Source organism: Protopterus annectens, chromosome 2.part0 (assembly GCF_019279795.1).
Source record: "Protopterus annectens isolate FY-2018-M chromosome 2.part0, PAN1.0, whole genome shotgun sequence".
NCBI lineage: Eukaryota > Metazoa > Chordata > Ceratodontiformes > Protopteridae > Protopterus > Protopterus annectens.
Window position 1 is genome coordinate 1,329,441,498 of NC_056728.1, and position 72,089 is coordinate 1,329,513,586.

Genomic DNA, 72,089 nt, shown 5'->3' on the forward strand with positions numbered 1-72,089 from the left:
GGACTTGCAGACACAGGCCAACTACATATTTGTATAAGGTTCCAGACCTACGGACAGTGTGAGTAGTGTTGTTATATGCATTGTATACCACTAGTTTTATAGGGTTTGTGTGTACATGCTAGTTTAGCATGGAATGCAGTCTTTCTGCATAGCTCTCAACTGTGGGCCTATTCACATAATTGCCAGAGGATTAGCTGTTATGTTTTGTCTGTTCACCACATAGGTCTTGTCTCAGATATATCAGTGGTATTCTGTCTGTTGAGTGCTATCAGTACATGGCTACATCCATTTGTGTTTCTGACTTTATATTCCTAAATAAGGGTATGTTGCAAACAATCCTGTAACATCAGCAACTTTCACAGTGTATAACAGCAATATTGCAAATATGGCCCTGTGTTCCAGCCCCTGTCCTCCACCTATATACCAGGCTTTGCCCATATGTCATGCAGTAAGACGTTGTTAAGTAGTGGCCTATCACTATATCATGCTGGCATTCCTGCCATTATTCCAGTGATGTTGTGGACCCCCACAAATATTGTGGGGTAGGGTCCATATATATGTGGGCTACAGCTGGACAAAGCATGTGTGTCCTTGTACAGTCCAGAGGTCAGTTTATGTAACACTGTTATATGCCCTTGTAAATCATTCTATGAGGGAGGGGTTTGCACCATTTATAACCTAGGCAGTTACAACATGTGAGGGATATCAGTAGTAAGACACCTTAAGGTATACGGCTGTGCATTTTCACAATTTCACCATGGGAACATTGGTGGGCCAGTGCTTACTGCCTTACAGACAGTTCCGTTTGTCAGTATGATAGTGATGTTTTAAGTTAAGCATTGTTATGTAATGTATACATTTTCATTGTGACAAGTTAATTCTTTTCTCACTAGGGGTGAGTACAAAGTGTAATTAGGGGCTGCTGAACTACACCTGCATTAATTAGCGTTGATTGATTCTTATCTTCCAGGCCAGTGTTTCTTTACTGTTGTACTACTTGAAGGCCTTGGCCAGAACAGCAACATATGTTATGCTTTCAGATTATTGTATAAAATGTTTTGCTTAAGAGATGCATTACTCAGTTAGTATGTATTTCAAACACCTAACTGCTATATGACATGACATATACAACTGAAATAGTACACAAATAAACATTTCTATGTATGCAAACCTGTGTGTGGTGTCATATCCTTTGACTTCTCTGTGGGTATATGTTTCATGCAATAATTGCCTTTTGTATGAGAGAATCAAACACTGTCCATTTAAAAAGGTGGCAACTGTAGGAATACTGGCTGTTCAATATGCTGTGCACCCTCTAAATATGTATCTTCCTACACATATCTATACGTGGTAATATATGCATATGTGTGTGTATGTGTATATACATATATATCTATATATATGTAGATATATATATATATATATATATATATATATATATATATATATATTTATACATATATATGTCTATGTATACGTATCATTGGAAGGTTTACCGATTCCAAATTGTACATTCCCTATGGTAGACAGACTGTTCTGCATAATATCTTATTGATATCATCCTGACATCGTACAGGTGAGATGGATTACTGTTAACTTCTTGTGACTATGTTGTGTAGGGTCATGGGAATGAGACTTGCAAGTGTTGGTATTGTGTTGCAAGGCAGATCTGTTCGGCTGTGGAGGAGGGGATGATATCAATAATTACAAGAGGTACTTAAATTGGGTCACCTCATCCCCATTAATGGTGCCTTTGGTCATATATGTAGTTGTTGTGTTCTTTTATATATATACATATATATATCTTTTTTATATATATATATATATATATATATATATATATATATATATATATATATATATATATATATATAGACACATATATGTAGATCCATATAGACATATATATGTAGATATATATAGATGTATACATATATTTATATATATATATATATATATATATATATATATATATATATATGTATATATACATACATACATCTACATATATAAATATATTTCTGCTACTGTTGAATGACTGTGCTGGATTATATGTTTGAGAAAACATCAGAGTTATTTGCATCTGACATGACTTAGTGGTAAATCACTTTGGTTATAGTGTGTAGGGTTCTGGGCTTGAGACTTGCAAGGGATGCTTATTTTGTTGCTCGGCAGAACAGCGTCTGTTGGAGACAGAGTGATTAAGGCACTTTGAAGCAGTTGTAAGCCGGTTTGCTTGAGTTTGCATGATGGTAAGCAATGCTAACTTCTGGTTAAATATGCTTACAGAGAGTTAGCCTCAAAATTGCTTATTCTGTGTGTGCATTGCTTACCCATGCCCAAACAGGCTTAAACCCGCTTAAAAGTGCTTACTCCCGCTTACTCCCATGCTAATTTCTTTAAAAGACAAGAAAAAGGGGTGATAGGAAAGAGGTGTGCAATGTTTAGCATTGCATACTTTTAATTTTACACACTATTTGCTGTATGGCGTTGATTTATCATTCATTACATATCATAAATTTGTTTAGTATCCCTGATTCATGTGTAAGTATACTGTATGGGGCACTTGTGTTTATCGGGAGAATTCACCACTTTATTACAATGACACTTCACATCTGGGCTTAATGCAGGACTCCAGTTCACAAATATATGTTATTTAGCAGGTTATACACAAAATAATTGTTTATGACTTGCTTTCACATGTAAAATGGAAATTTGCTATAGTGAAGATTGAACCAGGAATGACTGCTCATACGGCATACACTCTAACCACTATACTATTGCAGTACTGCTTTTATTGACTGAATCTTGCTATTTAACATCCTGTGCTGTTTAAGCTGGACTATCCGTAGCTCAGCAACGGGCACACCCATGCAGCTATGGTTAAGCTTTATCTCTTTTATAAAAAAAAAATCTTGTAGTGTCCTTTTATATATACCCTTCACAAATAACCCTGCTACTGCTACACCTGTTATTTTGTTAGCTTTCTGCTTCACGATGGGCATACCTCTCAACCTCTTGAAGTGCAAACTCTGGACAAACCCTGAAAATATGGGGGAACAAATGGAGAGACAGATTTAACATATTGCTGTGGATTTATGCGTGCATCTGTACATTTTACAGCTATCCTGACATGTTTGGGGTGCTATGAGCATTCGCGCTCATTCTAATTGCCGAACGGCAATTCTTGACTGCAGGTTCTTTGGTTCGCAACATTGATTAGTACAAAAGACAAATAATGCATTGAACATTTAGAACTCACCTTGCAGCATCCTTGGGGAGACATTGCTTCTCTCTCAAAAGGAATTTAGCATTTTTCTAGCAAAATCTTGCTATCAGAAATATTTGTTCATTTATACCTGCACAAACCATGATGTAATATGCCAGCAACATGAGTGGGCTCCATAAGTCTATTAGTATTTATTTGCCTCTTTTGCAGTTCAGATATTGATCCTTGCTATCACAGGTAAAACCTTGTATCTATGTGCTTAACCAGCATGATAAATGCAGTCTGACTGTTAGGTTAACAGCCTGGGCCACTCTGCCTTTTCTGTTCTGCCTCAGAGCAGAACATGATATTGATTACTGCTACAAGTGTCAGTGTTTTGATTCAGCAGCTTAGTGTGAAATGAGGAAAAATAATTGGCTCATTTCCCAAAGATAGCAGTGGTCAAAAATAGTTAATTTGCAGAATTAAAGAAGGGTCTGCCTCACCGTCACATAACACAGAGCACCAACACAATGATAAAAACTCAAAGGCCAGATCTAGGCCTGGACCTCTTCATTGCAAGGTCAGACGTTCATCCCCAACTTCAATACTGTAATTTGTGAGCTTTTCCTTGACTGTTGATGGTTAAAGCCCAACTTAACAGTCTTTTGCCTTGGTTGAGGATTTTAGGATCAGAGAACTTTACCCTCAGCTCCCAACCGGGGGGGGGGGGGTATCTTGAGGTTCTTACACAACCCTATCTTTGGATGATCAGAATAAGGCCATGGGTGACCAGCTTGATCCCAGTCAACAGGCCCAAAGTTATCATGTCACAAGCCAATGGCACTCAAGACCAGAGACCTTTCCATGTGACTGACCCACCACCTTAATCTATCTAGGCCTGCAGCCTCATTTAATGATGTTTCATCAAGTCTTCCCACATTAAGTCATATATCTCAGGATCTATACATGGAGCAGATGTTTGATATTTGATAAAAAGTGAGTAGTGGATGTGGGAACTGTTTATTAGGGAGATCAGCTACATCAGGCACAAAACAGACTTTTCATCTTGCAATTAACTAATGCATAATTCTGTGCTGGTTTCTAATCCTTTGACACTTGATGCTGCTTTTACATATTTTTTTCTCCACGTGTTCATCACTGAGGAGGTATGATACTCCTTCACATTCCTTGTCCTGTGCACCTCCACCGGAGGATCTCAAGGCCAGTGCCTACAGACAAGGAAAACAAGTGCACCTGCCTATGTCCCCTTCTTTGGAGATATCATCAGACTTGTGAAGAACACCTTAGACTGGTTTTGGATCCCTAGTAACTCCTTGGAAAACACTTGACAGAGTTTCTGGGGAGACACCTAAGGAGTCAGACTTCCTGCCGTAGGAGCATGTCATTAAGGATGCCATCAGGGGAGTTTAGCGGTATCCTGATCTTGCTTTTTACAAACTGTAGTGTGAGCGGGCACACTGACACAAGCATCCCAGTGATGACTCCTGTATGATCCCTTCACTGCTATACAATCTACACCAGACAGATAGGGCAAGAAGCATTACTGCTCTGCCGCAGAGGAGCGTAGGGCCTTAAACTATTCATCCCACCTGAAAAAAGAAATGACCCAGCTGTACAATTACAAGTGAGGTAAAACATCCAGCACAACAGCAAGCAAGACTTGTTCAGGAGTCTCAATCAAATGATGACTTTAATAAATATATACAAACACCAGTTTAAAACAATTAAAATAAAAATGTGTTTACAAACTATAAGCTTTCCATCACATTATCCAACAGTTTAAACATGCATAATGCTAGCTGAAGGTTTCAGTATTAAATTCCGGAAATATAACATGGAACTCACATGATGAGGAAACCACATGACCACTGCTCTATTCATGAAATAAACTGTGAAATAAATAATGAGCCCAAGCTCAACACCATGTAAAAGCAGAATAAGCACTATTCAGACTTACCGTAACTTCTTAAAACTTGAATAGAAACTGTTTAGTCTTACAGTATTATTTAAGGCGATGTTAATTAGCTTATATAACTTTAAAATGTTGAGAGAAATCACTGCTGATGCCTCAACTTTTTAGAGAATAACTGCAATGTGGAAAAAGATGCAGAGTATAAAAGATAGTGCAGATAAAATCACTTTAGCTAGCAGATCTATGAGACTCTCTCTCTCTCTCTCTCTCTCTCTCTCTCTCTGATACTCTCCCTGTGGGACGAATAAAGACACCTTGTTGAAGTTTCCAGTACTTTATTCAGTTAAGTTGGTAGATAAATCAGTGTTCTTCTTCTAACACATTACATTCAACAGGTCAGTTATTTAAAGGCAGTTACAGACAATGGTGGGAGGGTTCATGGGAGCTGATTGGAGGAAAATCTGGGAGATGGAAAACCAAGATCTGTCTTCATCAAAGGGAAGAAGAATAGGGACTGGTCACATTAATCATGTATATGAGTCTCTTATAAGCAGGCGCTGTAAACATTTTTTGTTATACAAGAGAATATTAACCTTTTATATTATATGTCAGGAGATAATGAGTCCTGTAAAAGTGGTCACAGACTCATATTACATGTGATAGACTGGAAAAAGTTCTGTAATAAACTTTTCATAGTCGGCTCCAAGGAATTTGAGCCCCACTGATGCAGGCACAGTGTCTCATTTTATATATGTTAAAAACAGGTTAATAAAGACTGGTGATAGCCTCTTAAAAGCAAACATTTTCAATGATCAATGTCTTAACCACTCTTTTAGATGGACCTGATGAAGCTCAGGAGAAAGCATGTTCTTAAATATTGTTCTATAGTTGCAGTTCATAGTATGTTGTCATGTTTTGTTTGTTAGAAGTTAAAAATAAAAAATAAATAAATAAATAAAACTTTTTAACTAATAATGAAATTCCACATACTGCTGAGGTGGCAAATCCTCACAGGTCTTTCAGGAATATTCTAATAAGGGACTGACCTCTAAGGTTTGTGATTGGCTCCTTGTTTTTCCATCTCCCAGATTTGCCTCCAACCAGCTCCCATGGACCCTCCCACCATTGTCTGGAACTGCCTTTAAATAACTGACCTGTTGAATGTAATGTGTTAGAACAAGAACACTCAACCATCTACCTGCTTAACTGAATAAATTACTGGAAACTGTATTTATTATTTTATTATTTATTTTACATTTGTTGACCGGGTTTATCCATCTGAGCTGAGTAGTCCTTTTTCAACAGAGGCCTGGGGACAAAAGCTCCACAGTTTTATAATTTGTTATACAGGAATTAGAATAAACAATGTCAGAAGGTTACAATGTATAAATACAGTGAAGTACAGTTATGGAGAATATAATAGCTGAAAAATCTTTATAAGCATAAATAAAATAAATTATTCAAATACAAATGTTTTTAATAAAACAGCAAAAATTACATAACTTCAATAAGGTGTCTTTATTCCTCCCCCAGGGAAGGCGTAATAGAGAGATAGTCTACTAGATCTGCTAGCTAAAGTGATTTTATCTGGACTAATCCTGTATACTTTGTTTTTTGTTAATCCTGTCACCCTCTGGGTCACAGGTGAGATACCAGACTTCACTCGAGCCCACTGGATTACCTCTGTGTTCAGTGAGGAAGAAGAAGGATGTAATTCTAACAAAGGCTGGGATCCTTGCACATACAGTGCTAATTAACCCTTTTAGTGGCAGTGTGCAGTGTATGAGTAATCCTCAGGCAGTACTAATACATGTCTGCTTAGCTGAGTGTCTCCTCACGCAGCAAACTCCTAGAATGCAGCACTCATCTGTGAATCCTAGCCACAGTGTGTTTGTTTTGTTTTTTGGCAAACACATCTGTCCCTGTACAAATAATAATCATAAATGGTATTACTATGTAATCTATCAACTGACAAGGACACATTCATGTAATAGATTCAGTTATAAATTAGTAAAGCCATTCTTCTTCTTCTTCTTCTTTTGGCTGCACCCGTTAGAGGTCTCCACAGCAGATCAACTGTTTCCATTTCTTCCAGTCCTCTGCATCTTGCTCTGTCACACCAACCACCTGCATGTCCTCTCTCACTACATCCATAAACCTTATCTTAGGCCTCCCTCTTTTCCTGTTACCTGGCAGCTTCATCCTTAGCATCTTTTTCCCAATATGCTCTGCATCCCTCCTCAGCACACGTGCAAACCAACATAATCTTGTCTCTCTGGCGTTGTCTCCAAACCTTCCAACCTGGGCTGACCCTCTAATATACTTATTCCTAATCCTGTCCATCCTCGTCACACCCAGTGCAAATCTTAACATCTTCAACTCTGCCTCTATTATTATCATCATCATCTTCATCAACAACAATACTACAATTAAAAAGAATAAGGTATACTGCATGCAACAGAAGAAAAAAAATAATTACATCCCTATGCTCTTCTTTGCTTAAAGGAATTTAAAATGTTCTACAGAAATGTTGTCACCCACATATTAAAATGCATCATGGTGTAGAATGTATTCAGGGAGAGGTAACACAAATATCTAATGAGACAGAACATCTTTGCTACAAGAAAAGTCTATGGCCAATAGAGTTTAACTCTGAACAACAGCTAAAAAGTATGTAACTTGACACTGGGGCTGACCAGCAAAGATTATCAAAGGGGATTATCGGGGAAAATCTTCAAGCATTTTAATAAAACTTTTTTAAGGAATTAAATTGTGAAGCTTGCAAGAACAAGAGAAGGTTCCATGGGTTATCAAAAAGGTTCAGAAAGAATGGCACTCAATGCCGTATTATTTAAATTTAAATAAAAGGTTACAATATAAAAAAATGGATACACTCATGGACAGCAAGAATTTGCTTTAAAGATTAGATTCCAGGGCATATAATATGGTTTCTTCTTGAATTGCCAGAGGGCAGTTGCAGTTCTTGGAGACTGAAAGTGTGAATATGAGGAGTATACATTCAGTTACAGTTTGTGTTACCATAGGGTGTTTAGGGTGTTTCTCTTACTCTGAGGTAAAGTAATCTCAGAGTTAGAATGAATACATAGCATTCAGTAAGGGCACCCAGTACCCTATACCAAAGAAAACAGGAGCTGTTAAGCCCTAAGATATAAATGCTTTAATGGCATTACATAAAATTTCATGTTTCATTGCATTTCTTTTGCAATCACACTTTATTTTTCATTACAGGATTCATAAATATTGCTCTTTCACATCTGATATAGGGAGCCCATAAATGGCACTTAGTCTGGTATATACTGCAGATGGAAATCCATACTGAATTAAATAACATTACAAAGATAAGCCTTCTGCAGAAATATCAGGAAATATAGTTAAGTAAAGCTATTGCCATTAACCTTACATGTTTATACTTCCATATCAAAGCATCTAGTTTTAGCTTTCATGTTCTGTTTACAACAGTCTTAATTATTTACTTTGTGTGTGTGTTTGTGTGTATGCGCATGCATGCGCACGTGTGTGTGTGTGTGTGTGTGTGTGTGTGTGTGTGTGTGTGTGTGTGTGTGTGTGCGTGTGTGTGTGTGTGTGTGTGTGTGTGTGTGTGTGTGTGTGTGTGTGTGTGTGTGTGTGTGTGTGTGTGTGTGTGTGTATGCACGCATGCACGTGTGTGTGTGTGTGTGTGTGTGTGTGTGTGTGTGTGTGTGTGTGTGTGTGTGTGTGTGTGTGTGTGTGTTTGCCTGTGTGGTATACTTCTATCAAATACAGTTGAATGCAAATAAAAAATTTGATTCATTTCCAAATGTGTTCTATATTTCACATCAACATTATTAGAAAGAATAGTACTATCTGCCAGGATTCTCTTAAAGAACACACACATTAATGGTTTACTATATTTTGCAGCTTAACCTATCATATCTGCATATAATTAAATGTGATGCTCCTTTATTCTAGATCCTGATGAATGTGATAGTTAGATAAGATATGCATTTTATAACTCGACCTAATCAAACAAAGGCACCATTATGTAGCCAATCTGATTGCCTACAGGCATTTCTCTATGTGCCTTGTTCAGTCAGATAGTTGCACAACAAAATGAGCAGAAGCATGGATGTGACCCCCTCAAAGGGTGTCAAAACTTTAAAAATAATCTCTCTGCTGACAGGACATTTTTGTTTACTCACTTATTAGCAGTAAAGGGGAATTGTAATCAATCATCACTGCCATCCTTCTTTTTCAGCACAGGGAATAAACTAACCCAATTTGTAAAGGTTTATCTTCTTCCAGCTGCAACTGAAGTAAACTAGAATAATGTTTGTTATATTAGCAGTTGAAAATTGATGCCATATTTAAAACCATTCTCTTATTTTCTAAGTTTTCAGGATACACTATATAAAAGAACATAGCCTTTATAAAGAATACAGCTAATTTTTTGACGGAACTTTGGTAAAGGAACTTATCCCAAAGCGTACTTCAATGCTGACTGCTTCCAGAATATCTCATTAGACTTACTTTGCTCAGAAATGGAAAACACAATGTATAATAATAACATCTACATATTAAGGAGTGTCATACACGTCTCTTCCTTGCCGTTGCATACTCAGATGCCTATTATCCTCTTCATAGAATCTGCTGAGTTCCAAGGTCTGGTTACCCAAAGGTAAACGCTGTGTCCCAATTATTTTTATTTATTTATTTATTTTATTTATTTATTTACCCGCGGTGGTGGTGCTGCGGTAGCGTTGTCGCCTCACAGTAAGACGCTGTCCAGTTCGATTCTCAGCTAGAGCGTCTTCTGCGTGGAGACATACATGAATGGGTGTACCTTCGTTGAAGGTTGTGCGTCAGAGCTAGTAACTCGGAAAGTAAAAATCAACTACCAATCATTAGCGGACCGGAGTTCCGCTGTGGCGATCCCTAACCGGGAAAAGCCGAAAGACACAACATTTATTTTTGTGGCTTCACTGCCAGCTATTAGCAGGTGCCAAGGAATCTGAAGTGAGTTTCACTTCCTTAGCTTAAATTGTCAAATCTCTCCTACCCAAGCCACAAACACTTTTATATGACTGAGTCATGTCACTGCTCCCCTTCAAGCCCTGAACACCTTTAAATGACTCAGTCATGGAGTCTCCATCTCTCTAGTCAGCAAAGAGTAGAGGCCAAGCATATGAAGCTTGTGGTCATCACAAAAAAAACCCTTCCATGGCTTTGGTAACCTTCAATGTAGCCTCTCAATGCATTTTTCCCTTTGTGTGGCCACTACAAATTAAAATACATTAAAATACTACTAGAAGGGCCTGAGCAGGAGATGAGTCCTTCAGAATTCCTGGATGTACTCTTCCTTACTTGTTATTTTGAGACTCTGCTCACAATCCTGACTGATAGCATCATTTGGCTACAATTCCATGTGCCTTCAGACCTGAACCTAGCACAGGGTTCTTTAAGGATAGTGCCCTGTGCCCGCTGGAGGGGGCTGGCATCAGTACTGCCAGTGTTTAGAACTATGCCAATATTAAAACCTTTTTTGTGGCTGCTATATGAATTACTGACACCCACTCATCATTAAGGTCCATGACTGTGTATCAGTAACTGAATTTCAAAAAAATGAAATGATACCCATTATCCACACAGCGTTTTTAAACATGCCACTTAAAAATGACCATGGCAGCAATATTGCTTGCTATATATAGTTGACCAGCCAGAATCCAAGCTACCCTGATTTTAACTTTCAAGTTTTCTATATGTGGGCATAATATCATACTCTATTTTTTGTGCAGCTACTTATATATATATATATATATATATATATATATATATATATATATATATATATATATATATATATACATATTTATATATAAATGTTCCATTGTTTTTGGGGTTGCAGAGAAGTCTGTCTGCTATTTCTTTAATCACGTCTAACTGATGCTGTTTCTGTCAATGCCAGATCCCGCTGTTCCCAAGTTATGAGTCACACAGACATCCTTCTTAGCTTTCTCTCTTCAGAACCCATGAAATCCTTTAGGCCTACAATAGAAGTTAAGTTTCCACCCTGGACATAGTCAGTCTCAGAGGAGCAGAGTGGCAATATTATTAGCAGATAAAACTAACTGGACTAACCTGCTGATCCCACTAAAAATGGTTAAGTTTAGGAGAGTTGTTATTGGTCACAATGTATTATCTGTCATCTCCTATGTTAAACAAATTGCCATCCAATGGTGTGATCTTTGGCTGTAGCTGACCCCCATGTGTAAAAAGGGGTTGTGGATGTATGCATGGATGGAAGTAATGTTACTGATGTTAATGTGCATACAAAATACAACATCAAAGCACACATACCTTCACCAATTACTTTGACTAGGCACAGTCAGTGCACATAACACACACTGCTGTAGCACTGTTGTAACCAAGCTTTTAATGGAGGGTTCCACTGCCATGTCTGTGCTCTTGGCCTTCATGCACCTCATGTATAACTGACTGTGGCATGGGTAAGTGCATGAATGTCAGATCCATGATGTTGCTGGGAATCTTCATTCACCTATAAAAGTAGGTTGATATCTTATGACATGTGCCCATGAACATCAGCTACATGCCCATGTGTACTGCACTGATATTGCTCAGACTCAACATGGGATTTTGGTGAACAGGCATCATCCTGGCCAATATCTGATGTCTCCACATCTTCAGAATGGCTGGACATGTTTTCCTCCATGTCTAAGGCTACAGTCTGATCCACACAACTGTAATAATCCGAGTTAGACTGTATCACCAAATCCGCATCCTGTGTGCCACAGGCCATGCATTCACAGTCAGGCGCATCACATCCCACCTCAGGATCAGGGGATGGGCTACTGGAGGAGGCAGGCACTAGATGTGCTACAAGAAGAGACAGAGGACACAGGTCAGATACATTGACAGAAATTACATGGCACAGCTCGGTACAGACATATGGGACAACTATATGAGTATAATGTTAGTGAAGCTAAGGACTTACCAGGAGGTCATGTCCAGGTGTGGCTCACAGAACCTATATAACATGGAAATGACATTTACTTTACATTTGAAACATATATGACATATATGAGTAAGAACAAAATAAGAAGCACCTGACATGTCCTCATAGAAATCCACCACCATAGGTGAGGACTGAAATGCAACTGTCATAGGGAAACAAAGGCATCCAGACAGCATTAGTAAGCACATACTCGCCATCATATAACATTGCAACAGAGGTGTAATACACAGTAGGTAATATATATACACATACCAGTTAGTCAAGGCTGATGTGCAGATGGCAGCTGTCCTGAGCAGATATAGAAGGACATAGTATTAATAGAGAGCACTGACAGGAGTATCAAGGCTGACATGTATGAAACAAAGGAAATGTCATACCAGTTACATCCTCCCTGTTTGATGAGTTTCTCATCTGTCATAATGTGGATCCTATACAAGCAAAGCACAACATGAGGGTATGCAACACAGTCATGAATACAGGCAGAGGTGCATGATGACTTATAGACCACAATAACAGGATATGGAGACACTTATGTGGTAGACTGTGTGCACATGTTGTCCAGATATACCTGTGTATGGAAAAGAAGAGCATGAATATCATACATCACAGATGTTTTACACAGTGCTGCAACCTATATACATGGTGGAAAACCTAACAATGGCAGGGATACATCAACATGTCAGTATACACCACTGTCATGACAGGCAGGCAGAGGCAATAACAGCTACTGTTCACACAAACAGTATATGAAAAAGTTACCTGACGTGTTGCTGCTGTGCAGACACAGACTTGTGTAAATGAATAAAGACAATCTTATATATGTTGCTGGAAGTGTTATGTATATACCTCATTTCTACAATAACATGCTATTACACTTATGGTGGGTATTGTCAGCATGTGTGCTCCCATGTTCATGGTGCACTTCTGCTGCTGGAACACAGAAATAACAATACATGAATATTCGTGAAACAAGAATGCATAATGAGGTAGTGCATATACACAACAATATTCTGAAAATTATGACATGCATGTATGTCCTGCAACACCTGCTTCTATACTTCCACCAGGTATATGGTGATCACCACTGGTGCATGGATGCAAGGAAAACTGTTATCTCATCCAGGAGAGACAATGGTGGGCCATAACTGGTGGCATACCTCAACCTCTCATACCAGAGTATCCTGTTGGTTGCACAAAGGATCATGTCAGAACAGCATCGCCAAATAGCCTCCTTGGATTTATTGTGACCTGGAAGAAAACCACAATGGCCAGCACAGTATGGTCAGCAATTCATTTATTAGAACATATCCACATACAACATACTGGTTTTGGCTACCAAGCATTCTTCAGTGCCACATGACCTCTGACGCTACCTGTAAGTCAGGTATACCTTAAAGTAAGACTAGGTATGTGCATGCAACTTTTTATGTACTATTTGCACCTTACAAAATTAATAGGGTTCATTATCATTCAGGGTTTTGGAATCCCATTTGTGCACATCCGTGTAAGTTCTTGAAATTTGGTACATTAACCAATAGCTCAGCATAACTGAAAGGTGCTCCTCGCAACTACCCGACAGCTATCATTAAGATCTGATACCATTGTATAAGCATTATTTTTAAAACGTGATTTTGATACATTTAATACTCAAACCTTCAGTAACTGCGAACTGGGTGGGACCTCATGAGTGATTTTTCTGAAGGCTTTTTTCCATCCTGCATCAATGAGATTGCAACTGTGAGGAGGCTTTGGCATGTTGACGTACCAAAGTAGATTGAGAAGGAAACCACCCAGATGTGCACCATCTGTGCTGGACTTGAACAATATATGTGAGCATGGTTCAGGAACTTCACAATGGTCAACATAATGAACCAGATTGTGAGGGAGCACCAGTGATGGACAGGGATATGCCAAACTGGAGTTCAGGTTCACCACTGTTATGATGACCTACATTGGAGGGATGCAGAGGATCTTGACAGGAGGGTCATCAAGATGTGGAGACAGCCTGCGTATACTTACAGTAAGTGTTACAACAAATACTTTAACTGTACATTCCTATGGACATCACACATATAGCTGCAACCCCATATGTCCTAATTATCCCTTTTAGAATCCTTACTTAGCTGTTCTGTCACCATTGTTCCCATTGTAGGTTTTTCTTTAAAAATGTTTGTTATGTACATACTATTGAACATAAGACCTTTGTTTATTTCGCAACATCTTTTTAGACATCCAGCATGGCCATGTTCACTGATGCCTACAGTGCCTAGGCCACGGATGACTATGAATTTCACTATTATCCATAATACTCCAATTCCATTGCACAGCATACTTCTGTAAATGTGAATACTGAGTCAAACAGACTTACGTTATTCCTCTCTGCTTTGGAAAACACAGCATTTTTAAATATTTTGTTGTACACATAGTCATGAATGAAAGAGCACTGCAGGCCAGCATGTCTACCAGATGTCTGACTTTCTAAAACTTAATACAATCTCACAGTTATACAGCTTGATTGTGTGTGGAGCATAAAGGCCTATAGTGCTTAGGCATTGGATGGGTGTGTTTTCCTCCATTATTTGCAGAAATATGGACACATCCAGCAGTAGTTTGTTATGAGGGAAGGTATTGTGTTGTCCCTTAGCTCAACCTGTTAAACAAGAAACAAACCCACATCTGTCCTGGATACATGTGAGGCTTGAATCCATGTATGGGGTAGCTTAGGCTGCATTTTAATTTGTCCATGTTAACATTTTGAAATTGATTGTAGAGTTACCTGCGTATTCATATATATAGTTAGTTTATACATGTTTACTCCTATAGCGTTTATTTGTCAGATTACTACAAATATCTCCATTATATGTAAATGTTCTTGGAACAGCATAGCTATGCCACTATAGCTGTTATGTGTAAGGCTTTGACCATAGAAGTATACTTCACCTGTACATTTGGAACATAGCTCTCAGCCAATCAGGGATACATTTCATCATAGTCAGGAATTGATCTAGAAATAGTGAAGGTACAGGAATGAGAAATAACATACATTTGCTAAAGTTTTACCTCTACTTATTGTCATTATTTATTAAGTGCAATTCACCGCCTTTCTCCTAGTGTTATTAGGAAGGAGTGAGAGGGACAAAGCTACACTTTGAGTCAAAATTAGGGATATCACCAAATATCAGGGACATTTGGGAGTTATGATTTGGTACATCACAACAGATTTTAGTTAGACATTGCCTGAACATGAAGTCCTATGTATTTGTCTGGTAAGTGCAGCTACATATTCTATTGCAATGTCTTAGACTCTGAGCTGTTGAATATTACTGTTGTGTATTATTGCTGTAACCAGTGTGCTGACATACAGTCAGGCTTGCACGTTTTGTTTTACAAGTGCATTTGGACCATAGTTCGCTAATCATGTAATGTGGAAGCCCTGATCCATGTTTTTACTCCTTCCCTGCACAATCACACCTTTGAGTTGTTTAACTGAAGTTACCCCATACAAATACAGCCAAGATGGATAAGCTAGGCAGGCAGGTGTCAGAGCTGTAGTGTGAATATAGTAAAGACTCATAGTTTTGCATCTGATTTCCTCCAAATTGTGTTTACTACTCTTCTACTGTGTAAAGTTTTGAGTGTGACATGGCAGTACATAAATAGGCAGAATCTGTAATGGTATCCCATGTCAAGGCTCGAGAACATGTGCTGCTGACTTTATTTCACTGTTATGTTATACATACCTATCAGCATATATTCACCTTACACAAGCTCTCTGTGGCAATCACACATGCTTTGTACTTTTTGAAGCTGGTGAGGATCATGCCAGTAATCAGGCACCATGACTCAAGCAGATGCATGGGTTGGAGAAGCATCAGAGGGATTGAAGTATGTGTTAGATATTTCCACATTATTTTACCTACAATATATCATAACATTTTTAGGGGACGGTTTGCCTTGCAACTTTATGCATGCTAATATTAATGCAAGACTAGTCATCATACATCTGCAAGGATTGCAATAGTCATCTGCTTCCTGTGCATACTAGTTTATATCTAATTAAAATGTTTACATTTAAGTTAGGAGCTCAGCATGTCTGCTGGGGGCAATGTTTTTGATTGTATGTCATAACCTAGATGACAGTTCTTTATAACTTTCACAGTGCTTTTCTCTGTGATGTTTCATATACAAGTTTGTTTGCATACCAGGTGGTGGCAAACTTGTAGGTCTGGCAGTGGTGCTCACTGACTGTTCTGGTGTACATAGCCTGCCCATTCTCATACTGAATGGGTGCCTGCTGTCTCAGTATTTGGACTGCTATTGGCAGTCTATGTCTGGTATGTACTTCAGTTAAACATGGCTAGCACTTCTGCCTACAACACTGTTGATGTTTTGTTTAAAGCACTCTTGTATCCTGGTTTCAGAAATTGTTATGCACAAAGCCATTCATGATCTTTATTTCTGTATATTATATTCCAACTGACCTTCATCACAGTGTTTCCATTTTGCAGGTACATAAATAGGGGTCCCTACAAATGTATGTATGTAGTGCAGTGTTATTTCAGTTGATGAACAGTAATTATGTATGACATCACCTAAGGGTTTATATGTCAGATGTTGTCACTGTGGTTATGATTGTACAGTAGTTATAGGGTGTTGTATTGCATTCAACTATTTGATGCTGTTGCATCAGCTAGTGAACATGCTGCATTACTAATCTCATTTGCATATATATTTTATGTTTTCCCCACTGACTGTGCCTCCTACTATATCTTTATAATACACATAGGTTATTTGGGGGCTGTTAACATGACTTATTACTTGCACAGACACCTGGGTTACAGCTGTGAGTGATTCACATATTGACACTATGACATAGATGTGTGAGGCACTCAAAACATAGTACATAGTGGTTTCCCTGTGGTATTATAGTGCAGCATTGGTATTGAAAGGTAGATACATATCAGTGTTGGGTGTCACATTGTCATGGTATGCTTGTCTTGATATGTAATGTTATATATGTGTGCAGGCTGTGCACATGTTTGACATGCGTAACGATGGCTGGTTTCTAATTAGTCAGGTAATGGCAGGATTTCCACGAATAAGTTGTGTATTGCATGCCATATCATGCACTGGAATAACCTGTTGACATTCTGTGATGGATATAGTGCCCCAGAAATGGGCCTCTATTGATATCATCCATACATATTGATAATAGGACATTGGGAATGTGTCATGCGCATGACTGTCCACCTACTAACCTCGCTTGTTTGTATTATGCACAGCGTTGTCGCCTCACAGTAAGACGCTATCCTGTTCGATTCTCAGCTAGAGCGTCTTCTGCGTTGAAACATGCGTGAATGGGCGTACCTTCGTTGAAGGTTGTGCATCAGGGCTGGTAACTCAGCACGTCAAAATCAACTACCAATTATTTGCGGACCGGAGTTCCGCTGTGGCGACCCCTAACCGGGAAAAGCCGAAAGACACAACAACATACATACTCCTTATATGTCATATCATCTGAGAAGAAGGTTTTAATGACACCTGCAATGTATTGTGATACATCTTGTGTCTCATATGCAGGGATCATAATAATGGCATACTGTATACCGTCTGTAACATTATTTATGTGCACATCAGTTTGCCTTTAATGACAACCATGTTTTGCACAGGAATGTGTGAACTGTTAGACAAGTTGTTTTCCTCGTTATGCTTTAGATTCATGTTTTACATCAGATATGGTGTCAGAGTTGCCAATGGGCATACCTTAATGTACTGTGTCACACTGAAGGTTTTCTGCCTGTGCAATGTGTCACACTGGGTATGCTATGTGTGCATATAGTTGCTGGAATGCATACTATGTACCTTCTGTCTTTTTATGTGTTTCACCTTGACAAAGTGTGGGAACCATGGCCACTCTCCTATCAGACACTGGAGATGGGAATATGCCAGACCACTGCACAAGTACTTAGAATCCGAGGATGATGATGATAATGAGGCCGATGACAAGGACAGACCTGAACTTGCACTTGCCATCATCCCTTCTGATTGCCATAGAAGTCAACCACCACCACAGGCAGACAACTTATGGTACCAGATTAGGGAGGTTGTGACTGATCTCTTTCGCACTCAGATGAGGGACATGATGGGGAATTTCTTTACAGGACATGGTGCAGGCCATGCATGACTCCTTCAGGGGAAATAGCCACAAGGCCATTCATGATGTTTAGCCCCATCAGGGTGGCCCTTCAGGACCATAAATATTGTCTGTGTGATCCAATGCTGTACTGCTGCCACTATGGAGTTTACAGTATAACCAATTGTACTGTATAAGCACACTTGTGCATGCATAGCATTTTGCTGTCACGCTTATGTTATACACAGCCAATGGTACAATGCAGATGTCATGTGACATTTTGCATTATGTTGCACTTGGAGCATGTCACACATTACCATGTTAAACATGCAGTACTCCATGAAATGCTATACTCAAAGCATGCATTTCTCCATATAGGCTGATGTGCTACTCCTTACACCTGTGTGCATGTGTGTACTCCTTTACATACAGTGCAGCACAGTCTTGTTATGTCCAATACACTGTGGCCCTGTATGCCACACTTATGAAGCAGCAGGTAACATGCGGCTACTGACACTAGAGTTCCGCTCTATACGTGTGTAGGATGACAGCAACTCAAAAACAGCATTTTCCCCATAGTTTACATATAACACAGTGAGATGGGTAAATTCTGTGGGTTGCTGTCATGTCGGTTCACCCATATGATATGTCCTTGCCCCTGTGCTTTCTATGACACTGCTGTGTCATGCTGTCACACTGACATACTGGCTTTGTGTGTGGCATGTCTTGGCCATGATGGTGCCATTATAGTATATTACTATGGCTGCTGTATATGGATAGTTCTCATTCACATACTGCAACATTTGTGCATACTCTGTGGAATTGCTGCTTTATGTAGCTACATTCCAGCATGCCTTCATTGCCCTTCTGTTATACTGAAATGTGCATACATATGTTCTCATGCATGCCCATATTTTGGAAACTGGCATATATATGCAATGATTTACATACATGTACATGTCTTTGCACATATTCTCATCGATACACAAAACCAAATGTACCTTGGGACTCTGAACATTCATTTAATCCATATTCCAGTGATGTATTGTTCACAGGACTGTCCTTTGCTCAGTCACATCCATGGTCAGTGATATATATATATATATATATATATATATATATATATATATATATATATATATATATATATATATATATATCACCACAGGTGTTGTTTACATCTTTTGTATACATTTGCATGACAGTATATATGTGTATATGATAGCGATTCTTATTTTGTGTAGTTATACCTCTTGCTGTTTGATGATTGCACATTACTGTGTGTGTAATTTGTGTAAAGCCATATTTAGTGCCATCAACGATGTAATCTGCCCACTTGACATACATTTGCCATTTGCATTAATGTAGCTTGCATGGACTTACACAATACTCTATGTGGTGTAAACATGCATATGCAATATGTCCCCTTAGTATTGTCCTGCTTTATTGTTTGCCTAATTTGCATTGCTAGTTGTCCTCCTTGATGTGGGCCTGTAGTGTCCACCTCCCAACCCTCTTTGTAGGTTTGGCACATATCACACACATATGTATGTTATAAATTAACATTCCTTTGCATTATCATTCATCATCATATTGTGGCATTGTTACAATGCTACCTTGTGCCAACTATTTGGCCATTATACACATGCAGGACATAGTGCTGGCAGTTGCTGCATTACTTCCTTGTTCATGTTATACATGTGTGTTATGTATTACACAGGGTATCTGGCCATAGTTAATCTGCACAACCTGACATTCCTTATATAGCATTATTCGTATATTTTCTACCATTTATTATTCCATATCATTGTTGTATGTAGGTGTATCAATCGACATTGCTTTCTGATAGTTTCCTGTTAGACCACGGAAGGTCACACATATACATCAATGGGTCTATGTTCAGCCATCAAATGAAACTTTCATCTAATGGCTAAACATTGAACACTGTTCATCAAACATTCATTTCAGCGAATGTGTGAGATGGGGAAGTAACTAGTTAGCCAACACTTCCCCGTCTGCCCTTTTCTGGTCTCAAAGATGGTATATATATATATCTGGGTGGGTTTGAAATACTGCAGTGTATGAAACGGGAAAGTGTTGGCCAACTAGTTTCTTTACCCATCTTACACATTCACTGAAATGAGCATTCGATGAATAGAGTTCGATGTTTAGCCTTCCGATGAAAGTTTCATTCGCTAGCTAAACAAAGAGCCATGTCAACACCTTTGCATTGCCTCTGACATGGCATATGTCTGTGACATATGCATTCCATTTCACATATGTTTGAGTTGTGTACACCCACTTGTGCAATGAGCAGCCACTTTGTTGCTTTGCTACAGTAATGCTGTTTGGCACTGTGGTTGGTTGGTTGTCTTTTACATGTATGGTTGGTTGTTCTATTCTGTCCTCCACTGTCTTCTCCAGCATTTCCTTGGCTGTATTTAGTCATGCATGCTGTTGCTTGGTTTACACTTGCACTGCTGACTGACTGCTTGGGGAATGGAGTCCATATCCAATGTGTACTGTGATTTGTATTTCTTTCCCTACAACACACACCTGCCATCGGTCATACACATCCAAGTATGACTGCCACACAATTTGCAACATTTCATAACATTATAGTGCTTCAGTGTATGTGTATTTCTGTGTTTCACCATGGCTGATATGCATCCTTACCCTGTTTGTTCATTTTCCATTGCCTATGCTGTACAGCGAGTTGTCTATGTACATTCTCTCTCCTTTATGTTTATTTCCAGTCTTTGTCTGTCTGTCTTGTGATATTTGTTATGTTTATACCTGCTGGTTTGCTCTTCTCCTCCTCTTTCCGTCTTTTTCATTATTTCTATTCTCCAATAAACAAAAAATGGAGACTATTTCCACCAAAAAATTACCCATTCTCCTCTGCCTATCCCTCAGATTTTCCTTTTCCAACAGACCACTTGTGTGTCCGTCTTCTTCACCCATACCCCACATCTGCTTTTCTATATCCCTATTTCCTTGGTTGTGTGCATGACTTGAGCACCCCACATATGTCCCACACCCACTGTTAGCTACTACTAGCCCCAGCAAAGTGTCTGGAATTGCTCTCTGTCTTTATTATTTTTTTTTATTGGAAATTTTATGAATTTCATCAGACACTGTATCTTTGGGTGAAGCTATTTTATTAGTACATGACTTACAGACACATTCGATGGCTCAGTGGTGCAGCGGCTGCATTGTCACTTCCCAGCAAGAGGTTCTCCAGTTCACTTCTCAGCTGCGGTGCCTTCTGTGCAGAGTCTACATGTCTTCCCTGCGTCTGTGTGGGTTTGCTCTGATTTCCTTTCATATTACAAAGACATGCATCTGGAGTGTTTCTTCCTGGGCCTCTGCTGAAAATTGGCTTTGTTTCAAGTTCGGCTTTCCTGGTAAACAAATAATAAATAAATCCATAGTTGTTTGTGGACATACTGAATGTCCTGCAGCTTACAAAGGCCTTTTATAATATCTGTAGCTTTGGTACTGCACATTGCAGTTTATTATACACTTTTCTTGAATTACAGATTTGCTATGACTGCTAGACAGTGCACCGATACTGCTGGGAAATTCTGTTTTGCACAGAGATATTCTGGGTTCACTGAGGCATATTTGCATATTACAAACTTTTCCACAACTTTGGGAGGGATCTCGGTGAAATGCACAAGATTCCACAAACTTTATGGAATCTGCACCACTGTATCTACATGGCAGAACAACCTCTCCTAAACACAAAAAATTCATTTTCAGAATGAATCAAATTGTAGAGGGATGCAACATTTAGCTAAGAAGCATTCTTCTGTGTATATGCAAAATGTAAAAACTTTTCTTGAAAAAAAAGATAACATATTAGTATTAGCCATTAGCCTAATATATCTTTGTGCATTACACATTAAATTTGCATAGCACACTAATCTATAATAAATCATCATCATCAGCCCCCTTTTCCCATTTTTCTACATGGGGTCGGGGTATCACGTTAACTGTCGCCAACTCTCTCGATTCAGTGCCACACTCCTGCCTACTTCAACACTCCTACCTGACTGTTGCAGATCTTCTTTCACACAATCCATCCACCTCTTTGCTGAACTTCCTCGCTTCCTCTTACCTTCTTCCTGTCTGTCCCAAATCTTCCTCACCAGATTGTCTTCTCCTTTTCTACACATGGGCCCAAATCACAGTAATCTGTTCTCTTTGATCTTTTCTGCAATTGGAGCTACTTTGGCTTCTGCTGTTATGTCCTCATTTCTTCAACTGTCCCACAGTCTGCATCCTATCACCTTTCTCAGGCACTTCATTTCCATCACCTCTAGCTTCTTCAACTGTTCTGCCTTTACTGCCCTGTTTCTGTACCATACAGTAGTACTGGTTGCACCACTGTCTTGTACACCTTAATTTTCAGCTTCTTTGGCATTCTTCTGTCATAGACTACACCTGATACTCTATACCACTTGGCTGCAGCCCCTCTGATTCTAGCTTTGATCTTTTATTCAGGCTACCCTTCTCCTCACCTACTCCTCCCAGATACTTGAAGCCATTTACCTGTTCCACTATCTTCCTTTCTATCTCTATTCTCAGCTTCTTCTGGATTTCCCCAATTTGCTGCCATTACCACCATCTTATCTGTGCCTAGTTTCATCCTGTGTGCCTTTAGATTTGCATTCCATTCTCCTATCCTTTGCTGAAGTTCTAGCTCAGAGTCTGCCTGTAATGCCACATCATCTGCATACAGCAGCTTTGTTGATCCATCACTTCCAACCTGTTTGCTAATGTAGTCCATCACCAGTATGAACAGCAGTGGGCTCAGAGCTGAACCCTGATGTACACCCACACCCACTGGGAACCCTCTGTGAGGCCGAACACTGTCCGTACTCGAGTCATTGGGTCCTTGTACATAGCCTGCACTAATGCTACCAATGTTTCTGGGACTTCAAACCACTGCAGTACTGCCCAGATCAGCTTTCTTGGGACCTTGTCATATGCTTTCTCCAAGTCTAGGAATGCCCAGTTGGACTCTCTCCTCATCTCTAGCTTCTTCTCAATTATCTGTCTCAATGTAAACATGAGGTCAGTTGTGCTGCATCTTGATCTGAATCCAAACTGCGCATCTCCAATCTTACATTCTACTACTCTGCATATCTCTTTATCAATCACCCTCTCCAGAACTTTCATGCAATGCCTCTGTACTGCCCACAGTTGTGGATGTCCCCTTGTTCTTGTACACTGGCACGAGTATGCTTATTCTTCAGTCATCTGGGATACACCTTTCTCTCCACACTGTTATTAGTACCCTCAGGAGCCATTTCTCCCCTATCTCACCTAGCATCTTTATCATATCTGCTATGACCTCATCTGAGCCTGCTGCTTTCCCTGACTTCATCTTCCTTAGTGTTGTTCTTACTTGTTCTAGCGTGGGCTCCTCTTCTTCTCTCATTCATAGGTTCATAGGTTCATAGGTTCATAGGTTGGTACTAGGCTATCAGCCCTAGGGCCTATACAAGCCTAGCCATAACAATTCCCTGGCTATTTCTTCCCACATTATTTACTTTCCTGGACCCCTGTCTAGCAGGGTGACTGACGTGATCCCTGGGGTGAATTTCCTTTCTCCCATCCAATCGTCAAGGTTCCTCTTGAAGAGGTCCAAAGAGGCACTCTGCTTGACATGTATGGGCAATCTATTCCAGAGTCTGGGGAGTCTCTGGGTCAGGAACCTATCCCTCCAGCATGTTTTGTTTATTGTGATGACAAGGTTTAGATCCCTGGAGCGTGTAGCTCTGAGGGATTGGGATTTCTTTAAGTGTAGCATGTCCAACAGCTCTGGGTTTGACATGGCCTTGTATGTTAAGCAGAGATCGCCTCTGAGTAGACGATATGTGACAGAGTATAGCTGGAGTTTTTAAGGTGGTCAGCGTAGGGCATCTGCTTTAGGCCTGTGATTCTTTTAGTGAGGTATTTCTGTGGCCTTTCCAGTTGTTGCAGATGTCTTGAGAGGTACACACCAAATGGGGCGTTGTATTCTATAATGGGTCTAATGAGGGATGAGTACAGTGGGACAATGACCTCCTTTTTTCTGGATGAAAAGCCCTTCGTGATGAGGTGTGCCACATAGAAGGATTTCCTGACTGTTGTGGCGATGTGGTTATCGAAGGTGAGACCACTGTCCACCTATGTCCGTAAGTCTCTTATCACACTTTCTGTGTTTAGTGTACTGCCACCTATATGGTAATTCATGGATACATGTTTTTTCCCAAAGGGGATAACAATACATTTCTTGGCATTGAGCTTGAGCCCATGGCTCTGGCACCAAGCATCTGTTTCTGTAAGGCCCTTTTGTAGAGTATCCACATCATTTGGGGATTCAATAATGACTCCCAGTTTGCAGTCATCTGCAAACTTTGTTAGCCAGAGTCCCTTAGTGTTGACCTGTACTTCAGAGAAGTAGATGCCAAACAAGAGCGGCCCCAGGACTGAACCCTGAGGTACTCCACTTGTCACTTGTCTGGAGCTGGATTTGGAGTCGGCTACTTTTACAGTGTGGGTTCTATCAGTAAGCCATTTAGCAACCCATTGGGTGACATAGGGATTAATGCCCAACTTAGTAAGTTTATCTATGATTTCAGAGTGGGGGGTGGTGTCAAAGGCCTTGGCAAGGTCTAGATAGGCTGTGTGGACCACAAAATATTTACCTTCAATCTGTGAAGCACTTTCCAGTGATGAAAATCAAACCTTGCACCTTGTGATTGAAAGGCATACACACTAACCACTGTACCATCTGACCTTTTTCTGGGGCAGTACAGCTTCTGTGGGGCTTTCTTCATTCAGAAGCTGCTGGAAATACTCCTTCCATCTGCCTTTGATGTCCTTTGATGTCCTCTGGGTTGGTGAGCAGGTTGTTGCTGGCATCCCTTATGAAGGGTGTCTGACTATCTTCTTTATCTTTCTGTCTTTGCCTTGCAACCTGATATAGTTTCTTTGTGCCCCTTACTGTGTCTCTTTTCAGAAGATGGTACAGTGCCTCTGATGACCTATTCTTTGCTATTGCAACTTCTTTCTTAGCCAACCAGTAGTCCTTCCTAGCCTGGTCAGTCTTTTCTGTCTCCCACTTCTTCTTTTCTTTTGATGACTTACTGGACTTCTGCTTTCCACCACCAGCTTTCCTTATGTACCTTATTTCCATACCTGGCTCAGCCACATATCTTTTCTGTAGCCCTAACACATGCTGTTTTTTCTTCAACTCCATCTTGGGATGCTAGAACCCTGACTAATTACTTTCTCTCCAGTCAACTTCCAGGTCTTCAGCTTGGTCTCTTAGAACTTTCTCTCCAACTTCCAGGTCTTCAGCTTGGTCTCTGTTGATCTTAGACCTTCTCTGAAGACTGTTTGCAGCTGATTGCGGCAACTAGTGGTTTATGCTGGGCTGACTCTTTCACTGCAATCATGGATTCTGCCCCAGTGCCCTTACTAGGAGGAAGTCTAACTGAGTTGCATGTTGACTACTCTTGTATGTGATCTTGTGACTGTCTCTCTGAGCCATGTGTTGGCTACTATGAAGCTATTATCCAGCCAGAAGTCTAGAATGGCTTCTCCTTTATTCCTGTTGCCCCCAACCATGTGGACCCATATCCTGATATGTGCATTCATGTCACCCATCATGCTTTATCTAGTAGGTCCTGCAACTGCTGTCTGAATGCCTTACTATCACAACCCTGCTGTGGGCATAGGGCTGAGATTATGAATACTGCCCTACCCTGTCATTACACTGACTGCCATGATCTGATGGCTCTGGATCAAAGTCCTGGATACATAGGATGTCCAGCCTCCTCCATATCATCATCCATTTACAAGCTGCATCCTGTCAGTGAACCTCCAACATTAGCACAGGTCCCTGGCGTGGGTCAGAGTAGGCAATTTTTGGCAACATTAGTAATCATGACCGAATCACCTAGGGCCATAGGTTTTACACTGTCAAGGGGCAACACACAGTCTGTGATCCGTGTTCTCCTGTCTTGAGGATACTGTGCACCACAGTAGATGCCCAAAGCAGTTGGTCTGTACAACTCTTCCCCCTATAAGGGCACCATGTAGTGTCTGTGCTGCTGCCCACAGCTCCATTCATTGGTGAGTTTGAGATGAAAACACATGTTTTTAGACATGGGAGAAGCCCCATGGAGACACAGGGAGAACATGCAAACTCCAAACAGGCATTAGTCAGAGGGCAGGATCAAACCTTGTACCTTGTGCATGGGAGCCAAAGACCTTAACCACTAAGCCATCTGGTCATTTTTATTAATCTATAATAAATAAATACATAAAAAAACAGAAAGAAGAATATCTACTGTGTTTAACCTATTTCTCCTGCTGTAGAATATGCCGTGATCCTAGCATAAATGTAGTTTGCCATCTCTAACTTAGTAATCTTCATGAAGTCTTATTAAAATGATAGAACTATAGACTTAACTATGTCATACTTTTTGTTACACTTGAATACATGTACTAATTCTTTTTTTTAATGCTGTCACCTGCAGACCATTTTGATTTGCATTTATCTTAAAAGGGTGACATAATGGTAGTCTCTTTTTTTTTGTGGAGTCACCATGTTCTCTCTGTGTTGATAGGGGGTTTGTCATAGACTTAAAGGAGAACAGTACCCACAGACTGAAAAAAATCATGTTTATTTCATCATGTCTTGATGTTTCCTACATTCCAGGCCTCTGCATTTTTATTAGGCTCCATGCTTATGTCTGTCTCTTCCTAGGTATCTCCCTAGCACATGGCTATGTTCTAATCTCCTCAGTAGGTTTCTGTGAGGAAAAGGCGTGTACATCAATGTCATGAAGCAGAAAGTTCTGCCTTCCTCTCCTAGCCGTATATGAACTGGGATCTCAGTGACTATCTTTTCTCCTTGAAACGGCAGCTCATCCTAGCATTCTTTAGAGCCAGTGTATTTCTGTCTTAATTTTTCTTGTTCACTTTCTTTATCTGTTACACAGAACCTTTTTCGTTTTGCTTAGAGTTCCTGTATTTGGCCCAACAGGTATATTATTAGGGCTGTCTTCAACAATATTTCATCTTACACTAACAGAAATGGGTTTAGAAATCTGATCAGATACTGTTCCTCCTTTTTTTAACTACCCTAGTGAAATATGTTTAATTGTTAAAGTTCTCTCTCTCAACACCTACCTCTGCTTAGAATTTTCCATGTCAGGGACTCTCTGTTTTAGCTTGGCAGAAAGTTCATTTTCTATATTGTATAATTTCATTTCTTCCAAACACAACCTTCCACTGAGCATTATCTTCTCTCTAGTTCTGCTAGTGACTTCAACCCCCTGTTCTGCGGCACTTCCAGTTTGCAATATTTTAGTGTGCAGGTTCCCTCATTCTGCTGATTTTGCTGAAGGTATATTCTGACATATCATTTAAATGGTATACATTCCTCCTCTCTTTATCTTTCTAGACAAATCTTATACATTTAGGGCTGTCCAACAATATGCCTTGATTTTGGTTGGATTTATACACTGACACTCCAAGGACTGAATCTGGTGATTCCTTCCCTTGATCTGTGTTAGAGAGAGGTATATCTGAATTTTTATTTACCTGCTGGCTCCCCTCCCTGCACTGATATCAGAGCCTAATAAAGAAGGACCATCTTCCCAACACCTTCACAACTGTTTAAAATGAAGAATGTCTTTCCATATCTCTGGACGGTGCAGTGGTGCAGCTGTAGCATTGTTTCCTCACATCAAGAGGTTCTCCAGTTTGATTCTCGGCTAGAGTACCTTCTGTGTAGAATCTGCATGTCCTCCCTGCGTTCGTGTGGGTTTTTTCCGGGTACTCCAGTTTCCTCCCATGTTACAAAGACATGCATCTGGAGTGCTTCTTCCTGGGCCTCTGTTGAAAATTGCCTTTGTTCCAAGCCAGAATTTCCTGGTAAACATATGTTAAATAAATAAAATATGCTATGTCATGCATTAAACTGGGAATAGTAGCAACTGGATGGCTTACTTTTCCAAACTTAGCTTCTACTTCTGAGTAATAGGATATTGTTTTTTATCATGTGGAACACAGGCTGCTTCTCCTGCTCTCTTAGTAATATTTTTTTCCTTACACAAATACTGTTCATTTATTCTTGTTCGCATGCTGCCAGAAACTAGCAATTCTTGTGGTTCTCTGCCATCAATTAAGATATTGCACTTAATTCACTTGGCAACTAAAAAATATGAGATTGCAGCTTCATCCACTCTAGAAGACAATTTATTATTCTCTAAAAGCATAGCATCACTAGATATATGCTTTTCAGAAGTTTGTTTTCACAGGTTACTGTCACAAGTACAACATCTGGCTATGTGATTAGTTTTTTTTCACATTTGAAATAGACTATAAATATAGCTGTTGCTTTTTGTTTGTTACCAACACTTAACATGTTTTATTGCAGGTCTAGATGACTTAGATTTGTACATGCTTGCATGGCACAGTAGTCTTTCAACTATTGCAACAAAATGTTCACAGAGTCTTTACGGTCTATTTGACACACCCATTTTCTTAAAGCAGTACATAATGTATGAATTTGTCAATTCCTATCATTTTTCCTCTTATGTTGATCCCCTGGGACTATTTATAAATCAATAATATGCCTTAAATTGTATAATGTTACCTTACCATTTTGTGATGAGAAAATGTCCAGCTATGAAACTGTCGAGCTTGTGTGTCTGACCTAACACCAGCACTAGCAAGTAAAAGTTTTCAGTTTACAATAGTCCTGATAATGAAGCTTGTCTATGTCCATAAATGCTCGTAGTGGTTCTCCAGTTAAATGGACTAGTAAGAATGCAATCCAGGCAGTTTGACTGTATTCCTTCAGGTGGGTATACTGCTCAAAGGTAGTAAGATATGCCTCAAGGTTAACCGTGCTATGGTGACCATATCTGTTAAGGGGGGGGGGGGTGTTGTCTTATAAAACTAGCCCAGCATTTCGGCATTCCCAAAGTGAATAATAAGATTGTGCCTTACTACTTTTCCTCTCAGTGATCCAGATGTTGGAACTCTTAACTTTCTATTTTTGGTAATACCATTTTTAATGCACATTTACATACTGTCATTATTATATAAGGAGCTGTGTGTTTATGTTAAAAAGCTTCAACATGAAACATCCGAAGATTTCACAGCAAATGGACTTCAGTAGAATTGAAAGCATAATTAATTAATGATAAATCCCTTTTAAGTAGCTCAGAAGGAAAAATTACATGCTTTGAAATCTAGGTTACATCAATTAATTTGACCAAGAATATCTGAAAACATGCATTTTTGAAAAGGTTAAATACTTTTGATTATCAGATTAGTGTTTTGAAATATATACTGAAGGGTAATGACTAGTATAATGTTCTAACTGGAAATTATATTTTATAGGTGTGGTTGAATAATTATGGTATTAACAGTGAAGATCTCATACATATAAATGTAAAGGAGTTAATCCTGCTAAAGCATGTTATGTTAGACATTCCCCGGGATTCATGAAGCTTGCGCCAGGCGCAGGCATAGCGTAGGCGGTATAACGCCAAATATGGCTGTCGAGCGATTCAGGTACGATCCAATTCCACGTGCACTACCGGCGTACGCCAGAACTGCGCAGCCCCCGGCGTAGGTATGCTAATCACCCCATGTGCAGTGTTGCACCATGCAAATGAAGGCATATAGCGATTCATGAAGTGGTGCAGGCGTAGCGTAAGCCCACGGAAATGTAAACCAAAAAACACGGTTTACATTTTCCCAAACAGAACATCGGAGCTATGGAAGAGGGCCAGACCTAGGTATCACAATGTTAACATATGCCAATGGCGAAATACACAGCCAATGGCATAAGAAAAGATGCACAACATGTAAATAACAACATTTAATGTCATGTCCACAGTAACGCACAGCACAACCGCAGGGCATGTGTGCAGAAGCTGTAACATAAAGAAATAATATAAAAATGTCATAAAATCGCAACGTAATAGAAATCAGGTTTACAACATAATACACAATGGTAGGCATGGAACACCACAACCAAGGTGCAAGGGTTGCTAAGGGCCTGCGATCAGGGACGTCGGGAGGCATACGCACTGTACTGATTTCAGTACAACTTTTTTAGAAGGGGGGTAGCTTTTTTGGAAAAAAAAAAAAACGTACGTACATTTAAGGAGGTGTTGGCTCCTTTAAGGAGGATACCAGCCAGTCGGAAGTGAGCTCACATCATGTTCGGCTGGCTGCAAGCGGGTGGGAAACAAGCAAATTGAGTTGGAGCGTTCACAAATGGAAGGCAGAGTTGGAACTGGCAAGAACATTCACAAATGGAAGGCAATCAACTGAAGTATGCAAGCACAACGAACAGAGGATTAAAGCACAATGAACAGAGGATTATCATTGAGGCAAGCGCAACGAACAGAGGCGCGCAATGAACAGAGGATTATCATTGAAGTAAGTGTGTGCAAGCACTGAGTTGGAAGGCTAGAGCGTACAAGCAAATGGATTATCATTGAGATTGGAAGGCAAGAGCGTTCACAAATGGAAGGCAATCAATTGAAGTGTGTGTGTGTGTGTTTGTGTGTGTATACATATACGTATACATGATCAATTGTTCAGTACATCATTCTCAGTCATAGTTGTAAAAGTATCTCACCAAGGACTTTATATAAATAATGCTACATGCCATTTGTAAAGTACCACAGAAAATGTCTATACTGAAACCCTACAATCCAAATATAGAAAATGGCATAAGTTATTAAGAGTGTTGAAATATGTAATATTCAGTCTTATCCTAAGCTTTTGGTTGTATTTGGAAATTGCATTTTTATCATAACTAGTTACTTAATAAATGTGGTAGGAAAAATAATCACATGCTGTACAGTGTCAAAGCATGTTATATTTGTGAAAATATTTTGGGAAGATGACAGCTATCTCATTTAAACAGTACTATAAAAAGATGGCTACAACAAAACATCAGGCTGAATTATGTGAAGTTATAACAGTTAGGAGGTGTAATGTTCAACAGAGGTGCACGAGTTTTTATATTTTGCAAAATATTTTAAGCATTATCAGTCTACTGCATAAACCCAAGAAGGGAAAATGAATATCTAACATGAAATCTAAGTTTTTGATAGCTGCAGCAATACATTTTATGGAAGAACATTTGTTTTCAGATTTCACTGAAAGTATTCACAGGGTGTCAGGCTAAAAATAGTACTCTGGCAACATAAGAAGAAATAAGGGGACAATTTGTATGCACAAGTTCTAGTACTACTGAAAAACATTAAAATATATGCCTTGCTTTCTCCTTCCCCACCCCTAACATGATGAGAAATGTAATAATCTAGAGACTGAAACAGAAGAGAGGAAGAAAGGAAATAACAGGGGAAGGCTGGCAAGGACAATTCTAGGAATCCTAGATAAACAGTGTGGTAGGTGTAGCCAGATGCCTCTAAATACAAATAATCTGATTGTTAATTCAAGAACAGAAATGTAGACTTTCATGGAGTAAGTGAAGGTTTTACAGCATAGGTTCACATGATATCCTGCTGATAACATTTACTTGGATTTAACAAGGGTAGGGCAGGACACACACTAGGTGGCACAGTGCAAAATTAAGAGAGCCACACATCCTGCTTATCCAGAAATTGGGATATCAATAAAACAGAGACAATAATAAAAATGGAATCAAAACTTTAAAAGTATACTCCCATACTAAAAAATGGAAATAAATAAAAATAATAATTGTGAACCTCTGCAATGCAAATGATGGCAATTCCTGCATTGAATGTAATGATCTTTCTTGGGTAGTAATCCTGATGTAGAAATGATTCTTGCATATGCTGGTAATTCAAGAAACAAGATGCATGGTGAATTATGACTATAGACACCATTGTAGCAGACATGCAAACCCTTTTATCACACAAAATCTGGGGGTTATGCTACTCAATGCTAGAAGCATAAATCTCAAAATGCACTCACTTGAAGCACTCCTTAAAATGGAGAACATCGACATCTGTGCAGTGACCGAAACCTGGTTCAAGGCTCTAGAGAGTACAACAGCATTACCAAGCTATAATTCATGCCACACCTTTCGGCCCCCTAATCCAGACCGAAGCACTAAAGACAGAGATGTCTCCATATTCATAAAAGATATGCACACCTCCAGACAAGAAGCCCAACGTAATGCATCAGAGATACTTCAGGTACAGCTAACACTGGGTAAAACTGCAAGCCAGGTTGTAGCCTGCTATAGGTCCCCCACCATGTCTCAAGACTCCCACTACACATTCCTAAACACACTGGAAAATATTAGGGTACAACCCAATACCCTTATACTGGGAGACTTTAACTACCCCTCCATTAACTGGGAAAAGTACTCATGTACCAACACACTTGCTTAACTTTTTCTGGAATTCATTAATTCCATTGCCCTGGACCAACTAATTCTTACCCCAACCAGGAATAGAAACATCCTTGACCTGGTCATTACCAACATGGGCAACCATTGCTCTACACCTGAAATCAATTCCTCCCTGGTCAGATCTGACCGCAAGCTTATCACCATGGACATCCACATCCCATCCACACCCCTACTAAAGGAAACCACCGTAAAAAAACTTTTCCAAAGCCAATTTTAGGCTTCTAAAAACAGAGGTGGCAAACTTCACGACGCCCACGCAAATGGAAAATAGGTGTATGACTGCTGAATTATAAACCAATCCACAGTAAGAGCATATACACAAGTGCATAGAATGGGCCATACTAAACAGAACCAAGATGCTCTCCTCCAAAAAAGGGAAGTCAATCTGGTGGTCCCCTACCATAAACAAACTCTACAACAGAAGGAAAAATCTTTTGCAGAAAAGAGTGAAATCACAAGACTGGAAAAACTCCCTTGTTAGCCACAGCAAAAAACTGAGATTCCTCATCAAATCATCTAAAGATAGCTATGAAAACAAAATTGCTGCAGATTATAAAGGCAACCACAAGGCATTCTATAGTTATGTCAAGTGTGTGTGAACAGCGTGAATGGATAATCAGGTAAGGAGTGTGTGTGAACAGCATGAATGGATTATCAGGTGTGTGTGTAAATGCCCCCCACATAATACACCTGCTGGCTATAGGTGTTTAGGCTCAAACCCTGTACCTTTGCCTCAGGGTAAAAAGAGCCTAAAGTCCCTAATCACCACCATTTCTGAACTTTGTTCATATTTTGTTTTCTAACAGTTGTGAGCTATGGTGAGAAGTGAGAACTGAAGTTGTATTCCCCAGCTGTGGTGAGAAGTGAGGAATGAAGTTGTATTCCCCAGCTATAGTGAGAACTTAAGTTGTATTTCCCCCATTATTGTTTTTGTTGTTTGTCCAGGTTATTTGTGCTAAGATGTGAAGTGAGAACTGAATTTGTACTCCCTCATTATTGGCTTTGTTTTTCCAGGTTTTCTGTGCTAAGAGGTGAGAGCTATCTAAATGATAGCCATTAAGTTTCAGTCTTCCTATTTTTCAAACTGCTGATTTAGCATAGTGGTATGTTGCACTGACTGTAGTGCATATGGTTCCGGTTAAGACATGCATGGTGGTAAGGATTGTGCATTTTATTCTAGCAACTTTCCAAAATTATACAAGCAAAGTTTAAAAATGTGTCCCTGGTTTTTGGGCTTTTGCCCCCCCCCCCCCAATAAATGTTGGCTTTTTCCAGATTTCTTGTGCTGCAAAATTCAGAGATACAGCTGAGTGTTGAGTACATTTTACAAGGAGCTGAGAGCTGCAGGGGAACTAAAGTTTAGTGCTGCTTATGCTGAGTCTGCTTGTATTGTTAATAGCACAACAGGTAATATACTTACTTTTGATGCAGAAGGCTGTGGGTTCTTCTCCCACAGTAGGTAAATGCATTGCTGATACTGTACCGTGTTGTAAAGGGGGGTGGATGCTGTAGTCCTTTTTGGCAAAGATATCTAGTAGTAACTATGAACCTGTTATCAGTTTGCCATCCATTCCCTATTGCAATATTACTAGCGTATCATTTTTTTAATGCAACATAGGCAATTTATTCCTCAAGGGCAATAGGCACTTTATTTGTAGATGAAACAATGAAATATAAAGTTGTTTGCTAGCAGCAACCTCTTCATTAGTTACAGATTTCTTTAATGTGATATTATGTAGATGGCTTTTACTGGTTCAGAGATTGTGCATATTTACTGATACTGGTGGACTGTAGAAGTTTGAGTAGACTTCTATGATGGAAATGTTCTGAATTGGGCTGTTTGGTCATTATTGGTGCATGCATTTTGTTTCATTGTTTACTGGAAAAATGTTCAAAACAATAAATTTAAAACGCTCTCTAACAACTATACTGTATTGTACAAGGAATATATTTGAATACAATCAGGAGGGTGTATCAAAGAACACATGATGTTTCATGTGCAAGGGGCCTATGATTTAAAAATAGCCCAAAGTTAATCTTTATCTGCATATGGCAAAATGTATTTTCTTTGAATGTGGGTTTCAGTGCTGTTTCAATGAATGTGAGTTTCAAGGGCAGAGAAGTTTTAATGCTAGGTCTAGTTTCATTGTGAGACTGCATTGCTTTGTTTAGCAGATATTTATTGGTGTTTGTGCTGTAAAATGCAAAATAAAACTTTTCTGTCAAATCATTTAGGAATGAAATCACTAAATAATGACAAGACGTTAAGTTTCAGACGTCATAATCTTCAGAAAAATGCATGCTAAAGCAAGACCTGTTATTCTATCAACTGTCTTAAGTTTATACAAGATCAATTTTTAGTACTGTTTGTATGTTCCTCCTATATATTTGGCCTTGTTCAGATTTCCTGCATTAAGAGGTTGAGAGGTATGTGCAAATAAATCACTTTATAGAATTAGGAATATCCACACCTCTCAACTGTCCCCAATTTTAGCTCAAAATGTTGCTCTCCCCCTAATAATCCCGCTGCAAAATAGCAATTTTGGAAGAAAACGTGGAGGGTTTACAATTATAAATAACCGTAATGATCAGAGTTATACATTACTTTTATTTCAGAAATGCATGTAGATTCTCTAATTTTGTCGGCTGCTCAAGTTAACAGTGCTCATATTAAAATGGTGTCCCTTCTTTGACAGGTTCCCAGCTGTATTGTCTGGCAATTTTATATTTTTGCATCACATTTTTGGTCAGTTTTTCATAAAATTGCAGTTTTCTGCAAATTAGTGGCAAATCATTAAAGACTGAAGTTAGAAAATAATGGCAGACATTTGACATTTGAGTTTCAGATTTCATACCTTTCAGAAAATTCATACTAATGCAAGACCTGCTACTATTCTATTATCTTTCTAAGTTTATAAGAGCAATATTTAAAAAAAAATGTCCTTATTTTTGTGTCTTTGCCTCAGTTTTATTTATGGGTTGAGAGGTATTTGTTGTGTGTGTGTGTGTGTGTGTGTGTGTGTGTGTGTGTGTGTGTGTGTGTGTGTGTGTGTGTGTGTGTGTGTGGTAGGTAGGTAGGTAGCATACCTCTCAACTGTCCAAATTTTGCAGAATGTCCAGATTTTTGCCCCATATATTTTGTCTGTTCCTCATTTTTGAGGCTGAAGTTGCTAAATAATGACAGACATTTGAGTTTCAGACTTCATGTCCTTTAGAAAAATTCATACTAGCACAAATCCTGTTATTCTACCAACTTTCTCATACTAGCACAAATCATGTTATTCTAGCAACTTTCTAAGCCCACAAGAGCATTATTTAATATCTGTCCCTATTTATTTTAGGCTTGGTCCATATTTCTTGCACTAAGAGGTAGGTAGGAGTGTGTGTGTGAATGAAACACCCTAGTTAGGGGTAGCAGATGGTTAGTAATTTACTCAAGCTCAAAACCTGTACCTTAGTTACAGAAAACAAAAGCATGAATCCTCTACCCCAACTACCATGCTGCATTTTTCAAAGAACTGACTTTCAGGTTCATTTTCAATTCAAGGAACTGAGTTTGAGTGAATCTATATTATATTACTGAAGAGGCATTACAGCGAATGCCTCCTCATCGACACTAAAAGAGCGAACCGTGAATTACAAGAATGGCCGTAGCTTGGCTGGGGAGGGGGGTAGCAGTTTGAGAGCTGTGAGTACAAATTTGAAAATCCTAGCTACACCCCTGCCTGCGATAGTGTTCGGCGTGGTAACTATGAATTAGTAGTCAATGCCATGCAAATGAGGCAGATAATACTGAATCGCAAATGTCCCGCCGGATGAAGGTTGTACCATACGGCGCAGTGGTATAACACCGAGGAGTGGCTCAGAGGAGATACATGACATCAGCAGAGGGGTGTGCCACCGTAGCAGTAAGCACATTGGAGCATTGCAAATCTGGCCTGTCCGTTGCTAAGCAAAGCTGCAGGACAGGGGTGGGGAGGAATCGTTTAGCTGAGAGCACACATGGTGCCGAAAAGCGCATGTGTACGAGGATGAAAACATGCCCGAAACCCAGTAATCGGACGCGTGCCAAACAATAGCAGAAACAGGAAGGTCAGGGGAAGAAAAGAAGGAAATGCGGAAGTAGGGTAATTGGAGTACTAATGAGCAATCAACACCAATCAACCCACGAAGGCCAATCGACGGCAGCTGACAAGTCTGCTTGCAGAAACCTGCAAAACAGGATAGGGGAGGCATTGGAATGCAAAGAAAGGAGGAGGTATTGGATTGCAAAGATAGGAGACCTGACACAGCAGAGCAAAGCAAACCGACAGCAGACCGGCAGTAGCACACATAACGCAAGATATGCCAGGTCCAGGAAAGTACAAATGAAAGTAGGCTGCAGGATGTACGCCAGAAAATGGTAGGTGCAACGTGCAGAAATGTAAAGGGAAGGTCAAGAGGTAATCCACAGCAGGCAAATGTAATTCAACACCAAAGGCACCACAATAGTAGTTCCAGCAGTAAAACACATAAGATAACCTGTAGCTACGATCGTACATACACACCCTATGACATCATCGGTGTTCACAGCACAATAGTATAAAGTGTGAAAGCACCCAACACACACCTGTGTATTCCCAAACACTGCACCATAGGTGTAAACACACGGGGAACTTTTAAAATGTACATGTTGGGAGCTGCCATAGCTGTGATTCATCAGCATGTGTTAGAGACTGACGGTGTTGTGGAGGATGATGCCGACAACCACCGCAGGCCTCGGAGGAGAAGGAGAGTGTTCAGACCAAGGGTAACCTACCAGGGGCTACATGACCTGGAGATAGTAGAGCGTTACAGGGTGGACAGGGACATCTTACAGCAAATAGTGGAGCTGTGCCGGCCATGCCTGAGAACCAGAAACAACAGAGGGGTACCCACCCCAGTGGACACGAAGGTATGTGTAAGCCTGCGAATACTGGCCACAGGTACCTTTCAAAGGCCAACTGGAGATATAATGGGTCTCTCACAGGCATCAGCATCCAGGGTACTACACCAGTTCCTGGATGCCATGTTACCACATGCCAATGAGCAGATATACTTCCCCAGAACTCAGGAGGAGTTGGCCAGCAATATGCGCCACTTCCACCGTGTGGCACAATACCCGGAGGTACTGGGTGCGATAGACTGCACGCACATACAAATCAAGTCACCACCCGGTGAGCAGGGTAGGCGCTACATAAACCGCAAGGGATTCCACTCCATCAACTGCCAGGTCATGTGCAATGCCCAGGGCATTATCATGGATGTGTGTGCTGGCAGCCCTGGAAGCTACCATGACTCCCATATCTGGCATGCCTCACAGCTGTATCAGGTATTTGTCAGTGGGGACATCCCACATGGCCATCTCATGGGGGATGCTGGCTATGCACTGGAGCCGTGGATGATGACTCCCATCAGAAATGCACACACACCCATGCAAGAACGCCATAATGAGGCACACGCACAAACCAGAATCATCATAGAGCGTGTGTTCGGGATGCTGAAATCACGGTTCTGGTGCTTGGATACATCTGGTGGAGCCTTGCAGTACTCTCCAGGCACGTGTGCCCACATCATCATAGTATGTGCCATGCTACATAATATGATCCTGCGGAAGCAGCTGCAGCAGGGACAAAATGGTGAAGGCTCTCATAGCCCACCGCAATTGCCAAGGCCATTACAGGCACAGAGGGATTCAGACCATCAACACACTGTGCCAGCCCCAGTAGGCAGATGGAGGCCTGCCCAATATGCCTATGCCTTGGCAAAGAGGGAACGTATAGCACATACTCTGACAGTGTAGGCCCCTACGGACTGACACCTCTCCACCTGCACACACAGTAAAATGGATGGCACACAAACATGACCACCTGTAAATTGTAATGTATAGGTGGCCCAATGTGTGACTCCTACACAGGCAGTCCTGAAACATTGTAAACACAACAGCCAGTGGAACACGGAATGCCAACACCTGAACAGTACATGAGTCTTACAGCATATGGTGGTGCTGTGTGCCTGTCACGTTCCCGCCATATATATATATATATATATATATATATATATATATATATATATATATAGATATAGATATATATAGATATATATATATATATATAGATAGATAGATATATATATATATATATATATATATATATATATATATATATATATATATATATATATATGTACACATATGCATATATATAATACAGATAGAAAGGGCAATAGAGGGGATATATGGTGATATAGATGGATTCAGCGATATCTGCAAATATAATAGATAGTTCAACGACATTCATAACACCTTGGAGGTACAAATAAATAGGATACCGCCAACCATGGAATGTGTAACATACCGACATGCGTAACCACGAGGCTGAAAGACTGATAGAACACAGTACCGGAACAGTACATCCGCGAGTAATAGTATGATGATATGAAGGGACAGTTAATCACCGCTGCCGGTGTCACAGTCCACGTAGGTACTGTGTTCAACTGTGTCTGTGAGTGCCGTAGTCTGTGTAAGTGTGTGTTGAGGGTGCCGTGTGCGTCCCTGTGTGACTGTAATGTGTGTGTGTGTGTCCACAACATGTGTTTGTTAGTGCCAAGTCAGAGGCAGATCAGTACGGTAGGTGTGGGTATAGCTAGCCATAGGCATATGGCTACTACCTGTCCCACAGTAGGAGGGACAGCCCCACCCTGGGCAGGTGTGTCCAGACATAAAACAGTACAAATGGCAAATGTCCGAGATGGTAGGACATAAATATGTCCCATATATAATGTAACAGTCGTATGTAATAGTTATGCCTGTATGTAAGAAACGTAAATGTTACATGCAATATGATAAGTAGCCAAAGTCACACAACAATAGGTATGTAGTGAGGATAAAAGTATGTGCTAACCTGTGTACTGACCGTGGCTACGTGTTCGCCTGTAAACACCGCTGTGTGTCCCGCAGGTGTCCAACAATGACCATATGAAAAGGTGGCAACCCATGGCAAACAGGCTCTTTTAACAACACAACCACAATGACTGCAAATATCTGGGATAGAAATACAAGGGATAGCTGTCACTTGCACATATCCCTTGATATATCGCCGCAATTACGGAGGTATACAAGTAGCAAGCTCACCTGCAGATGATATAGAAACCAATTAACAACGGCCCAACGTTCAATCCCATAACATAAGTCTACTAACTGTTAGCTCTCTAATTAGGGACGGAGCCCACACACATATATACGGATTATGTAGAAATGCAAGGCCCACAAACCTGTATATGCTATGTACACCCACCGACATCTCCCACACTAGAAACTAAAGCAATACAGACTGTAATAGCAGCACAAACATCCAGTCAGTCAATTACATCTGCAGAACCCTCAACATACCGTGTGAGAGACACAATTAAAGGCGTCATGCAAAATTGCAGGTGTTGTATAATGGAACAAACAGCCATGTTACAGGTTTTGTTTGCAATACTCAGTTATCACATGTTGGGATGACAGGTACACCCACATGTTGAACCAAATACTCTACCTGTCACACACAATCCACGGGGGACATGAATCCAAACTATACTTGTCTCCATGCATAGCAGTTGCAGTTACACATAACAAAACACAATACAGACCATCTCCCCGAAGGTAGGGCAAGCAGGCAACGCCCAAGTGGAGAATCCAATTATACCCCACTGTTGCCGAGTAATTGGCGAATGGAGTAGCTGCACAGCTGCTATGCAAGTAATTAGTCACTCAGGAACACCAATTGGTGGGATGAATCCACATGTTACAGGTATCGACGTATATAAGGATGACTTGCCAGACATTCAAACCGTATGCTCATACCGAATACCAGTTGAAACACTGTGAGAGAGATAGAAACGAAATGCCGTAAGGATAACAAGGTATGTAGAACGCCCGATATGTAAGTTATGTATAGCATGATCTGTATTAATTAGTTTTACTGTATGTATAGCCTGGTTTGCATTAATTAAATGTGTCCGCAATGCATAAAGTGGGGAAAGGTATTTATGTACTGATGTCTTGCTGAGCATACTAACGCTTGTAGAAACTGTGCGTCCAGCAGTGGGACACAAGGTACACAGCACAGACACCACAAGGGATGCTACATGAGGGCGTTAAACAAAACAATTCCATACAACCCGCCGTCAGTGGTAGGGTATGTCCAACAAGGACGTGCCATAGCAGGGGATAGTATATGTTGATATACTGTCACAGCACGCATGTGTATGGGCATATAACGTTAATGACATATGTAAGGTGGTCCAGCTGTGCAAGTATGCTTTGCATTATGGGATACTATGTGAAATATGTGTAATGTATAGTATTATAGGTTGATATGACAGATATTCTACACAGCATAACAGGCATATCATGCATACCACAGGTATCGTCTATTGGTATGTACAATAACAGGATACATATGGCCTGTAGGTATGGGACATAGTAATAGCATGATAGCTAATCTAAATGGAAGGGCTACCAAGTAACCATGCACAAAGGACATGTAATAGCTTCACATGTGCATAGTGGGGTACTATGCAGTCTGGCAAGTCCATGTGTAAGCACAACTACAGTGTTCACACTAGTGGCACCTCTCTAGGGTAGTGTCCTGTGAACAGCAGAGCCAGGTGTCACCTGCACCTCTGCAGAGTACAGCCACTGCAGTGATCCCAGGCCTACATGTGTCTCCCAACCACCAAGGGAGGTATCACATGAACAGTGCTACTGAGTGTCCCTGCGTGATGTACATAGGACTTATGTTCCAAAGCATGGTGAGTGTCTGGTTTGGGAATGTAACCCACAAGCACATCCCACTCATTGTGGCATGTGTGCACATATCCATGAGCATGTTGCTCACAGTGGCCTCTGCTTATGTCGCGTATGAGGAGTATATCCATTAATAATGTTGTGGACATGAGCCCTGTCTGATCAGCAGAGGTCACCCCTGAGTATGTAGTATGCAAATGTGTACACATGTGGTGTCCATAGTGCAGCCACATATTTAAACTGTCGTAGCTCAGTAAACGTCATGGCGTGTTAATGTTGTGGCATGTAAAGCTGTAGCTGTTGTGTAAGGTACACCCTAAATGGGGTGGTGTACCCTTGAATGTGTGTAGATGTCTTGAGTTCAGAGGTACAATGGGTGCCTATGTACCAGCTACACACCCAGTACAGATAGGTGTGGCCATGTAGAAGGATATCCACACCACAGTGGCAATACGGTAATCACAGGAGTGGGTGCAACATATGTGTGTACTGCAAACATGTACAATGTGATATGTATGTAGGGGACTACCATCCATGTGATAGTCAGTGGGTGAATGGTGTAATGCAAAGGTGATGTGCATGCACCTTGTGTCATGCAGCTTGATGCCATTTTAGTCATATTATGTATCTGTCACAGTGACACCCATATGGTTGGAGTCAGTATCAGCTGGTGGAGCAATCATGGCGCTTGGTATGCAGGGGTTTGAAAGCTAGGCAGGGAAAGTCCCATGTGCTAGCCTGTTCCATGAGGAAGCATATACTGAACATGAGGGGCCCTATGACTGAGGACCGTGGTATGCCAAATGTACCTGACATGTAGTAGGTACTATGGTAGGCTGGCCTCACTGTGTGTCCTGTCCATGAGCCACATAGCATAACATCCTGAGACACAGGGTACGATGTGCAGGTGGATGTGTATGTTGTCAATACCAGAATGGGGAATGGTGCTGAAAGGCAATGAGAGGACAATGTAGGATGTGTGGACTCCCGTACCATCAGCAACTGCCCTGGTAACTGTATGAAAGGAGTCCACCATGTGTAGGGGCCATGCTCTGGCCCTAACAAGCCCAACCTGGGTGGCAGCAAAGGACGGGAGCACAACAATGTCTCTGTGAATGACGTCCTTGATGATGTGCCCCATAGCCATGCAGAACAGTCCAGTCAGGTGTTTGGGACTATAGTCCCACTCGTGCAATGCGGTGCCACCTGTGTGTAGTGTGATAAATGCTGCTGTGTGCCATTCAGGGGCTACAATGTCTGAAACAAGGCTATTACTGAATATGGTGGCCTAGTGGGGAGACATGTAATTCAGAGGTTGGTGGACATCACAGCCTGGGACGTTGGAAGGTGACATGGGGCCAGTGTCCCAGGACATATAGAGTGTAGGTCAGTACTGTGTAGGTGTGACCACAGAGACACCACAATGTTCATGTATGGATTGCGGCCCTGTAGTGAGTGAGAGGGTGTAATGTCAGCATTGAATCCATCCTCCAGCATGTTGGCAACAACACCTGGGTCTGCAATGTTCCTGAGTGACTGTTGTATGTGACAGCAGATGTGGGTGTTGCCATCGACTACTGATATACCACCATAATGCCTGGTGGTACACCCCGGAATGTGTGGCAGTCATGTTTACATAGCTAGTCTTGGAGTATGTGATGAGGGACCCTGTGGCCCCACCACGGCTGACCAGTAAGCCACTCCACACATGGGAATGTACACCACTGTGCAACAGCCTACACCTGTTGTTGTACATCATATGTCCATGGAACATGACCACCAGAGTGGTGTCTGTTATCTGGTGTGTACCATCATGACTCTGTGTGGAATAGCATGATCCATGCAGTTGTGTACATGCTAATGAAGTGCACTGGGGTATGTGTCAGCATTTGTATGTGCATTGTCCATCTGCACGGGTGTCATGATGTTAACAACCGCTGTCAGAAGACGTCTGTAGTAGGTGTTGTAGTACTCATGTACTGTGTATGCTGTGATGGGTGTGTTGCCAGGATGTGGCTAACAAGGTCGATTAGCATATGTTCAGAATCCACCAATGAGGGGATAACCCCAGGTGTGTAACACCAGTCACATGGTGGTAGTGTTCATGCCAAGGGTAATGTAGGTCTTGGAGGTGGTGTGTATGGGTTGACCCAGCAGAGCGGAGGGTATGACTCATGGATGTGTCGGTACATGAGTGGCTATCCCAGTGAAGTGTGGGGTAGTGTCAGTCACACATCAGTAGTAGCTGTCTGAGGCCCACTGTCCACTATACCAACATAGAAGGTATGTTACCCCTGGGGTATGATGTTGACTGTCGCTTGTTACAATGTGTATAGCGGTCCCGGACACAGTTAGTTGCACATGGAGCACCTCTGATGCATTGTGCTAAGTAACTTGCCAGGATGTGTGCAAAACATAGTGGGATATGGGAACCCCTCAGTTGTGGGTGTGCCGGTCCAGGTATGTGCCTGAAAGGTATGGTCTGTCTATAACCTGTCATTGCAGGTGTGCTCTGCAGAGCCTAGAGGCAGGTCCCAGTCACTGCAGAGATGTTTGAGTGGTGCATTATAAGGTGTGCCTTGCCTGCGTGCGTCACAGAGGAAGATGCAAGCATTGTGTCACATGACCCCATGTCGTGCCTGCCAGTTACCACCCTGCTGGTGACAGTTATTGGAAACTGTGCAAGACAGGCAGTATAGAAGCAGCAAGTGCCTTACATGTGAGCTGTACTCCCAGGGCGGACAGGTGCAAGTCATCTGTGCCACAGCATTGTGTTTGACCAGGTCAGTCATAGCGGACAGATACCAGATGCCTGTGGAATGACAATAGGAGCATAGGCAACTGTTGAAGTGACACAGTCAGTCATTGTACAGTGGTATCGTGTCCGGACGAATGCAAAATGCTCCCCAGGGCTTGGCCCACACCCTCAGGGCTATAAGACTGGTGAGCTATTGCATGTCCCTGCACACATAGTCTATGAAGTGGCATCACAGGGCAGTCACACTAACATGGAGAATGACAGGCATATCGTACCTGGTGAGGTGTGGCATGGGTGCATAGGTTATGTTGCAGAAGCAGTTACCCGACAGCAAGATGTAAGTGACTAATGCCTTGTGTAGCCTGCTGTGTGGAACTGCAGTGTGACTCCCTACAGAGTCATCTATGACTGGTGTGTTGTGAATGTTATAACTCACTATTGGCTGTATGTGATGGGCACACATGAGTCTGTGGGCTATAAGCTGGTGATGTTGTCTTCCATGATGGGGGCTACCTCTGGTGCCTACAGTGAGTATGGAGATGTACTGCACAAGTTGTCCTCATAGGTGTGGCCAGTGGTGTAGATCATGTGAGACTATGTGATGGGTGGGGTGTGTTGCGAATGTTACACATCCCCAAATGACTGTCAGGTGCAGTCAGGGTTGGTGACAGCATTACCCCCAGCCATAGCTGTCAACCTCCTGTCCCCAAACTGAGGAACATTAGCCCTTATACTGTGTGACAAATGGGCAAAATGTGGAACACTTACAACTGGCTTACTAACAGCTTCAACTAGGAAGGGCATATGATGGCTAAAATAGGCTGGTTTACATATAAAAAGATATTCTAATGAATTAATATGATTCCCATCTATTTAGCCATGGCTAGCAGGTAAACAATTTACAACAATGAATGTGTGACAGACCCTTCCAATGTGGAACCTTGAGGAACATGCACCTTTTAGAACCCCATATGAGGTACGTTCCTCATAATGAGGTACACCTGCGAGCTATGCCCCCAGCACGGCTGCAAAAGTGCATCCCCCACAGGCTGTAGTGCCGTATGTTGGGAGGTGAGCATTGAATGTGTACATGAGACAATTGCTCTATTGCCACATGTACGACATATCCCTCATATAGACAGGCAGTAGCACTGGTACGTGACAGTTGGACATGCCTGTATATACAACCATGTCCCACAGGATATGTGCGTTACGTGTGTACAACAGCTGTTGTACCATAAGCAAGCTGGGAAGTGTAGGACAGCCAGTGTACCTGTGGGAAATGGTGTGGAATGGGTGCTATAGTAATCAGTAGCTCATGACATGCTCACAAGTTCTGAACAAGTGCCTAGCATGACCATATAATACAGATAGGGTGTTGGATAACATCAACCCACAAGTGGTGATGACAGTCAATTAGGGTGGCACCGCACTATAACCCTGCTGAGTATGGTGTGCATGTCCATGAACCATTAGCACTGTATATGTTAGCAGTACAGATGCACAAGACAGCACAGATATTTGATTACAAATACCTTTGCATGTCACAGGAGTGTTCCACCAGTGGCCTGTTGACAGACTCACAACTACAAAAGGTGCAAGAGTGACATGTGCACAGCACACCAGTGCCAGCTACAGTAGAACAGGGTTAATGTGTTGTACCCCACCCTCATTGTAGCCCATACCACACAGACAAATGTTAGGCATCTGTGTATGTAAGGCTGTGAATGGCCATGACCTATCAGTATAGCTGTGTCAGTGTTGTGAACAACATACAGAATGGGCTGTGTGGGTGAGGTGTGTGACATATGTGCACAGTCTGATGGATGATACCAGCAGTGTCACCACTAGGTGAACATCCCTGTACCCATAAATTACTACCTAGGCTGTGGTCAACATTATGGACACTGTGTAAGGGATGGTGCTGTGCAGTGCACCCCCCGACATGGTGACATCTCCAGGCCCCTTAGGTAGTCATATGAGGTACCCATTTCATGTCAGGGTGTCATCCATGAGCACGGAGATCACTGGACAGGCATATGCAGCACTGTGGTGACCAATATTGGATCACATACCACCTGTAAGGTGTAATGGCTATGCATGGATGTGCGATACCAGCCTTCACAATCCTCACCTCCACTATGCAGCATGCTGTCTACCTTGCAGAAGGACATTTGCTACACCATGATGATGGACATGCTACATGTCCATATCCTGATCTATAAGACATATGTCATGGACAGCCACCATCCTAATACTAGGATCATACCATACCATGCAACCCTGTCCATCAAAGCTGCACATGTCATCCCAGTCATACATGGTGAGATGGCCGCATGGTAGATGTACTATCAACTGACTGGATCAGTAATGTGGCACTGATGCACCTTGCGGTGGCACAATGGCAGTCTTGTACAGCTTGGAAACCGTGCCCGCACATGCTATGGTTGATAACCATCCCTGCGAATGTTGTCTGACTAGCCATTGTCCCATGTCTATCACATGTGCAATACAGGCGATCCGTGGCAGGATGGTGAACAGTTGTACAGTGCTGTGTAGATGTATATGGCAAAACACATGCATGTACAGGTGTCCATGCGTATGTGTGCGTTGTCACTGCTCAAGTCCATTACGGCTGTGTCTGTGTTGATATGTGACATATACACAGCATCCAGGTCAACAGTAGTACCGTGGACACATCCAGGCATGTGCAGATAGGTAAGAACACAAGTGCAGGCAAATAGACATGCCCACAGCAAGACAGCATTTACATGGAGTATGAACACTGTAATGAGGTGACACACATATATGGTGATGATATCCAATGCATAATGGGTGTGACATGTGTGACACAAACACGTCAGTCGTGTCAGTGTCATGATGCTTTGCAAAGATAACTGTGCAGATGTAGTAGATGTCATAGGAATGTATGTGCAGCATTATCTCTGTACATCTCTGAAACTGTGACCTGTCACCATCATTATGTCTTACAGATAATGCCCCGTACACGCCTCCCAGCATACACCCACCAGGAGGATGATGTTCTCATCCCATAGCTCCATGACAACTATGACTTGTTGTTCAGCCATGTGCCACAGCATGCCCAGCAGCGGGATGACCTGTGGCAGGATCTACGCAGGAGGGTGAACGATGTGGGTGGCCATAACCGCACCTACCAGCAGATGCGCAGACACTGCACAGACTTGATACGACATGCAAAACAGCGTGCCACTGCAATCGCCAGGGAACAAGGTGGAACAGGTGGTGGGCCACCAACCCAGCCCCCACTCACACACACCGAGGAGCTACTGGCCAGTCTGGGGACACCCAGGGAACAGCATCCAGAAACATTAGCTGTCATCGTGGAGGTGGGTGTCTCCCAACCAATGAGCCTGGAGTTGCCTGGTAAGTCAGTACTGCACATATGGCTATTATATCCCATGTAGTTGCATGTGTCACTGTACATTATGTGAAGTAACAACATATGCAAGGTATGTGAACACACATGCTGCATACTACAGTATGCTACGTTGTGTATGCACACATGTGCATACTATATGCTATTACGCAGGTGAATGTGTTCACATGCACAGTGCAACCTGTGGCTGTCATACAGTCATGGATAATGTTCATACTGGTGTGTCACCCCTATACAGGTACCTCTGGCGTGCCGCACAGACATGAGTCCATTGCAGGTGAGACTGTCATCAGTATCAGGCATGTTACAGTGTAGATCTATTTGCCATGTGGCCAGTTAACACTTGCACACCTGATGTTTGTTCCAGTCACGATATGCAGGTCGCACCACCCGTCATTCACACAGGCCACCCATGTGCAATATATACAAATGTAATGATACATCAACTTAAAACCACAGTACTTGTCATTGCAACATGCGTGGTCAGCTGTGCATACAATGGTGGAGGTGTTCTACACTGGAGGCATATGTAGTATGCATTGGAACAACATGTGTGGTACGCACACGGTACCACACAGTGAGCTGTGTAATGGGCAGCCCACAGGTGTCACCATTGTGTCATATGCCCCTGCATTGGGTGCACACATTGTGATGTGCCACCTAACATGTCCGAGACATGTAGTGCTCTGTCTGCAATATTGTCACACTATCGCATGACCTATACCCCACATACCAAACATACAACCCGTTGTCTGCATAACCCTGTGGATTGTGACATATCTGACATCTATGGGTGTATGTCATATGGGACAACACAGACATGTGAGATAGATGCCCATCACACACAATTGGCTAACACATGTGCACACATGGCCATAGGGGATGGCCAGAGACATGTAGCCACACAGTACTTGGGATGTGTATACACCCTGTTGCACATTGTCCACACATGGTCCAATTATAGCCTTAGTTGACCGATTATACAGTTGATGTGGTACACTGGACAACCTAAAAGCCTGTGCACAGCTACTGGAGGTGTCACTGAAGTTTACCATATACGATCTGTTGAACATCACGACTGTGTTGCAGTTAAGGCTATGCAATGTGTACATATTATGCATTCTACAGCAACATAGATGCCTCATGATGCCATGCAATGGCACAGTGTCTGTACTTCACACTGTATAGCAATGTAGACAGCTCACACTACCCTCCCATGCTCATGCACATTTGCTAAACATGCATTCTATCTGTAGGGCATACACACAACACTGCAATGTGACACCCATTATGATGCTGTACATGTGTCAGGACACCATTGTGTCAGACATGTATGCACGTTAATGCACATGTCAGCAGATTACATGTCAAGGTCACGTCAGCCATGTCTACTGTTATCCTTGTCTGGGCCACATGGTGTATCACGGGGATGCATGCATACTACCATGATTGTGTGAACTGCTTGGCTACTGATATGACACCTGCTTGCTGTAGTGTGCACCGCAGGGAGGTATGCTTACTAACACTATTAATGTCTGAGCTGCATGCCCTCTGCTGTATCGCAGGCATGCTGCATGCCATCTGACAAATCACATGCATGGTGTGTGTGTGTGTGTCTGTGTTTCTGTGTGTGTGTTTGTGTGTGTGTGTGTGTGTGTGTGTGTGTGTGTGTGTGTGTGTGTGTGTGTGTGTGTGTGTGTGTGTGTGTGTGTGTGTGTGTGTGTCTGTGTTTGTGTGTGTGTGTGTGTGTGTGTGTGTGTGTCTGTGTTTGTGTGTGTGTGTGTGTCTGTGTGTGTGTGTGTGTGTGTGTGTGTGTGTGTGTGTGTGTGTGTGTGTGTGTGTGTGTGTGTGTGTGTGTGTGTTTGTGTGTGTGTGTGTGTGTGTGTGTGTCTGTGTCTATTGTACATTACAGTATTTTTTGCATTCACAGGTGATGTAGGTGCGTTACCCTCCTGCGGTCCATCTGATGTTAGTGTCCCCACAGATACTAGCGGTGATGAACATATGCATGAGGTACAGGCAGGGTTGTCAGGGGCTGAATCTGTGCCAATGGTTACCATCCCAGCTATGTCCCCCTCTTCCCCGCACACAGTTCTGCTGCCAACACATACCGCATCACCAATGGCCATAGAGGAAGGACAGTCAGTGTCTGTTAGCGTGGAACAGGAACGTGTGGTGGCTACAGAAGGTGTGTCTACACACCATGGTGTCAGTGTAATGACTGCAGATGTGCCACACAGGCATGTGGCTGATGCTGCTCGTAGGAGGACCTCTGGCAGACATGCACCTGCAGGACAGAGCGCAGCAGCTGGTATCACCAGACGCATGTTCCAGACTGTAATGGCGGCACAGGCATGTGCTGAATGGCAGAACAGAGAAGGGCAGAGGCTGCAGAGGGCTGCTATCCATACCCTAAATGACAACATCCAGGCACTGGCAAATGCTCAACAGCAGATTGCTAATGTTCTGGATAGGCGATTAGGTGAAATGGTCAGAATACTTGACCGAGGCATGGCAATCCGCGAGCGGGAGCTGTCTGTGCTGGAACATCTGGTAGGAGTGAGACGTAGGCCACGTGGACGTAGGCCGGCAACACCACCTAGTGTAGGTCGACGTGAGCGTGCCACCTCACATGCCCGCGCCCATAGTGCCGGTAGCAGTAGCAGTGCAGCTGGTGCTGCGCTGTCAACACCAGGACACAGCAGGCCACGTGGACGTGGCCCTGGATGTTCTCAGCGGGGACATGGTTCCAGCGGACATGTGTCGTCGGACAGTAGCCACTCTGTACCTCCACCTGGTAGTGCCCGTGCAACCCCAGGCAGGCACAGGTCACGTGGCCGTGGACGGACACAGTGAGCTGTACAACCTGCTCTGTACAATCTGGGGCTGTCAATTATACACCGTGTAGGCCTCACAAATGGCAGAACTGTGTACACACATACACGCACACAGCAAACACAACTGTAGGGCTCCACAACATCCACATGCATTCTGCACAGACATGTCCAGTCAACTGACCGGCCCTTACACACACATATGATGTTATCCATTGGTTCAGCCTATGCCCCTGGCAAACATATCACCCTGTGCATATGATGAAGCCTGTGCCACATCCCTGTCATCCACACCATCGGTGCAGGGTTATGCACAAATATTCTGATGCACAGGGTGAACAGCATAGTGAGAGGTGTATGTAATATTACCTGTGTATGCATAGTGAGGGATGTGTATGTTGCAGTGGTTGTGTGTGAATACTGAGTGATGTGTATGTGATATTACCTATGTATGCATAGTGAGGGATGTGTATGTTGCAGTGGTTGTGTGTGAATACTGAGAGATGTGTAGGTGACATAGGTTGTGTACTGTCAGCATGCACCGGTCATACCATGTAGTGCAAGTGCAGCATGCATTGTGATGTGTTCACGGTATGTGTCTCGGTTACATCTGTAGCACCATGTTGGTTGTGATACCCTGGTTCCCTCCTATGGTGTACTTGCATGTGCCTACAGGTAGCAGTGTTTGCAGTCCCCCACGTGTAACTGTGGATTGCTCACAGGCACATCTGGCAATATCAGCATGCTACATGTACCCTCAACCTGACTGTTGGAAACACCAACATGACACAGATGTCCGCACATATACTGCACCTGACGCATGTGGTCAGTGCCACAGGCTACACTGGACAGAGACGTGACATACATAGCAGGACACATTACAGGTATGGTGACATGGTGCAGGGGTTGTACACAGCGGTCTGGCCAATGATGTTGTGAGGTGACACTTGGTAGCTGGAGGTCACACTGTGCAGCAGTAGGACCCTGTAACAGTACGGGAACATGGCCACATTCACGGGGTGTATACCACTATAACGCACACCCCATAGTGTGCATGTGGGGACCCTTGCCTATGTGGTCATCACCCTCACAGTACTATGCACCCACACGACGTGTCACAGAGAAGGAACATGCACAGGTAGCCAGTATGGCTGGGACCTATGGTATCAACAGGGTAGTGCAATGCATCACCATTATGGGTTAGTCACCACGTGGGGTTAGTGATCATTTCTCACCGTATATTAGCATACACCCTCACACCAAGCACCACACACCACACATACATACAGACACACACACACACACTGTGGTGACCACACATGTGTATACGGACAGCCGACGTGTGTGATGCACCACACCGGCCGACGTCATGCTTCCCACACTGACGTATGTACAGATCTCTACAACGGTGTACAGGGATGTGTAACAACTGGGACATATTCCCTGCGATATGTGGCATCTCTGGTCACACATTCAGACACACATGGCAGTACTGGGAATTATACACCTGCCATATGATGACACGTTTGATAGACATGCAGCGGTATTGATTGCATTATATGTACCAACGCTATATCTGGCAAATGTGCTGCTATATGCACACGGGAGGTTGTAGATGTTACAGGTGCCATGTGACATATAGTTGGTAACACCTGACCGCTGTGTATGCATTATGTCAGCACCGTCACGTAACAGTGACATAGCGTACTGTTTGCACATGGCATGATAGGATGGTGTGTGACACAACTGTGAGCCACCCCCTGCACACATACATCTACACAGGTGGTACACCACGTTATGTACACACATCCCTCCATATGTGCTGTTTGTATGTCACCGTATACAGGTGTCAATGATGGGTCTGCATTGCGACTGCATGTCATAGGTTGGTGCAACTATGGTATGGACATTGGCCACTGCACATGCATGGTTGCTGCATGCACAATACAGATGTCACATGTGTCTCCTGTTGCCATGTTTGTATGCATTGCTATTGTTGGACATGTGTGTTGACATACATAACACATGGACTGTGGTATGATGTCACGGGTGTCACAGGCGACCAGTACAAGGGTATGTGTCCTGGTCAACATTGCTACCCCCTGTAGTGTGGGCATTCAACAGACATGGGCCCACCTTCCATTCGCATGTGTAGCATGGATTAGGCCACTGTTATGCACGAGGTACATCACAGGCTATGTATGTATGTGTTGTGTGTGCAGTCCATGCACACATCCACACAATCACATGTATGACATATCCAGACGTGTGTTCATTAGTGTACAGCAACAGTCAGGTGTCACAGCTGTGTAAGGGCCGTGGTATGTCTTGAGCCGACCTGTGCATGTATACTGGTATCATTGCAATGCATAACACCTGTTGGATCCCTGTTGGTACATGTGTACTCTGCACAGCTGGTGTACACCTCTGTACAGCCCAGTGGTCATGTGTCACATGGTGTTGTGGTACTGTAAGGCTGTGTAGTGCTACACCGATGACATGGTGCTGACTTGACAGCTACAGTGTACACTGCAGTGTGTACATGTGTGACCTGCACCTGTGACAGCTGTGATGGCAGCTGTGTGTGTACAGGTCACTGCATGTGTGACCACCCTGTGCGTGAGGACAGTTATACCTTCCTGTGCCCTTCTGTACTGTGCCCTTCTGTGTATACACTCCATCTGCATGCACAACAGGCCTTTGCAACAGCTAAGTGTGTGAGCATGCCCAGTATGCTGTTGTGTGGATGGACACACAGTACAGTCCATGTACACTGTTGTGTAGATGGACACACGGTACAGTCCAATCTGAGACCTTCCGTGTTTACACTCCATCTGCATGCAAGACAGCCCTTTGCAACAGCTAAGTGTGTGAGCATGCCCAGTACGCCGTTGTGTAGATGGACACACAGTACATTCCACACTGCGCCCTTCCGTGATTAGACTCTGTGTGCATGCAGGATGGCCCTTTGCAACTGCTAAGTGTGTGAGCATGCCCAGTACGCCGTTGTGTAGATGGACACACAGTACGTTCCACACTGCGCCCTTCCGTGATTAGACTCCGTGTGCATGCTAGATGGCCCTTTGCAACTGCTAAGTGTGTGAGCATGCCCAGTACGCCATTGTGTAGATGGACACACAGTACATTCCAAACAGACGTGTGATACTAAGCGTGTGGGCATGGCCATTGACATCCTGTATAGCCATGTTGGTCATCCAGGCAACAGATGTCCATTTTCAATGTCACAATGGATGCCTACATTGAACACACTGGTTGCTGTCTCGAAGGGTGTACTGTCTGTGGCACATCCCGTATCTATTTAGTGTTGTAGTGCTCCGTAGATATTTAGTTGGCCCAATGACAGCACTGCCGTGTTTGTCTACGTCTACCTTGGGTCAGTAATATGCTTTCAGACTGCTCACTCTCTAAACATTCCCTATCGGCATCTTTGCCTTTGCGGATGATGTCAACCTCCTAGAAGTATGCCTGTGGGAGTGCTGTGTTCAGTAATCTCGGTAGCGCGTTCTGTAAATGTGTAATGCTGTAGTGTGATAAGGTAGTTAGGTGTATGTTCAACTCCCGGCCCTGCCAAGCGTGTGTGTGTGTGTGTGTGTGTTTCCAGCTGCCTGAGGACACAGTAATGCTTTTACATGCCTCACAACACATACATTCCCTATCGGCATCTTTGCCTTTGCGGATGATGTGACCCACCTAGAAGTATGCCTCTGGGAGTGCTGTGCTCAGTAATCTCGGTAGCGTGTTCTGTAAATGCGTCATGCTGTAGTGTGATAAGGTAGTTAGGTGTATGTTCAACTCCCGGCCCTGCCAAGCGTGTGTGTGTGTGTGTGTTTCCAGCTGCCTGGGGACACAGTAATGCTTTTAGATGCCTCACAACACATACATTCCCTATCGGCGTCTTTGCCTTTGCGGATGATGTCACCCACCTAGAAGTATGCCTCTGGGAGTGCTGTGTTCAGTAATCTCGGTAGCGTGTTCTGTAAATGCGTAATACTGTAGTGTGATAAGGTAGTTAGGTGTATGTTCAACTCCCGGCCCTGCCAAGTGTGTGTGTGTGTGTGTGTGTGTGTGCATGTGTGTGTGTTTGCAGCTGCCTGGGGACACAGTAATGCTTTTACATGCCTCACAACACATACATTCCCTATCGGCGTCTTTGCCTTTGCGGATGATGTCACCCACCTAGAAGTATGCCTCTGGGAGTGCTGTGCCCAGTAATCTCGGTAGCGCGTTCTGTAAATGCGTCATGCTGTAGTGTGATAAGGTAGTTAGGTGTATGTTTAACTCCCGGCCCTGCCAAGTGTGTGTGTGTGTGTGTGTGTGTGTGTGTGTGTGTGTGTGTGTGTGTGTGTGTGTGTGTGTGTGTGTGCGTGTGCATGTGTGTGTGTTTGCAGCTGCCTGGGGACACAGTAATGCTTTTACATGCCTCACAACACATACATTCTCTATCGGCGTCTTTGCCTTTGCGGATGATGTCACCCACCTAGAAGTATGCCTCTGGGAGTGCTGTGTTCAGTAATCTCGGTAGCGTGTTCTGTAAATGCGTCATGCTGTAGTGTGATAAGGTAGTTAGGTGTATGTTCAACTCCTGGCCCTGCCAAGTGTGTGTGTGTGTCTGTGTGTGTGTGTGTTTGCAGCTGCCTGGGGACACACATGCCTCACAACACATACATTCCCTATCGGCGTCTTTGCTATTGCGGATGATGTCACCCACCTAGAAGTATGCCTCTGGGAGTGCTGTGTTCAGTAATCTCGGTAGCGCATTCTGTAAATGCGTCATGCTGTAGTGTGATAGAGTAGTTAGGTGTAAGTTCGATTCCCAGGCCTGCCAAGTGGGTGTGTGTGTGTGTGCATGCTCCCGTCCGCCTGGGGACTCAGGTTATGCTTTTAGACGCTTCGCACCACGGATATATCCTGCTGACATCTTTGTCTTTGCGGATGTTGACACGCACCTAGTAGAATGCCTGTGGGTCTGCTGTGTTTAGTAATCTCGGTAGCGCGTTCTGTAAATGCGTCATGCTGTAGTGTGATAGAGTAGTAATGTGTAAGTTCAATTACCAGCCCTGCCACGTGTGTGTGTGTCTGTGTGTGTATGTCTGTATCTCTCTCTCTCTATATATATATATATATATATATATATATATATATGTATATAATCTATTTTCTGCCCATAACTCTGCTCTTGCATGGACAGCTGACTGTTTCATGTATCGCATATTTGCATAGCTTTCACATACCAATGGGGTATGTTGCAAATCCCAACATTGTCCATGCAACATCCGTGTTACGGGCGGTGTTACACGCCCTTACAGGCATTTGCTGTATATCTTGGCAGACATCTATCCTAGCTGTACTCTCACTGTACTCATACACGCCGGAGGCTTCATGTATCATGGCCTAGTTTTGCTGTGTGTATGTCTATTTGTGCTGTGTGCATGGCTGTGGGTATGTCCCACTATCATCATTTGTAAAGGTGACAGCCCTATAGGTACTTCATGTAGACTGCTGTGTCATTTGACATGTCAGCACATATCTGTGGACAGTACTGAACGTCCTACTGCAGCGCATTTCATACCTTCTGCGTTATCTTGCAGTCAATAATGCTGTTTCCTCACACATGTATCTGTTTCTGATCATACCACTCCACCTCCTAGAGCAAACTTCTGGACAAGGCCTTATCTGATAGTGGGACACATAGGGGCAGTATTGACATGTTGCTCTTACAAACGTAGATAGTTGACACAATAATAGGTTTTGCATTAGTATGGCTTTTCTGACGGATTTGGTGTCTTAATCACATGTTTGTCATTATTTCATGACTTCAGTTATCAGGAATGTGCCAGAATGGTACTGATGTTACGTGGAACACACCAAACATATGAGGCAGAACACTGCACATTCTGCGTAAATCTGTACAGTTGCGGAGTATGTGTCTGATACAAGATATCAACTTTCTGACACCAATACACACACTGTATGGCAGCATCACAGGCCACATGCCATTACATTTATATTGCAGGACACACCCACCCAGAGAGTTGTATTCCTCACACAGGCCAACAGCTGCTTATCCACACTAATTAGTCTATCGTGTACCGTATGTGTGCGCCAGTATTTGCGCTTTCCGTCAGTGGCAGAGCTCATGTACGAGTATGGGGGACTGGACATTGTTACGGTGACACTGCATGACACCCTGAGGGACACATTACTTTTGTGTCTATTAACCTTCCACATTGACATTCACAGGGCATACGTTGTCATTCACATTTGTCGGAGTACATGCGTATGACTTGTACATGTTTTCTCATTTGTCCTGATGTCTTTCTTCTCACCTGTCCACCTAGTATCACTAGTTCTGTACATGTATTTTGGACAGGTTACCTTCATACCCCTAACCTGTACACATTATGGGTAAACGCCCTGATGTTAGACCTTTGCCCTTGTTACATTTGTCATAGTAATGTGCCTTTCTGGTAAATTGCTGGCAAGGCATTACGAACTGTGCGGTTAGATAATAGTGACTGACATTTCCATTACATGATTAGTAATACTCATAACATTCGTATTCCTGGCTACGCCAGTATTCTCACAACGTTCTGACTTTGTCTGGGGTATATCTAATATAGTCCCTATTTGTATTTCATGTACTATGCCTTAGTGCAGCTGTCTTATTCTGACAGTTTGCCAGTTATGGTTACCATCTTGGTCGTACGCATGCCCATCCATGATAATCGCCTACATGACACTGATATAGGGCCCTACATATTCCCAAAATGGTTTACGCAATATCCAGTGGATGGTTTGCCCCATTATTGAGAATATAGGCGTGTGCTATACCCACATCACTCCCACGGGGCGGGCCTACGAAATCTCTGCCAAACAACACCTAGGCCCATTTCTGCATACCCATGATTCCCATAACTGACAACCCTCTACAGTACCCATTACACATGTTTAATGTGAGCGGTACTGAAGTGTGGAGACACTTATATGCACTCCCCACTCTCCGGATATCAGTTCGTACGTCATATATTCTATCGACACATGTGTCATCACCCTTGCACCTGCTACTGTTGCATGTACAGCTATATCGTATTTGCTGAGGTCACTTATTTTGTGTCAATGTCGGTTGACACTACGTATGGATCAATTTTTGGGGTCCTGCAATCGACACCTATATGCATGTTTAAAGTGTAGAACTTGCTGGACTGTCACTTTCTGGCCAATGGTTTGGAAGGCAGCAGTTTATTCACCTTTCGTGCATGTCTGTTTGTCTACCCATATTAGCTATAACGTGGCCTATTTATGTACATATGTCATATCTACGGGACATATGTCTGTTGTGTATACATATATACATGTACAATCCTCATTTCATAACTTGGTTTGGTTTACGTCTGTGGATTATGTGTATACACATATATCTATATCCATACCATACCTTTCCACTGTACAGATTGTCGCAGAGTGTACAGCTGGTTGCCTCTTTATCTTCGGTGTGTTTTACATAAACCTGTGTCTATCTGGCAATGTAGTGGCATTTCATTTGAGACTTACGGTGGGAAATACTGGCAAGCAGATCAGGTTACGACTGCATACCCTTCAGAGAATCCATGCTACTGACACACCCGTTATTCTATCCACTTTCTATGTTTGTTCTGGCACATATCTGGGGTTTGTCCCTATTTGTACTGGTAGTTTGCATGCCTTTGTCCGGTTTCATACTTTACGGGGTTACCAGGTTTGAGCCATGTATATCTAATGTGGGGGAAACAGCATTCATTTACTATGCTGTGAGCGGATCACACACGCACAGGCGCACTTGCATTTCCTTATTGTGGGTTACGCGTAGGCGCACATGCATATCCTTATTGTGGGTTACATATGTTTACTAAGTCTTTGTGCTTATGTAGGCTTTATTACGTGTGACAGTACCAGTAAATTATCTGTAATCCGGTTAACGGACGTATGCGAAACACACGTTCACCTTTACATATTTAACTGTCTGTACAGCACAGACGCAGTCATTACACTTTCACATTATATGTGCTGTAGTTGTAGTTGAACCGGGACTGCATTCATGTTGGCCGGATGCTGTAACCACTATACTTTTGGTGTTCTGACTCATTTATATGCATACCCATAGTACATAGCTACATTAACATATGCCTCACCGCTTCACTTACGACACAGGCATCCATTCTCCTGCTGGGAAAAATGCAGTACTACATGTTACACATTCCCTATTCCCTACTGCTCTGGACCCAAGCTGCATATTTAATCACTGCAGGGATATTCAGAACCCCAAGGCTTATAGCCTTGACACATACAGGTCTTTAATTGTCAGGGTGTTCATGTGCTGATCTGGGTTTAGACTTGTCTGCCTGGTGAACGGAACTGCCCTGACCGTGTTCAAATGTCAGACAAAGCACATGGACAGGGTTTGTCCATTTTAAACATTTTATCTGTGTTTACAGACACAGGTGTTTGGGCACCTGTCAGCAGCTTTTAATGTTGGCAATACATAATATGGGTGGGGGTGGTTACAATACATAATCCACAGTGAGTGGTGTTCCCATTCACATTTGACTATTTCCTGTATTCATTCATTCATACGAGGATTATTATTTTGCACATGACTTAACTATGAATTAACTACAGGTATGCAGTAGTGCAGTCAACATATGTGAAGGTTTGTTACAGTATAAATGTACGGACCTCTGTAATACTCGGGGACTACCCCACATCCTTCACAACATTTCATGCTAATGTACATACTATTATTCTGTGAACTTTTGAAGTTTGTGAGAGCAGTAATTACATCTGTCCCTATTTGTCCACCCATCCTTTTAGGCTTTGTCCAGATTTTGTTGCTGTAATAGGTTGAGAGGTGGTGTCGGTATGTGATTGAGTTAAATATATACTGTCGATAATTCAGTGGGGAGTAGGGTTACCACCTGTTCCTCTTTACGAGGGGAAGTCCCACTTTGGACAGTTGTGTCCTGCGATGAAACCTACAACATGGCAAATGTCCTGTGATTTTACGACAACAGTATATTTCTTATTTTCTTTACTAGTTGCATGATACAGGTATTTTGTATCTGGAACACATAACTAGTATTTGGGATAGCATAAACTATTCAAATGCTATGAAATAAGCTTTTATCTTGGCATACAAGTGTAATTCTGTCCTTTGCACTGGCCGGGGGTATGTTTTATCCTGCAAATTCTCACATTTCTACAACGGATGTCCCACCTTGGGCATCTGAACAGGTGGCAACCCTAGTGGGGAGACCTGCATGGTGGACAGCTGTTCCATCCTGCGTAGTATGTTTTGCATGTCTGTCTAGAAACTGAACAGTACCGTGACTACACATACATGTTTTGTCCAGATGTGTACAGTACTAGACACCGTGGCATGTAAACAACTCTGAGGTTTCAACAGGTTACTTATCCCACGCGGGATGTACACACATTAGGCCGAAACATGAACACGCGGGCATTTGGATTTACGTAACTGTGGTAGGATGTTTACAAACGTGGGATACATATTTGCAATCCTGACACTGCCTAGGACGATACTTCCTACTACATATGGGGAATACTCGCTATGTGTAGGTGTACGGATGCGCAAGGCTGGTAGCTGGATTTGGTGGACATTCGGACATGGGTGCGGGTTATGTGCTATACAGGGGTTGTTGCGTATTGCATTTGCATGCATGGGTTCTGCTTTTGGATATCCCGGTTCCGCATATAGCATCCTATGTGTATGTGCCGGTTACATTCCTGTTCATGTGTATAGCACATTTTAATATACATATGTTTGTGTGCGTTTGGTATACAATTTGGACTTTCAGGTTTCTTTACGGTTGTTTTATAGCCACAACTGCCCAGCTGTGTACTATCACTACCACTGTGGGACTGCTGGTGACCCTGCCCATGGGGCTAGACGTGTGTATTGGTGGCGCGATGACATGATGCGCTTCACTTCCACTGGGTATACCTACTTACAGTGCAGTACATTACCGACGCACGATTTTAAATATCATTTGTTCCATGGATGGAAACTCATATTGTGTTGCGTGCATTTCTGTTTGGTTTTCCATTTTGTGTGGCCGGGAACTGTCTTACATGCTTTGCATACGTTTCATTATCCACGGACACTGATAGGTGCGATTACTATTGCGGGCGGACTATAATATTCAGCAGTTTAGGTTGCTCATCGACAGCCGACATTGACACGCCTCCGGGCGCAGCTTAGTAAGGCCCCATGCACTCCTGCACGTGTCCTATGCACGTGGATGTGGTGGCAGCGCACCTTCATTAATATGCATATGGTGCTACTACAGCATATATACGCCGCACGGCCGGCGCAGGCCTTACACCGGCCTTGCGCCGAGCTTCATGAATCCGGGGGATTGTTTTTACAGAGTATGGCATTATGAGTGTTTTAAATGTTTTCACATAGTTTGTATTTGTTCTTTCTTTGCAGTTCAGTATGAGTAGAGGATCTCTGACAAAATGCAAATTGTGAATGTTTTTTCCAGACAGCTAATAATGAGCTGGCTTTTTTAGTTCATTATAATAAAATAAACTTTGATTTATTGTTTTACAGATTGAGATGATATTTCCTTGCTCCCTCTCCATTTGTCTGAATATTGAATATAGACTGGTTTTAATGGGTAATAGAAGAATGGCCAACTTGAAAAGGACCACAGTGTTGGAGTAATAAATCATTGATTTTTGCCTGTATTTTAAGGCATATTCTAGCAGCCATGACACGTAAGGTTATGTAATACTATACCTCACCTCTTCTGGTTTCGACAGCAATCAGTGAGTCAAAGAAAAAGCAGATTTCTTTTTAGGATGGCATTGTGTGCAGATGTAAGACTCCACTGATCTGTGCATGTAGGGTTGTTTCTTCTATGTTGTTTTACTGGCTGTTCTCTTTAGAGGTGCTGTGTGACATCATTATGGATGAACCTAAGCAGCTTATAAATTGCCAATTTTTGTTGCTGATAACCAAAATGTAGGTCTAAGAATGCATAAGTAAGCATTTCATAATGTGGAGCAGTTGTTGTATACATGTTAATGTTGTTTGAGACTTCAATAATTGTATTGACATATTCCAGTACTATAGTTCAGGATGACTATAGTGCTTATTAAATTCAACTGAGTGTTTTTTATTTTGTATTTGTCTGTCTTTGGCCTTGGTCATGTCTGAAAAGCATCCTGTTTAGATAAACTCACTTGACCAGTTAACAAACAAACAAACAAACAAACAAACAAACATAACTTCTAGTGATGGTACAAATAGCAGTGGATGCCTCCCCAAATGTTGATTTTAACATGCTTCAAAAGTTACTCTTGGTTGCTCTGAAAATAATTTCATGAATATGAGAGTTGGTTCTTGTGTTGAAAGTTAGTAAATATATAAAAAGAGGCTGAAAAGCAGCCATTTTCTTCTAGATTACATCTGGTTGCCAATTATATGGCATAATGGCAGTGAATGAATAAGGGGGCTGGAATAGTGGCTAATGTTCCTGCAAATGTCAACATAAATGATTCAGATTCTGTTGAAACTGTACCATTTGAGGTTTTGTTGGCTGTATTTAACAAGAGTACTACTGGCAAGCAAATTGAATACAAAAATGGTAGACAATCTTGAGTTCACATTCTACAGCCATTGATCAGTTGCATTCCTGGTATGAAAAGCTTAAAGAACAAAATTCTACACTGCAACTGGAAACAGAAATATTAATGGAAAAATGTGCTAGATCAAAATGGCAGAGCTTGATGTAAAAATATTCACACTACTGGAGTTCCTAAAAAGGCAGAAATAGGTAATTGTGTCACTTTTGTTAAGACTAAACTGGCTTAATGGACTGGACTGCATTTGACCCAAATAAAAATTGAACAGGCTCATAGAGTGTTTATGCCTGACATGGTTGTTGCTTATCATAGGCCTACAGTATATTCTGGTAAGATTGGATTCCTTTATTAATTATTAATTTTATTGTGGTGCCTTAATAAAAATATATCAAGTTACGGCCAAGATGGTGTTTTCTGAGAATGATTACAGTCTGAAAATGTAAAGAAGAATGGTGCCATTTGCAATAACTATGAAGGATATTATATTTTTAAAAATTCAAGTTTCATATTCTGTATACAGGATTGCTCAGCATGTATTTTCCTAAAGAACTTAAGACTTCTGATGACTCTCAAAGAACACACATGGCATTTAGGGAATATGACACTGAGGCAAAAAAAAAAAAAGGAGTAGAGATATGAGTATAGATGTTGTAAAACAGAAGAAGGTCTCATCCATGTAATCAAGTAATTTGGATGTGTGATCAGTGATTCACTAAAGCTGCACTGGAGATTGATACATTGGGAACTGTTCTCAATTTCCAGAGGAAGGCCAGTGCAGACGCTGTCTCAAGTAGTAGATCGTCACTGGGTACTGCTTTGTTTAAGTGATTGCTTGCTGATGGCAGATAATTTTGGTATTATACTGAAGATAAGAATATGTTGAGGTTTGAAATGTTTGTACGCTCATTTTAGTAAAAGAGTGATAGGGATAGCAATGAGAGGAACTTTGCTGCAGACAATGAAAAGGATTCCATTTCAGTTACAGCAATGATTTTAAGGGGGCGATGACAATGCAGGGGCATACAGCTGCACAAGACATAAAGAATCATATTGTTAGGAGAATATATTTTTATATTCCTAACAATTTATCTGAAGAGTTTCTATTACCCTCGTTATATATTTGGTAATTGAGTCAGTAATTCATTTGTTGCTCAGTGTAAGTGTGAGCATAGGGAATAGCTCATATGAACTTTCATGAGCAAATGGACAGGGAAGTATGAGACAAGCTGTTATGCTGGAAGTCTGGTGTGCTGATGTGTGTTTTTTTAAAAACAGGACAGACACAAGGCTACTTGCAATACCGAGTACACTACTAGGAAAAATGAAAAGTTTATTTAAAATGTTTTTATGTTTAAAATGTTAATTTGTTTGTGATCACATGGAATAGTGTAAGTCATATGCACGGTGAATGTTTTATTGATAAGAAATGACTTTTATTTCGTGGAGGTCCAATGGCCCAAAAGATTCGATTAGGTTACAGTGCATAACCAAACATTTTTGAAGTCAAAGACCATACCTGGTAGCTTTCTGGGAAAAGCACTTGGATATGTATGACCATGCTGCTTTAATGAGCAGTTATTGGCCGCTACGGTTTGTTTCTGCATGTCAGGTGGAACATACAACAGGAGTGATGCTTTTGATGGTGAACAACTATTCTTTGGAGGGTGAGGAAAAGATTAACTGACTAGGGTTTTAGATTAGGGTGAAAGGCTACCTGCAATTGATAAGCATGACATTTTTTAGTGTTTATATGCTCACCAGAGGTCAGGCAGGGGTACTTCCGAGATAATATGATGGAACAAGTAGCATTTAATGAAGGAGTTGTTTATGAGAGATTAGGACACATTGAGGATTTTTGAAGAGGGCCCTGTAGAGTTAGATTGCCTAGACTCTGAAGATATGTAGGACCATGTGTAAAACTGTGGATCTGATAGATGTCAAGAAATTAAAAAAAAAACAACGGAGGATAGTTTCCATACTATTTAAGATCAAGAACTGACAAAATATGCCTAACAGAACAGCATGCTTATTTAAATAGGGATGTGATGACCGGTCCTATTGTTTTCTCAGACCATTGCCGCTTGCAATGTTTTCTATTTTTTCAGAGTGCAGACTATAAATGAAGCATTGGGTTGCATGGAAAGGCATATGACGTGAGAACATTCTGACACATGGCTTAAGTAATTAGTAATGCAAATGTTAGAAATTCTAAGGTTACCACAGAAGTTATTTGCCTCTTCACAGAATAAAATTAGGAATGAAGTTAGGTTTCTGGTTAACTTTTATACAATAATATCCAGAGAAAGAGGTGGGACAACTTGTACTCCAAAAGAAAGCAAGTGACAGACTTGCAGGGTAAGTTGTATGAAGGCAGTACAATGTATAGAATACTGAGGAACAGACTAAGAATCGGACTGATAAGAAAATGCAATTTTATAACAAGGCATTGAAGGATAGGTAATTTTTATAATTCCCTTGGGTACTTATGTATTATCGCAACCAGATTTTCACGGTTGCGAAATACGCATACCACCACAGACAGGAGTACTGTCTTTGTAAATGTGTAGTAGTGCCCCAAAACTTTACATTTACTGTAAAGTGGTGTTCAGAGTGTGTTTTGCTGGGAAATAATTTCAGATTACCTTCAGGAACAGAGACAGTGGAGAAAACCATCTTCCTGTTTTTTTTTGCGTGCATTACATAGGCGCACTACACTTTTCATGGCAGCTATCATACTATTGTTTGTCTCATTTTGAACCTGCAGAAGAAATTCTTCAGAGAAGTAAAACACAGACACTGAGAAATTGTTTAACCCACACTTGCTTACTTTTAACCATTATTGTATTTACAAATTGTTAAAAAAATAAATGTCACTAAAACCATCACTACTATGTCTGTGTTTGCCTTCTCTGAAGGATTCCTTCCACACAGTGAATGCAATCTGTCCATCACACCGACAGCAGGCATAACAATGCAAGCATGCAAAAAGCAGGAAGAGGGCTTTCTCCACTGTTTTTGTTCCCGAAGGTAATCCAAAATTATTCCCCAGCAATACACACTCAATGCCACTTTACACTGTTTCATGGCCTCGTTTCTACCAAAATAAGCGAAAGTCGCAACCGTGAAAATCTGGTTGCGATAATACGTAAGTACCCTCCCTTGAATATCAAATGATATTGGTGGTATATTTAAGGCAATAGAGGCATCAAAAAAATTATAGCAAGGTTGTGATGTCTGCCAGAAGAGGAACAGTTCTAAGACACTGTAGCAACTATAAACATTTTCGGAGAGCAGAGCACTATCAATCATGGTGGTGCAGCGGTTAGCCTTCTGTGCGGAGTCTGCATGTCCTCCCTGTGGTTGCGTGGGTTTCCGCCAGGTGCTCCGGTTTCCTCCCACATCCCAAAGACATGCTGTAGGTGGATTGGACACTCTAAATTGACCCTACGTATGAGTGTGTGTGTGTGTGTGTGTGTGTGTGTGTGTGTGTGTGTGTGTGTGTGTGTGTGTGTGTGTGTGTGTGTGTGTGTGTGTGTGTGTGCCTTCTGTGGAAGGTTGGGCGCCGGGCTGGCAACTCGACACTGTAAAACTCCACTGCCAATCATGAGCGGACAGGTGATCCGCTGTGGCGACCCCTAACTGGGAAAAGAAGAAGAAGAAGATCACTATCAATCATTACATGCACAGGGAAATACTGGGGTTAGTATGAAAATGAACAAGACAATCACTGCAACAGTTTGCAACTGAGTAAAATGCCAGTAGAGCAGGTGACTGATGCTGAGGTTAATTACTAAGGAGAACATGTTAGAAGGTTTGGCAGACCAGGCAGATGGGAAATCTCCAAGTAAAGATGGCAATCTGAAAAATGTTTTTGAGATTGAATAAGGATGTATTTGTCCCAAGACCACTGAAGCAATTTAGCAAATTAATAATGCATTTCAGGGGGATGGCTCCCCTTTGGAAGCAGAAAGTAGTAGTAATTTTGCCAGAAGAAGGAGAAAATAAGGTGGCACTATAATTGTTTTGGCTGATTTATGTATTAAATCATGAGTTTAAATTGTTTATGTTATTTAGGGCCATTTTGGTAGCCTTTATGGCATAATAACCCCCAGATATATTTTAGAATATGAAAACATGCATTTAGTGCAGAGTAAAAAGAGGGGTTTAACAGTGGTCAGTCTGGGTGCTACAAGGACATTTGATAGGGGGAAGTAGTATTATCTGATTAAGGTATTGTTGACCCTGGGATTTTCCCACAGATGTGTTGACTGCATTTTAACCATATATAGATAAGAGGCAAGTGTCAAGGCTCATACAGGATTGTTATTACCTTTTAAAATTAAAAGGGGTACTCAAGCAGGGATGCCATCTGTTGCCTTTGTTTTGCAGTGCATTTGGAGTCTACGGAGGCACAGAGGAGAAATAATTCTGAGACTAGTGGTTATAAAGTGGGGTAAGAAGATTTTAAGATTACATTACTTGCAGACATTTGCTAAGATTCAGAAACACAGTGGGTGCCGTCATAGGCAGACAGTCACTGTTTATTTTGTTTGCAATATGAGGCCTGAAGCTTGTTAACAATTAAAAGTAGGAGAAATCAGTGTGAAAAGCAGAACAGCTGCAGCAGGGTCTGTGGTAAGAGCACATACTACTGAGGTGTGATGGCAAGAATAGACAAGGATAAGCAGTGAATGTTGAGTGTATACACACTGCCGAATGGCTCTGTATGAACACACATACAAAGAAGGGGCAAAAAAGACAAGTCGTGTAGAAGTCCTTAATAGCTAGTATATTGCTGTTCTCATGCATTTTTTAAGCAAACGAAAGGCAGGAAATGGAATATCGGAATGTACTGAAAAAGAAGAAAGTAAGCAGAGGGTAGAAGAGAAGCTGAAAAACTAAGGAGCAATCAGAATGGAGGTAGGGAAGGTGAGGTAAAATATTTCTGTGGATCAGGTGCAGGTGACCCCATGTGCAAAAATGGGAAAAGGGGTTGTGGGTTGGTGGATGGATGGATGGATGGATGGATGGATGGATGGATGGATGAATGGATGGATGGATGGATGGATGGATGGATGGATGGATGGAAGGATGGATGGAGGTATATATGACCATTTGATCCATATGCATGTATATATATATATATATATATATATATATATATATATATATATATATATATATATATATATATATATATATATATATGTACCTATTTGAAGAGACAGCATACCTCAATCTTCACTCACAGAGTTAAGGATGATGCCAAAAAGAATCATAGTAAAGGCCACCAATTAAACACAGATTTTAAATACTGGCCCTGTGATTTTAAGAATATCCAAAAAAATGTTCATGTTTACAGGGATACAGCAGACGTTCTAAACCAAAGTAAGTGCTGTACAATTGAAAGGTATGCTGATAAGATAAGTGGGGAAAGGAAGGAAGGAAGGGAAGTAAAACGCACGTAAGAGGGTGAGGGTACACAAACAAACATAGAAAACTGACAAAGGGAGGCACTGACATCATGAGGAAGAGGACACACAATGGAGAAGGAGACATTAGACAAACAGATATCAGACAATGGTGTTTGGTAGGACTAAACTACGAACAAGGGTAGGCACAGACAAAAAAGAGAAGGTAACACCGTCATGGGGATAGAATGAGGTTGCAGAGCTGACATCCCTGCCATCCATAACCCTGTAGGTGCTTAAAATCCACTCCGGGCTCCCTCACCACTGGGCCCTGTCTCAAGTAGAGGAGCCAGTGCAGGACAGGGATGCAACTCTAGGAGCCACTAGAGGAAGCTCTCAAGATGGCTGATTCAGGCTGCTAGCCATCTACACTTAACTCCCCTACAATGCCAGTCAGCTGCTGGTGGTTCAAAAAAGGTGTCACTCCCACTGCCAATGCTAAAGACAGAAATAACAGCCCAACCTCCAGTGTAGGGCTTGTTGGTATGTCCCCTGCAACTGAGGTTTGAGTTTTGAAAGTGACCAAGGTACGTTGATCTGGAGATATAGGATGGCTGTGGTACTTGCAGGTGGCTGACAGCCCTTGATGGACTGACGGGTGCAGGTCTAAATGCTACTGCATAGAATTTTAATATAAATGGAGAAAATAGGTCCTTTAGGCTCATAATTTTTTTTTTTGTCAGGAACCTTTGGGGTCTCTCCAAACTGTTCAATATTTCTAATAAGATACACTCCAGAGGGTGCATTGTACTCAGTGGTGGGCCTGGTCAGTGCGGAATACAAAGGGGTAAGGACTTTGCTGGATCTAGGGGAAATACCCTTTGCAATCAGCTGGCCAGACAGATGGATTTCCTAGACACTTCTCTCACACTGTCTTCATTTTAGAGTGGGGTGTTTTCTGTATTATAAGCTGGGTCAAGTTTTCTTTTTTTTTTTTTTTTTTTTTTTAACAAATGCAACAATACTGTATTTTACCAAATGCAACAATACTGCATGTTTTAGCATTTAGTTCTGACCTGTTTTCAGAGCACAAGTTATTTATATGTGTATGTTCACTCTGGATTTTATGCATAGCAGAAGGAGAAATTTGTAAAATATCCACTTTGCAGTTATCTGCAAATTTGGTTAACCAAAGTTCCCTGGTTTTAATTTAAAGATCAGCAAAGTCGATGTCTAATAGTAGACACTCTAGCACTGGTGCCTATGATACCTTACTGGTTAACTTCATGCTCTCTGAGTTCATGCCTGCCACCCAAACAGTCAGGGTTCTGTCCCTCAGATAATTAGATTAGCTATCCAACTAACTTTGTAGGGATCAATTTTGTAGTGCATATAGCTTGTTGATAATGCTAGCATGTGATATGGCAACAGATGCATTGGCAAAGTCAAGGTATGCTGTACAGATAATGTGATCACTCTCCATGGATTGCATTACCCTCTCAAAAAATGTGCCTGATTCATTAGACTCTATCTACCCTTAACAAAGCTAATGTGCTGGGCATTAAGTCTTACAAGATTTTTTATAATGATGCAATTTATCATCTCTCTTATGACCCATTCTATGGCCTTGCAGATAAGGCTCATCAGGCTGATACGTCCACATGTGTAACGTAGCATCACTACTGCTGTGCATCAAACCTCAGGGACAAAGCTGGTGGGTTGGCTCAGGTTGAATAGTTGTAGGACTAGGTCTACCAGTGTATGTTTCAGGCTGTTCACTAGGCATCTGCTTTTACTGTACTTGTGTTTCTACCTACTTTATTTTACTTTTGTATCATCTTAAAAGTACTCAATTGTATTTATTACTGCTTGGTGTAACGCATTCTAAGCCTTTTGGTTTAAACACTTGGGCTTCGAACCAGTTGTTTTGCACTGAGAGGGTTTGTGGTCTGCACTGTAGTGGCAGAACAGGTAGCTTACATCCTTCTAGGTTGGGAACTGCTGACTGAAGGCTCAATGTCTGTTATTCTAAAAGTGTATTAATTCCGGTTTAAGCACTTGGGCTTTCAGGCCAGTTATTTTACATTAAGAGGTTTTGTGGTCTGCACTCTTGTGGGAGGAGAGGCTGGACTCTGCCCTTCTGAGCGGGGAATTTCTGGTTAAAGGCTTATAGTGCATGCATATCTGAACTGCTTCTTACTGAAGTTGGTGCGCCTTGTTTGCTGTGGCATAGACTGGATTCGGGCCTGCTAGATCTAGCTTTGTTTGTGTAACTTGAGCACTAATCCAGGCATTCTCTAAAGTATTCAATTGTATTTATTACTGCTTGTTAGTAACTAGATTAAAGTGTAGCTATCATTCTAAGTATTTTGGATTAAGCACTTGGGCTTCAGACCAGTTGTTTCACATTAGGAAGGTTTGTGGCATGCACTGTGGTGGCAGGACAGGTAGCTTTCATCCTTCTAAGTTGGGAACTGCTGATTGAGAGCCCAGTGTCTGTTATTCTTAGTGTATTAGTCCTGGTGTAGGCACTTGGGCTTAAGGCCAGATATTTTACATTAAGAAGGTTCGTGATCTGCACCCTTGTGGGAGAAGAGGCTGGACTCTGCCCTTCTGAGCTGGGAATTTCTGGTTAAAGTTTATAGTGCCTGAATATTTGAACTGTATCTTACTGAAATTGGTACACCTTGTTTGCTGTAGCATAGACTAGATCCAGGCCTGCTGAATCTAGCTTTGTTTATATGCTTGTTGTTTGTTTGCTTGTTATTTCCCTGGAACGCTAATTCCACCTAATACGTGGCTTTTCAGTGCTTCTGTGGATCACTAGTGATATCTGCATTGCTTACTGTACTTATTTCCTTGTTTCACTTGAAAGAAAGTTACTGTTTGTCATTTTTGCATTTAAGTTACCTGTAACACATTGCACTTAAGTTACCTGGCACTTGCTCACTAAAGCAATTATATAAGTCAGCACTAAAAATTGAAAGCACTACACCCTCACTCCCCACTGGCCCTTGTTTTCAATTATAAAGGAATTCCCAATATTATTCTAGCATGTCCAAAGGTCAGTTGTCAATCTCCTCTCCGGTCCAGCTGGTGAATCTGGGAATCTTGAGGCAATGTTACAACTGCCTCATGTACACAGACAACCCTCTCCTCCTCCCAACAAATTCCAACACATGTGAGAGATGCAACCATATAGCCAAACCGGAGGCTAAGCTCTCTCAACTCAGTACTGGCATAACCAGTCAGGAGGAGAAGGAAACCACACTCACTACAATTCCAGTCTCACATAGACCTACCACGACAGCAAACCAAAAACATAATCACACAAAAACATACTCTGAAGCTCTAAATAAAGATCTGCCTAAGCAGCAGAGACCTCCAAAGCAGACACCCAAGCAACTGCTACCCCAAAACAAAACACGTGCAACAAATATCTCACAAAGCCAGTGTGCCGAACAGTCACAGCCCTTAAGACTAAACAACACACCTGATACACTTGTAATAGGTAACTCTATCGTCAGGCATACTGACGTCCCGCTCACCAGGCTGAACAAGGAGACGGTCATTGTGAGCAGCCTGTCGGGCACTAGGATACGCCACATGTCACTCCAAGGCAAGTACAAATATGACTCAGTCATTGTCCATGCTGGTGTGAATGACCTGAGACGTACCTCCCTGGACTACATGAAAAGAGACATAGAGGAGCTCTCTGAGCATGTAGCCCAGGCCGGTATGACCCTGACCTTGAGTAGCATCTTACCCTCACCAAGAATGATGCCACAATATGAAGACAAGATGATCAATTTCAACAATTGGCTTAAGTACTGGTGTCATTCAAAGGGGATCCAATGCCTGTCAACTTGGGATGATATGCTCGACAAGCCACGATGCTTCGCTAGGGACGGCTTGCACCTGTCACCCCTGGGCTTTCGGATATTGGCAAAGGCTCTTGCTACCCCTATAGTGCCTTTTTAGGCAAGGCTTAAAAGACAAACCCACCTCCATAGGTATCACAAGGGATAAGAAACTAAGAGTAATGCTACTCAACGCCAGAAGTCTAAACCTCAAGATGCACACACTCGAAACTCTCCTCAGCATGGAGAACATCAATATCTGTGCAGTACCAGAAACCTGGTTCAGGGCTCCCGAGAGCACCCCAGCACCACCAGGTTATACCTCATACCATGCTTTTCGGCCCCAAAACTTGGACCGAACCACAAAAGGAGGGGAGTATCGATATTCATCAAAGATACCCACACCTCCAGGTTGGTGGCAAAGCACGAAGCATCAGAGACTATCCATGTGCAACTAACAGTGGGTAAAACTGCCTTCCAGTTTATAGCCTGCTACAGACCACCCTCTCAAACCCAGGAACCCCACTCGGCCTTCCTGAGAACACTGGAAAATATGAAGGTCTCTACAAACACCATTATATTGGG